This window comes from Gopherus evgoodei, chromosome 10, assembly GCF_007399415.2.
Source record: "Gopherus evgoodei ecotype Sinaloan lineage chromosome 10, rGopEvg1_v1.p, whole genome shotgun sequence".
NCBI classification, from domain to species: domain Eukaryota; kingdom Metazoa; phylum Chordata; order Testudines; family Testudinidae; genus Gopherus; species Gopherus evgoodei.
In genome coordinates this window covers 46,680,702-46,752,790 of record NC_044331.1, presented here as the reverse complement: position 1 = coordinate 46,752,790, position 72,089 = coordinate 46,680,702, and the positions used below count along the sequence as shown (strand labels likewise).

At 49.0% G+C, this 72,089-nt stretch overlaps 1 long non-coding RNA gene across 1 annotated transcript; it reads left to right on the top strand.

The window, feature by feature from the left end:
* Positions 1-28,263: 28,263 nt before the first annotated feature.
* Positions 28,264-45,506, top strand: LOC115659114. The gene is made up of 3 exons (XR_004002449.1): positions 28,264-28,419; positions 41,702-41,707; positions 45,496-45,506. It is a non-coding gene; the product is annotated as an uncharacterized LOC115659114 (long non-coding RNA).
* The last annotated feature ends 26,583 nt before the right edge of the window (positions 45,507-72,089 follow it).

Genomic DNA, 72,089 nt, shown 5'->3' with positions numbered 1-72,089 from the left:
TGAGGGGAAAGCAGTCAATGTGTTATATCTTGTCTTTAGCAAAGCTTTTGATATAGTCTCCCACAGTATTCTTGCGGGCAAGTTAAAGAAGTATGGGCTGGATGAATGGACTATAAGGTGGATAGAAAATTGGCTATACCATCGGCTCAACAAGTAGTGATCAATGGCTCTATGTCTAGTTGGCAGCCAGTTTCAAGTGGAGTGCCCCAAGCGTCAGTCTTCGGGCCAGTTTTGTTCAATATCTTCATTAATGATCTGGAGGATGGCGTGGACTGCACTCTCAGCAAGTTTGCAGATGATACTAAACTGGGAGGAGTGGTAGATACGCTGGAGGGTAGGGATAGGATACAGAGGAACCTAGACAAATTAGAGGATTGGGCCAAAAGAAACCTGATGAGGTTCAACAAGGACAAGTGGAAAGCTTTTCACTTAGAGGGAGGGATAGCTCAGTGGCTTGAGCACTAGCCTGCTAAACCCATGGTTATGAGTTCAATCCTTGAGGGGGCCATTTGGAGATTAGTCCTGCTTTAAGCAGAAGATTGGATTAGATGATCTCTTGAGACCCCTTCCAAACCTGATATTCTATGATCCTACTTAGGATAGAAGAATCCCATGCAATGTAACACACTAGGGACTGAATGGTTAGGTAGCAGTTCTGCAGAAAAGTCCCTAGAGAAGAGGGATGCATCATGCCCTTCAGGGGGTGGGGGGTCCAGGGGAGGGCAACAAAAATGATTATGGGGCTGGACCATGTGACTTATGAGGAGAGGCTGAGGGAACTGGGATTGTTTAGTCTGCAGAAGAGAAGAATGAGGGGGGATTTGATAGCTGCTTTTGACTACCTGAAAAAGGGTTCTAAAGAGGATGGATCTAGACTATTCTCAGTGGTACCAGATGGCAGAACTAGGAGTAATGATCTCAAGATGCAGTGGGGGAAGTGTAAGTTGGATATTAGGAAAAAAATTCTCTCTAGGAGGGTGGTGAAGCACTGGAATGGGTTACCTAGGGAGGTGGTGGAATCTCCTTCCTTAGAGGTTTTTAAAGTCAGGCTTGACAAAGCCCTGTCTGGGATGATTTAGTTGGGAATTGGTCCTGCTTTGAGCAGGGGGTTGGACTAGATGACCTCCTGAGGTCCCCCTTCCAACCTTGATGTAAGGAATGGTGTCCGTAGACTTTGTTTGTCAGAAGGTGGAGATGGATGGCAGGAGAGAGATCACTTGATCATTACCTGTTAGGTTCACTCCCTCTGGGGCAGCTGGTATTTGCCACCGTCGGTAGACAGGATACTGGGCTGGATGGATCTTTGGTCTGACCATGACTGTTCTTATGTTCTGAGCTCAATAAGGTACCTTTCCTTGCTGATCACGCCTATCTTCCACTCCTTGTAGGCTTTCTGCCTTTTCTTAATCACCCACAGATGCTTGCTCATCCAGCTTGGTCTACAACTCCTGCCTATGATTTTTTCCCTCTTTCTTGGGATGCAGGCGTCTGATAGTTTCTGCAACTTTGACCTGAAGTAATTCCAGGCCTCCTCTGCCTTTCAATACACAAGTTCTTCAGTCCAATCAACTTCCCTAACTAATTTCCTTAATTTTTTAACGTTAGACCTTTTGAAATAAAAAACCCAATCACAGATCTATTTTTATTTACCCTTCTATTTAGCTTGAACTTAATTAATTCATGATCAGTCAAACCATGGCTGTTCCCTACAACTATTTCTTTTATGAGCTCCTCATTACTCACCAAAACCAAATCTAAAATGGTATCCCCTGTTGTTCATTCAGCAACTACTTGGTGAAGGAATCCCATGATCACACAGTTCCCATTAGTATTTACTTCATTAAAAACAAGTGTCCACCTTCAGTTTGTTCCAGTCTGGGTAATTACATTCTCCCGACCAAATTGTTTGGTGGTCTTTTCATTAGGTACCACATTTTTCTTGCTCTAACCTTTTAGCGTAGTGTTGCTTTGTGCTATTAAACAGCTGCTGCTTTGTTCTGCCCCAGAGCTGGAGGCAGTTCAATTGGAAGTGCAGTGATCCTTGTGTGTGTGTGGACATATATATTAATATCCTGGCCCTGAGCCTCAGATTGCATAAATTGTCATGGCTCCATTGATGTTGACAGAGCTATGCCGATCACACTAGCTGAAGCTCTTGCATCTTGTTACTATTATAGAAAAATGGTTGAATCGCTGCTCTAAGTGCAAAACTCAGCTCAATGTTAAGTGCGCGATGGGCACATGAGTAATTAGCTAGCGTGACAATCCAAAAAAAGTCTCTGTGAAACAATAATTAATGCTAAAAATCTAATCCAAGTGCTTTATTAGTTCTTTTTAGGGGCCAGGTAATTTTCCATTGCCATTTGTTTCCCAAGGCTCCTGTCAGCCATTAATGATTGCCTTCCGGGGCCACAGCAACAATAGAGACACTGCAACCTGTTCATAAGAATAGATCCTGGCTAGGTATAAAACAGGCCTTGTTCTCTTCCTCTGAATCTCCGAGTTCATACCTGGCGACTCTTCAACTCATGACCAGGTGACAAGTGGAAAGCACTTGGTTCAAGTCTTCGGGGGGTGGGGTGGGGGAGGATTGAATAGCACCTATTCTCCTCTCTGTGTCACCTAGACAATAGTGATGTGAGAGGGGAAGTGAAGAATATTTTATTTGATTGAAATGCCTGGGGAAACATCAAGATAGGAGGAGTAAAGTAGAGTAATTACCTGGGCTGGGATCTGCCCAGAAGACAGCACAATAGAAAGCCCTAACTCTGCTGTTCAGCTTTATTATGGCTGAACCTTACCCATGGCATTTAACAGGTGGCTGATTTCTTCTAAGGCAATTAAAGACCAATTTAAGCAGCAGGGCGGTAAGGAAGTATTTCAGTTCTCATGTTTCAGGGGGTAAGCTTATGGCCTGCCTAGGCAGGTCAGGAAGGAAATCTCCCCCTTCAGGCATTTCCCACCCAGTCCCTGGCATGGTTAGATAAGCACAATATGGTCTGTTCTTTGCCTTTCCCTGATACATGAGGTACTGCTGGCCATTGCTGGAAGTGAGTTATTGAACTGACATGTAGTTTATACATGAACTCCAACAGGACAGAGAGAAGGTTACAGACAGGACTTGGCTGCATTTCTCCCATTTAAGTCTGGGAGAGTTTTACCTGGGCAGAGAGATGTCATTGTACTCCAAGCAGCACTTCCATCCCAATGTCTTCATGTTAATGCCTGTGCTTCAGCTGGGAAGATAAGGCTGGACCCCCATTGGCTCCCTACCATCCATGCTGAGACACAGCCAGACAAGTGGTCACCTCCCCCCTAGAGATATCTGACCTGGAGTGTGACTCATGGAGAAACTGAGTTTCAAATTCCCCAACCTCTTCTGGCTCCTGCTTTGTGTCCTTCCATAATTGTGACATTGCTGGGATTGTGGACTCCCTGAGAGGGAGTTCGCTGAATATGCCCATCAGCCTTCCGCCCACATAAATTCTGTTCAAAGCACTTGATCAGAGAAAATCCACAGCTATAACTCTCTGGCCCATGGGACCTGGACACTACTGTTTCCGAGGCCCCTGGGACTTATGGAAACCTCCTGAAGGGGGCATTCTAATTTAATAAGAACAATATAATCTTCTCCACAGGGGACACTGTAACTTAGTCTCTCCAGGAACACTGACAGCTCTACTTCCAAAGGGATTCCTCTATTCTGGTTACATTGAGAGCACCCCAAGCTCTCCTGCCAGCCTATTAATAATTATTAATGATGTACTATTAAGAATTATTTCTCTTATTTCCTTCCATTTTGATGTCCACATGTAGAATCATAGAATCATAGAATATTAGGGTTGAAAGAGACCTCAGGAGGTCATCTAGTCCAATCCCCTGCTCAAAACAGGACCAATACCGACTAAATCCTCCCAGCCAGGGCTTTGTCAAGCTGGGCCTTAAAAACCTCTAAGGATGGAGATTCTATGACCTCCTTAAGTAACCCATTCCAGTGCTTCACTACCCTCCTAGTGAAATAGTGTTTCCTAATATCCAACCTAGACCTCCCTCACTGCAACTTGAGACCATTGTTTCTTGTTCTGTCATCTGTCACTACTGAGAATAGCTGAGCTCCATCCTTTTTTGAACCCCCCTTCAGGTAATTGAAGGCTGCTATCAAATCCCCCCTCACTCTTATCTTCTGCAGACTAAATAATCCCAGTTCCCTCAGCCTTGCCTCAAAAGTCATGTGCCCCAACCTTCTATTAATTTTTGTTGCCCTCTGCTGGACGCTCTCCAATTTGTCAACTTCCCTTCTGTAATGGGGGGCACAAAACTGTACACAATACTCCAGGTGTGGCCTCATCAGTGCTGAATAGAGGAGAATAATCACGTGCCTCGATCTGCTGGAAATGCTCCTACTAATACAGCCCAATATGCCATTAGCCTTCTTGGCAACAAGGACACACTGCTGACTCATATCCAACTTTTCATCCACTGTAATCCCCAGGTCCTTTTCTGCAGAACGGCTGCTTAGCCAGCCTGTAGCAGTGAATGGGATTTTTCCTTCCTAAGTGCAGGACTCTGCACTTGTCCTTGTTGAACCTCATTAGATTTCTTTTTGTAGAAGTTGCACCCCCATTTCCAGACTCTGTTTGCTTCCCTACAGTGCTGAACCCATTTCTGCCTCATATTCTGGACCCCTCCAATTCTTTAGTAACATGAGGCCGGGCAATAGAGAGCCCATCTCCTGCTCTAGGGTGCAAGATGGTCCAGTGAAATCAAGATGTCCATCAAAATAAGGGTCACCATTTCACTATTTGCCCTACCTTATTCATGTTAGTATTGACCTGAACTGTCATGTGTATGCGTGTGCACATGTACCTCAGCCATTCAGTGGGTATTATCAGAACAGCTCAGCAACATATCCAAGTCTTAATTCGACTAGCAGCTGCTAGAGCTTCTCCTCTAGTTCAAGTGAGCCTGTGCTGTTTGGAGAAGAAGGACTGAAGTTCTTTTGCTGTGAAGTTTTCAGTTGCCATAGTGCAATTCCTGGGAGCAGCCAAGAATTGCAATTACAGTATTAATCCCAGTGTTCAAGACCAATTTTCCAGCCTGTACTTTGTCTGGAGCAGGCCGCTACAGATGGAACCTGACGTTCCACTTGTGTCTCGGGGGTTTTGCCACCTGTCACTGACTCACAGATCGTGCCCACTCTTGGCCTGTGTGGTCGATGCCCCTTTCAGTGAGACAGCCCTTTTCCCCAGGGTCCACTTTCTCTCAGGGTTGGCCCCTCCACCTCCTGAAGCCGCACCTCTCTGAGCATTAACACGCCTGTTTCTTGCCATGGGTCCCCTCAGGGAGTCATAGAATATCAGGGTTGGAAGGGACCTCAGGAGGTCATCTAGTCCAATCCCCTGCTCAAAGCAGGACCAACACCGACTAAATCCTCCCAGCCAGGGCTTTGTCAAGCTGGGCCTTAAAAACCTCTAAGGAAGAAGATTCGACCACCTCCCTAGGTAACCCATTCCAGTGCTTCACCACCCTCCTAGTGAAAAAGATTTTCCTAATATCCTACATAAACTTCCCCCATTGCAGCTTGAGACCATTACTCCTTGTTCTGTCATCTGCTACCACTGAGAACAGTCTAGATCCATCCTCTTTGGAACCCCCTTTAAGGTAGTTGAAAGCAGCTATCAAATCTCCCCTCATTCTTCTCTTCTGCAGACTAAACAATCCCAGTTCCCTCAGCCTCTCCTCATAAGTCATGTGCTCCAGCCCCCTAATCATTTTTGTTGCCCTCTTTCCACTCGCTCTGGACACCTGCGGCCTCCATCCCCCCGAAGGGGATGATGCAACCCTGTTCTCTAGACCGGAGTGACTCTCAGTCAGTGTAAAACAGGAGGGTTTATTGAGCATTGAACACAGCACAGGAAACTCTCTGACCCTCAGGCCTGGCTTCTCTCAGCACAGCCCATTCCCCGCCTTCCCTGCATCCAGGTCTGCCCTGCCTGTCTCCTCTCTTCAGCCCCAAGCCCGGTTGCTTCCCTGCTGGGCATCTGATATCAACGGCCCCAGGCCCCGCCTCTGTCCATTGTCTTCTTTCCAGGTAAACAGGGTCGTCTGGGCCTCTTCTCATCTCTGCCCTCCTCTGGCTGGAACTGGCTGGTTAGGTCATGGGGTCCTCTCTTCGCAGCCCATTGTCCTGCAGCTCCTGAGCTGGGTCTCTGGGTCATCAGGTCACCAGTAGCTGGGGTGTCCCTCCTCCAGGCCATCGGCTGGGGTCTCAAGTTCCCTCTCCAGTCCTCTGTAACAACAAAATCCCTCTCCTCTCACCTCGTTAAACCAGTAACATCCAGGGACACTGAGTCCCACTCCCTCTGCATGCAAACCATTGGAAAACCACAAAAAAATAAGAAAATTCCCCACTTCATCACACCACCCAACTCAGGTGACAGTTTAGGATCATTTGATTGCTAGAAGGAATTTGCTTTATAACCATTTTGGTTACATGAGTCACCAGGAAGGTGTTCCCTAAGTTATCCAATAGGGCCCAGTATGCAGAACCTCTGGTCTAAGGCTCTGGAGGGCAGGTTCTAGTTTGGCTCTCCCGCTAGCTGGTTGGGTGAATGGCAGCTGGACATTTTACTTACCTCTTCCTTTGTTCCCCATCTCCCCTTTTCCATTATCTGTCTTGCATGTTTAGCCTGTAAGATCATTGGGGCAGGGACTGACTCTCACTATGTGCTTTTGCAGCACCTAGCACAACGGGCCCTGATCTCAGCTGAGGCCTCAGGCTGGTCTACACTACGGGGAAAAATCGATCTTAGATATGCAAATTCAGCTAAGTGAATAACGTAGCTGAAGTCGAAGTATCTAAGACCGAATTACTCACCGTCCTACTGGCGCGGGATCGATGTCCGCGGCTCCTCCTGTCAATTCCGCAACTCCGTTCGGGTTGGTGGAGTTACGGAATCGATATAAGCGCATTCGGGGATGATATATCACGTCTAGATGAGACGCGATATATCGATCCCCGAGCAATCGATTGCTACCCGCCGATATGGCAAGTAGTGAAGACGTACCCCTCTAGAATACAAATAATATCATCTCACCTTCCTTTTTCTCCGTTGCATCTCTGTTTCTACTCAGCATCTGCAATTAATATTAACCTCAGTCTGCAGGAGCTCAAGGACTCACATGATGATTTACTAGCATAGCTAGTGCTTGGGGGGGTTACCAAAGATATTCTTGTGGGGCTAAAGCACAAACATGGGAGCCCAAAGACTTTTGATTCTGTTCCAGGCCTTGCCACAGTCTCAGTTTTTGACCTTGGGCAAGTCTACTAACTGCTCTGTGCCCTGATTTCCCCATCTATAAAACAGGATTATAGTTGCATCACTGTGGGGATGGAAGAATAAATCCCTGATGTTGGTAAAGTTCTTTGAGCTCTTTGGGTGAAAGATGCAAAATAGTATTATGATAAAATAACCGGCTTGCTTGTTGTTTAGCATGAGTCACTACAGACAGGTGTTCAACTGACCCTGCATGAGCCAGGGGAATTACCTACCATCTCTAATTATTCTCCTGTGATGTTATTTTCCATGCTTGTCACTCTCTGTTCTGACCTGATGTGGCTGGTCTGTAGACCCTGTCTGCATCTCTCCTTCTTGAATAATGCAACATCTTCCTTTTCTTTATTTTTTCCTTCATTTCTTCCCCTCCCCCTCACCCCCAGTTTCTCTCTCCATTTTCTGCCAAGTGATTTGCACAAAATGGAACGAGGGGCAATGAACCAGCTGCTGATTTTTTTTGTTCTGAACGTGCCTGCCTCTTGTAAAAAAGAATGAAAAAATAAAGTAATAAAATGCGGAATATTAAAGAAACAGCAGGAGGCCTCTGGAATACAACAATACAGAGAAGATACAGGGATTTTCAAGAGGCAGAATCACCTGCCAATGAAAATCCTGGTTGATTTTTAGGGGGTATAGTCTGCTGGAGAAGCAAAAGGGATTTGGAATAGAACAGAACTTTGTTGTTGCACCTTTTATACTCACGGTATCCCAGAGTGCTGGAGAAAGAAATGAATTAAAGATGGAGAGTGCAACAACTGTGTTGGCAAATGCAGCACAGCAGTTGCTCATACCCCAAATTAGGCAAGGCAACCAGGCTGTTTGTTAACTTTGTTTCAAGAAATCAATGTGTAAGGGTAGTTATCTTCAAACAAACAAACAATCTCTCCCTGCTTGAAGCAGAAAGAATGCTATGTGCACAGAAAAAAGGTAATTGACGTTAGATGAGAGACAAAGCCCTTGTGTACTCAATCATCTCCCCTTATTGCTCATTTGTGGGTGACCATTTGACCTCTCCTGCCACAATCCCTTTATGGCTTGAAAGTTTTCCCAGAAGGCTCCGTGGAATCCTACATATTATGCTGTAGTTTGGAGCAGTGCTGAGAACTATGGGAGGTATGCCCAGAAGTCATTGTAGCTAATATGGAGTGTGGGTGTGCGGCATATCCTATGTGTGACTGTGGATTCTCTGCCTCATACTGGCATGCATCGAGCTAAGTAACTCAGGTTAAGGCCAATCAATGTGACTCTGACGTCTAGACAGAACTGAGATGGCTATATGAAGGCTGAAAGCAGGGCATATCACACCAGTAAAGTCCATCTAAACTGGGCTGTTGTACCGGTGTAGCCACATGGGTGCCAAAATCTCTAATGCAGAAGAGTAGAAAGCAAGGGAAAGAAAGATGGAGAAAGGTTAGAAAAGAAGAGAGTGAATGATGTATATATAGGGAGAGAGGTAAGATTATGCCTTGGTAGGAGATATTTATGGATTGTGGTCTAAGAATGATAATTCATTCAGGTTGTAGTTCCTCGTTTCCTGTGCAGCTGATGTTCCCCATGTTAATCTGAGAGGAAGGTTCTCTGCTTAAGACATTGAATGTATTAACCCCCAGCTGGGGAACTGAGAGGATGTCCATCTTGCAGCATAAACCCATTCTTGAGCCCTGACTCAAGCCTATCCCCTCCCCACCTTGTGTCTACACTGAAATTGCACTAACCCACGGCTTGGAAGCAAGGCCCTAGGACCCTGCAGGGATGGAGGGCCCGAGCTCGCTGCTCGAGCAGGCTTCAAGACCATTTGCTTTGCAGTGTAGCTGCAGCCCCACTTGGCTTAGATTCTGGGGAGTCAGCCCGAAGTATCCCGCAATTCTATGGGACAACCATAGTCCTCTCTTTCCCAACAATCACAGAGCCTCCCGAGTTTGCAATGGAGAGCAAACCCATCAAGCATTTTGCAAAGCAAGCTGCTTCCTGGTACCGTGTAGGGTGAGTGATAAAGTTTTCTCACAGTGTACCATGGTCCTAGGGCTACAGCGGCCACATTTTTGGGTGGGAGAGGCGGGGGCCTAGGGAGTCTGGGATATGGTTCCTTGGACTCAGGTCTGCACACTCCAGTATAGACACGTAGATTCGAGCACAGGTTGAAAAAGTCTTAAGCTAGGGTTAAAATGCAATGTAGACACTCAAGCCCAGCATTCCCTAACATGGGTCAGCTGACTCAAATCCCACCAACTGTGGGCTTACATTGCAGTGTAGACATACCCTGAGGCACAGAGAGATGGTGATGGGCTCAAGGTCACACAGAGAGTCTGTGGCAGAGTGGAATTTGAACTAATGTAGCCTAAATCCTCATGGTCTTCGGTGCCACTGCTGTGATACCACACCACAGCAGCAGTAGCCACCTTCTCTCTTTATTGCCTAGCTGTTGCACATGCTAATTCAGTCCAAATGTTGCACATAAATGAGATGCAAGTGGCTATTTAAAAATAATTTAGGGGTGAACTGCTTTGCTCTGGGTGGCAGTGCTCTGATCTGGCAGTGCTCCAATCTGTCTCTCACTTGCTTTGTCAGGAAATGGTTTGTACTGTACATTTTCGGTTACAGATTTTTCAACTGGTTGTTGAAGATCGTTCCCCCTCTACCACACACGCATTCTGTATGACTGCAAACATGAGGGATGATACATGATACATAGTTTACTGAAAGGATCTGCATTATCTGATCCTCTCAGCTCCCTTACCAAGAGGTCTATTGGTTCATAAGGACATAAAGTTAAGCAATGGCTAACATGGCTGGATCAGGGTCTATAGGAGATGGGCTTTGCAATAGTAGGCTGCTCTTTACTCTAGCATAATGAGATCCAATGGTTGGAAGCTAGACTAAGTCAGACTAGAAATGAAACACTGAGGACAGGGTATCTCAGGGTACATCTGCACTGCCTGCTGGATCGGCAGGTAGTGATCAATCTATCAGGGATCGATTTATTGTGTCTAGTGTAGATGCGACAGAATTGATTCCCGATCGCTCTGCTGTCGAGTCCAGAACTCCATTGCGGCAAGAGGCGGAAGCGGAGTCAACGGGGGAGTGGCAGCAGTCGACTCACTGCCGTCCTCATGGCCAGGTAAATCAACCTAAGCTACGCTGACTTCAGCTACACTATTCGCATAGCTGAAGTTGCGTATTTTAGGTTGACCACCCCCCCAGTGTAGACCTAGTCTTAGAGGATAGAGCATTGGCCTGGGACCCCACAGGTTCCATTCCTGATTCTGCCATGGTCATGCAAGGTGACCTGGGGCAAATCGTGTCATCCTTCTGTGCCTCAGTTTCCCCACCTGTAAAATGGGAGTAATGATGGAATGCTTTGAGGATCTACTACTGAAAAGTGCTCTAAGAGGTAGGTATTATTATTTAGGGATGTGGTGGATTCTCCATCACTTGTGGTCTTTAAGTCAAGAGCGGGTCTTGTTCAATAGCTCAAACAGAAGTTCTGGGCTGGATGCAGGACTCATTGGATTAGGTTTTCAGGTTTTCTTACTTAAGATTCACATTGATTTGAATGGGAGGTGGATCAACACACACGTCAACTGTAAAATTACTCATATGTTCACCCTTTAGCCTTCACGAGCCAGAGCCATGGCCCCAAGCAGTGAGAAACAATTAATTTGCCATGGTGACAGGCACTCACGCTGCCTGCTTTTTCCATCTCAAATCCCTTCTTATAAGAAGCTTTGTCCACGTAAAATGAAACAAAATTGTGACTGCTCACTCGTGTCTGTTGGTTTTGACTGAGCGACATGCATTAGGGACCAGAGCCTGAAGATTTTATTTAGGAACTGAAGCCAGCTGGAGGGTTGCCTGAATGGATTTCAAGATTGGCTCTGTGTGGTGCATGCTATAATGAAGACTGCAGGAATGAGATTGCATGTTACAACCCTTGGCAAATGCAGACTGGTGTCTGAGGAGGTTATTCCAGACAGCAACATACTCATACAGGAGACCTGACATTTTTCACATGTTCTTTTGTCAGTCCATCAACTGAGGGTGAAATCTTATTGTTTCTTTCCAGGCAACAGAGCTTTCTTGGAGAGAAAGGCGGAGGGGGAGAGAGAGATTCTGTTTTTCAAAAAAATACTGTAAATCTTTTCCTGATTTTCATGGAAGTTTTGGAAGGAAATGGCTGCTCATTGGAAAACAATACATACTATCTCTTTGTTGTACCCACCTGTGTTCCATAATCCTGTATCTAGATTACAAACTCTGTAAGGCGTTATTATTTGTGGCCAGGGCCTAGCACACTGGTGTTTGCAGGTGCTCTTCCTTGCAGTACAAATGATAAGTAAGAATAAACGTACTTGAGGAGAAAATTAAGAATTCAAAGAAAATGTGGAATCAGAGTTGGATTTAGTGGAAGCTGGTTAGAGAAATACGTGCATGATTTTTTCTGTCTCACAATGCAAATTTTCCCCTGGACCTTAATAAGGCAAATTCATGGCATTTATTCAAATGAAAATCCACAAGTGTCTTGTAGTTTTTGCAGTGTAACAACCACAGATTATCTTTGATAATAACTGTGAGCCTTTTTCTTTGTTTTCTGTGAACATGCACACAAGTGAATTTCTGGTTTGTGAGAACCTCGTGAACACTTGTGCCAACATGCATTCTTGTAAGCTTTGAGCTGGAAATGTGCATGCTCCCAATCACTGGAATTGCTTTGATTTCCTTCCTCATAAAAGTTTCGGCTATCCAATTGGAAAGCAGAAGCCATGCCGTATGACTTAGATGATTAATCACACCCCAGGAGTAACAAAGAGTCAAAAATATAATCACAATGATTAGGTTTATGACCAGACCACTAGCTGGAACATGTTTAAATCAAGTTATTGCTTTTATTACAATACGTACAGAGGACCCACCTGAGATCAGGGCCTCACTGTGCTAGGTGCTGTATACACACACCATAAGAGATGGCCCTGCCCCAAAGAATTTACTATTGAATAGAAGGGACCATCATGATCATCGGGTCTGACCTCCTGCACACTACAGGCCACAGAACCTCACTCACCCACTCCTGTAACAAACCTCTAACCTATGTCTGAGTTACTGAAATCCTCAAATCATGATTTAAAGACTTCAAGTTACAGAGAATCCGCCATTTACACTAGTATAAACCTGTAAGTAACCCAGGTCCCATGCTGCAGAGGAAGGATAAAATCCTCCAGAATCGCAGTTAGACCCTGAGCATGTGTGCAAGACCTACCAGCCAGACAAAGAAAGTTTAATCATGTGAGTACCAGTAGTCCTCCAATGCCTTCCCACAATGTCCCGTGAAGGACAGACAAATTCTCCCATAGTTGGCACTGCTGTCTAGGAAAAAATGCAAGAGAATCTTAGCACAAAGAACCAGAGTGTAAAGGCGCACGGGCGGGGCTTGACCCTCCCTGAGGAGAAGGGGAGCCACACCGGCCTCGACACACGTCGTCTGCGTCAGCCCCTTTCTTCAGGGCTGAGCGACGTGGCACAATCGCTCGGGGCCCCGGCCTTCTGCTATAGGGCGGGGCAACAAACACACAGTTACAAAAGGCTCAAACCCTCGTGACTCAGGGTCGAGCAGTCAATAGTTCATGCAGCTCGGGCCCTTTGGGGCAGGACCGAGCAGTGGCAGAGATAAGGGGGCCCAGCCCTTGGTTCAGCGGGGCACCAAACACACAGTTACAAAAGACTGAAACTCTCGTGGCTCAGGGTCGAGCAGTCAATAGTTCAGGCTTGATGGCCTCCTTAGGCCGTGGAGAGGGGGATTCTGCCACCTGGGTACGGCTGGCAGCGGGAACGCAGGCCCACCCACTCCACTGCGTTCCAGCCCAGGGCCCTAGTAGCGGCTATCACCACTAACGGTCAGTGGGGTTCCTGACTGCAACACACTGACATGGGTTCAGGTATACTTGCAGCCTGACTGGAGTTGGCTGCCCCCAGGCTACTTCCAATCTCCCCCTCTGGGTCTACCTGATCTGTGGCGTCAGCCCCTGGGAAGTCTAGTAGCCTGGGCCCCTCCCGACCAGGGCTGGGCGGTAGGTCCGGCAGTACCTCTGGGAAGTCCGGCCAGGCCTGCTCCGGGGGTTCCTCAGGGTAACAGAAGGGATGGGGCAGCTCCGGTAGCTCCTCGTCATAGCGGGCGTGGGGAAGCTCCGGCAGCTCCTCGTCGTTGCGGGTGCAGGGAAGCTCCGGTCAGTCAGGGCAACAGCCCTGGGCCTCAGCAGCTTCCCAGTCACGAGCACCCTCTGGCAGGTCTGCTCCCGTTGGCGGCTGGGCTCCAACTGAGCACTGACGGCCGGCTTTTATACTTCCGGGTCACCTTCTAACCTCTGAGGGGCGGACTCACTGCTCTGTGGCCCTGCCCCCTTAGGTGTCTGATGGGGCTTGACCCTCCCTGAGGAGGAGGGGAGCCACACCACCTCGCTACACGCGCCCCCCCTCAAGTCTGGCACCCGCCTGTCGGGGCCAGGCTTTTCCATCTCCTCGAGGCGGGATAGGAAGTCTGCGTTGGCATGGTCCTTGCCAGCCTGATGCTGGATGGTAAATGCATAGGGGCTGCAAGGCCAAGTACCAGTGCATGATGCGGGTGTTGTTATCCTTCATGCGCATTAGCCACTAGAGGGGGGCATGGTCCGTAACAAGTGTGAACGGGGTGCCCAGGAGGAAGAACCAGAGGGCTTCGCAGGCCTATTTCACGCGAGGGCTTCCTTTTCGACCACGGCATAATTCTGCTCCCGGGGGAATAGTTTTTGGCTCAGCTACAGCACCGGGTGATCTCCTCCTTCCCCTTCCTGAGATAGGACTGCCTCTAGGCCGACCTCTGATGCATCCGTTTGGAGGATGAACCGTTTGTCGAAATCTGGACTATACAGAACTGGTTCCTGAAACAGGCAGCCCTGGAGTGTCCTGAAGGCAACCTTGCACTCCGGGGTCCACCGTATCTGTCGGGGGCTATTCTTTGTTAGCAGCCCGGTTAGGGGTGCTGCAATGGACGCAAACTGCAGGATGAATCGCCTGTAATAGCCCACGAGGCTCAGGAATTGTCGCACCTGGCACTTTGTCGTTGGCGTCGGGCATTCCGCGATGGCTTGCACCTTCCCTACAAGGGATTTTACACGTCCTCGCCCCACGGTATAGCCGAGGTAGGTGGTCTCTTGCCAGACTATATGGCATTTCTTGGGGTTAGCCGTCAACCCCGCTTGCCGCAGGGTTCTTAGGACCGCCGCGACCTGGTTTAGATGGTCTTCCCAGCAGCGTCTATAAATCACCACGTCGTCCAGGTATGCAGCGGCATACTCCTGATGCAGCTGTAAGAGATGATCCATGAGCCGCTGGAAGGTCGCAGGGGCCCAATGGAGACCAAAGGGCATCCGGGTAAACTGATAGAGTCCCGAGGGGGTGGCAAAGGCGATCTTCTCTTTGGAGGCCTCCTCGAGCGGGATTTGCCAATAGCCTTGCTAAGGTCTAGAGTAGTAATAAACTGGGCCTCCCTGAGGCGGCCCAGCAGCTCGTCTACTCGGGGCATCGGGTAGGCGCTGAAGCACGATATAGCATTGACCTTCCGGAAATCTATGCAGAACCGGCGGGTGCCGTCTTGTTTGGGCACCAGGACCACCGGACTGCGCCACTCGCTCTGGGACGGCTCGACAACCCCCAGGGCCAACATGGCCTAGACCTCCTCCTCGACCTCCTGGCACATTCAGTACGGCAACGGCCGGGCAGTTTCTCGTATGATCTTCCCTGGTTCGGTCCGGATCATGTGACAGGCCAGGGTCGTGTAACCTGGTATTGCCGTAAAGGTTCGCTGGAACACCTGCAGAAGACACTTGGCCTGCTTGCGCTGTTCCTCCATGAGTGAGCTGCCCAGTGGGGGTTCGGTTGAATCCCCCGTCTGGGTCACCTCGGGGCCCAGCTCCAGTTCGGGCGGGCAGGGATCGATTAGCAGACCCTCCCGGTCGTGCCAAGGCTTCAGAAGATTGACATGATATAACTGCGTCTTCTTCCATTGATCTGGTTGGCGAACCTTGTAGGTAACGGGCCCCACTTTCCGAGTTATTTCGTAGTGCCCCTGCCAGCGGGCCAATAACTTTGATTCACTTGAGGGCCCCCGGGAGCACACTCTCGCACCTGAGCTTCTCAATTATAGCTTCGCCCCTGTCTCTCCTGGGCTACCCTCAAGTTTTCCCACGCCAGGGTTCCCACCTGAGTAAGATATTCTCGTAGCTGGAGGATGCACTGGAGGAGGCCCTAGGTTGGGGAAGCCGATTGTTCCCACGTCTCCCGCATTAAGTCTAGGAGGCCCTGCGGCCTATGCCCGTACAATAGTTTGAAGGGGGAGAATTTGGTTGACTCCTGGGGGACCTCACAGATGGCCAGCAGCAGCGGAGGTAGGAACTGGTCCCAGTGGCGCAGCTCCTCCAGGGGGGATTTCTTCAGCATGTCCTTGAGGGTGCGATTAAACCGCTCCACCAACCCGTCGGTCTGTGGGTGGTATACAGAAGTGTGGAGCTGTTTCACTCCCAGGAGCTTGCAGACTTGTTTGAGCAGCCGGGATGTAAAATTAGTACCTTGGTCAGTTAGAATTTCTCTGGGTAACCCCACGCGGGCAAAAATCTTCACCAGTTCACCCGCCATGGTCCGGGCCGTGATGCTCTGCAGGGGGATAGCCTCTGGGAACTGGGAGGCGTAGTCTACGAGGACCAAGATGTACTGGAACCCGGCCGCACTTCTGGGGAGCGGGCCCACCAGGTCCATGGCGACCCGTTCGAATGGGGTTTCAACCAGGGGCGTAGGGACCAAGGGCGCTTTGGGTACCCAGGGTGGGACGGCCAACTGACACTCCGGGCAGGAATTGCAGTACTGCTTCACATCTTTGTAGCACCCCGGCCAGTAAAACCGGGTCCCGATTCAGGCAAGGGTCTTCTCGTGCCCTAGGTGTCCGGCGGCCGGCACGTCATGAGCCAATCTCATCATGGCCCATCGGTGGCAGCAGGGCACGAGCAGTTGCGTCCGCAGTTCCTGCGTGTGGGGGTCCCGATCGACCCGATAGAGCCTGTCTCGGCGGAGTTCAAAGTGGGGCCGCTGCGTGGCCTGATGAGGATTGATAACCGACCCGTCGACCGCTGCGAGTTACTCATAGGCCCAGCTGAGAGTGAGGTCCGCCCGCTGGTCCCGGCAGAATCCATATCAAAGCAGGGTTCGGAGGGGGGCTCCTCCTGTGAACCATTGGCTTCTGGGTCTTCTGCCTCGCCCTCCTTGGCGTCCTCTTTGGCCTCTGACAGGGGTTCCTGGGGTTCGGCCTCCAAGGCTGGCGTGGACCGGAGGATCTCCTCAAAGGTGGGCCAGTCTCGCCCCAGAATCACGGGGTAGGCTAGTCGGGGAGCCAAGCCGATTATCAACTGTCGAGTGATACCATTCACAGTTAGCTGGGCCCGAGCGCTCGGATAGGGTCGGACGTCTCCGTGGATACACTGTAGCTGAATCGGGTGGTCGGCCGGGGGTCCCAGGGCCTGGCGAACCAACGTTTGGCCACAGCCCGAGTCAATTAGAGCCCGAATGGCTTGGTCCCCAACGACCACTGGGACCGTGAGTTTAGGGGGCTGTGGTCGTCGGGCCCGGCCTTCGCCTGCACAGACCTGCCCAAAGCTACACTCCATTTTGGGGCAGTCCCGCTGTAGGTGCCCCGCTTTCCCACATCTGAAGCAGGGTCTGACCTCTGGGCATCCGCTCCGGGGAACGGTGGCTCGGGGACTTCGGGGGGGGGGCTCCGGCGGGCCCTCGGGAGCCCCGGGGTGGAGGCCAGCGGTACAAGCTGCAGGGCGGAGTCTGGGCGCGGGGTCCGGGGTGCCGGCCAGGTGTCCGGTTCGCGGTTCGGGTGTCGTGGCCCGGACATGGTAGTTGCCTTCTTCTCACCACAGGGGTGCTCGTGCCCCGGGGTGGGTGGCTGAAAGGTAGGCCCTGTTGAAGCTTCCGTGGCCAGGAAGCCCTCCATTAGTGAGATGGCTGCCGCCAGTGTCGCTGGCTGGTGGCGGAGTACCCAGGCCCTCCCCTGGGAGGGCAGAATATGGACAAATTGTTCCAGGACCACCTGCTCAGTTACCTCCTCCGCCGTTCTGGCTTCCGTCTGTAGCCAGCGGCGGCATGCCTACTTCAAGCTCTGGGCTACCAGCTGAGGACGGGTGCCTGCCGGGTAGGTCTGGCTCCAAAAACGCTGCCTGAAGATTTCGGGGCTGACGTCCAAGGCGTCCAGGATCGCAGCCTTCACCCGATCATAGTCCCTGGCCTCTTCCACCGCCAGCCCGCGACAGGCGATCTGGGCCGGTCCGGTCAGATACGGGGCCAAGAGAGGGGCCCATTGGTCTCGGGCCCATCCTGCGACGAGGGCCACACGTTCGAAAGTGACCAAGAAGGCCTCAGGGTCATCACCCGGGCCCGTCTTGATCAGGCGGAGGGGGGCAGGCAGACACGAACCCCTAGTGTCTTCTCCCGGAGTCCAGTCAATGAGGTGGGGCACAGGCCCGATAAGTTGCTGCAGCTGGCTCCCCAGTTGCTGCATCAGCCGCTGCTGGTGCTCCAGCTGAGATGCGTGCTGCTGTTGCTGTTGGAGATGAGCGGCGTCTCGCTGCTGCTGCTGCTGCTCGAGTTGGGCCGCCTGCTGTTGTTCCTGGCTCTCCGCCAGCAGCTGGAATAGCCGCTCTATATCCATGTCCCCTGGCTGGGAGGGGGCATAACCTACCACCCTCCAACTGGCCCCTTCTCACAGGGGTGAGGGTTCAGGTTCCTGGTCAGGTGCCACTTGTAAAGGCACACGGCCGGGGCTCAATCCTCCCTGAGGAGAAGGGAAGCCACACCGGCCTTGACACACATCGTCTACGTCAGCCCCTTTCTTCAGGGCTGAGTGATGTGGCACAATCGCTCGGGGCCCCAGCCTTCTGCTATAGGGCAGGGCAACAAACACACAGTTACAAAAGGCTCAAACCCTCGTGGCTCAAGGTCGAGCAGTCAATAGTTCATGCAGCTCAGGCCCTTTGGGGCAGGACTGAGCAGTGGCAGAGTTAAAGGGGGCCCAGCCCTTGGTTCAGCGGGGCACCAAACACACAATTACAAAAGGCTCAAACCCTCGTGGCTCAGGGTCGAGCAGTCTTGATGGCCTCCTTAGGCCGTGGAGAGGGGGATTCTGCCACCTGGGTACGGGTTCCAGCTCGGGGCCCTAGTAGCAGCTATCAGTGCTAACGGTCAGTGGGGTTCCTGACTGCAACACACTGACATGGGTTCAGGTATACTTGCAGCCTGACTGGAGTTGGCTGCCCCCGGGCTACTTCCAATCTCCCTCTCTGGGTCTACCTGATCTGTGTCGTCAGCCCCTGGGAAGTCTAGTAGAATGGGCCCCTCCTGGCCAGGGCTGGGGGGTAGGTCCGGCAGTACCTCTGGGAAGTCTGGCCAGGCCTGCTCTGGGGTTCCTCAGGGTAACAGCAGGGATGGGGCGGCTCCGGCAGCTCCTCGTCGTAGCGGGCGCGAGGAAGCTCCAGCCAGTCAGGGCAATGGCCCTGGGCCTCAGCAGCTTCCCAGTCACGAGCACCCTCTGGCAGGTCTGCTCCCGATGGCGGCTGGGCGCCAACTGAGCACTGACAGCCGGCTTTTATACTTCCGGGTCACCTTCTAACCCTCTGAGGAGCGGGCTTACTGCTCTGTGGCCACGCCTCCTTAGGTGTCTGACAGGGCTCGACCCTCCCTGAGGAGGAGGGGAGCCACACTGCCTCGCTACACAGGGACTATGCCCCCAGACACACTTAATGCAGAAATGGTGCAGACGTAGTAACATGAGTAGGGCTTTGCAGTCGGGATGCTGGCAGCCAGGCTAGGCTAACCCAGGTGCTGAGCCCCAGGTTTTGATCACCCCGGCTAACTGTGCAGTGAAGACATAGCCCCTGTGTTTGTACAGCACCTAGTACAATGCAGGCCCAGTCTTGGATGGGACCACTAAGTGCTACTGGCCTACAAACAATAAAACTTCTAGTGACACCCTGTCCCACTATCCTGAATAAAGTGAGTGCAGCACTTATGGCTTGGCAAGGATAAGGGTTCTGTGCCTTCCCTTTGCTTCTCATGGAGCAAAGCACCAGCTTCTCAGAAGAGCCAGAGAAACCAAATTATAACACAGTGTGGTGGGCTGCTGGAGAGTCTGCAAAGCCTCCTGCACAGAGAGGGCCTTTCTCTGGCTGTAACACTTAGTGGGGCTCTGCAGGCACCCCCTACCTTCAGCGGGTGCTTTTTCAGGTCATTTCTCATGATGGATGGAAGGTCTCCCACCCATCCAGGGAAGGGGACTGAGGCAGGCAGACAATCCTAGAGCTGCTGTTTGACTCTGGCCCCCATTCTGGAGCTGATTATGCTGCTCCTGCTGCAGACATATTTCTAAATGATTAGAAGCTGCAGACACTTTTCATAGCATCTCCTACTAAATGCACTTTAGTAACATTCCTTCTGACAGAGGCTGGGGCTCCTGGAATACAAATGCCAGATTGTTTGCTCTGCCCAGTTCTTATGCAACAAAAGCAAAGAGGGGACTGGTACTGGGAAAGGTATAGAACTGTATTGTACCTGAGTCCTGACTACAGTAAACTCCCATATACAAAATTCCCCTTATTACACACTTGGCTTGTGCTTCAGACTACACAGCTAGGGCCAGGTGAGCGGGGGAAGCACACCCCAGTACAGCAATTTTCTCTGTCTTAAGCTACAGTGACATTTGGAGCTGGAGATGTGATTCCCAGCTTGTGTGGACATGCATTAGCATGCTAAAAACACCACACAGCCACGATGTAGCCACCCTGAGTACCAGCCCGTGGGAGACTCTGTAGTCAGAGTGGCCAGCCTGTGTTACTGCAGCTATACTTCTAGTTTTAGCACCATAGCTCAACTACACCTGCTTGAGCTGCGAGTCACACTCACAGGTCCAAGCATAGACATACTCTATAGTTAAGGCTGCAAGTGGATCATGAAGGTCACAGAAGTCATGGATTCCTTGACTTTCCAGGACCTCTGTGACTTCTGCAGTGGCCGATGTGGCTGGCCTGGGGGCCACCTGAGTAGCTTGGGCAGCCCCCCTCACCAGCTGCATTAGCCGCTGCTGTGGCAATCTTGAGCCATTGTGCCCCGCCTCCTAGCAACAGTGGGGGACCCAGGCCACCCCATCCCCAGAGCACTTGCTGAACTCCCCGGCTGCCCACTGCCCCAGAGCACCCAAGAGTTAATCAAGAGTATATAGTACAAGTCATGGACAGGTCATCGACCATGAATTTTTGTTTACTCCCCATGACTTTTTTACTAAAAATACCCATGACTAAAACGTAGCCTTACCTATAGTACTTAGCTACCACCATCATGGGAACTGGCTAAGAACTTCACAGGAGCCAAGTGCTGTTATCACCACTGCACAGAGAAACTAAATAACTCACCCCAGGTCCCACAATAACTCGGTGGCAGAGTAGGACATTAAACTAGGGTCTCCAAATTCCCAGGCTGCTGCATTAATCGCTGGATCAGCCTGCATCTGCGTGGAGATGAAGTGAGAATTCTCCCATCCCACAGCCTGGGACAGATTTCCACAGGGCTCCTCTTTAGGCAACTAAGGTCAAGTTTTTGAGAGGTGACTAATTATCAGTGCCTTGAAGAGCCTGGTTTACAGACAGCACCGAGCACTCACTCTTTGAAATTCAGACCCCTTTAAAGTGTCTCAAGTTGGGCACCATAAAAGGGAGACACTCCAAATGAAAATCTTGGCCTAAAATAGGTAGCCAGATTTTCAGAGGCATGTTGGATGCTGAAACCTTTGGACAATCTGGCCTCTCTTTCAGTTCCAAAGTGAGCACTGAGATCTTTGGAACATCTGGTCATGACTGCAGGTGGTGAGCTCTTGAAAATCTGCTCAGTACCTCTGAGGATCTGGGCCTTAGTGTCTGCAGCTCTCAGTCATCTCTGTGCCATTGTTTGCAAACAGTCAGTCCCATTCTGAGCTGCTATTTGATTCCACTATGGCTGTGCCCCCTGCTTATGCAGTATTCACAAGAACAGATTTTGTTTGTGCAGATGTTTGAGGAATTGCAGTTGTCCACATAGATACATGTGGATGTAGGGTGACTCGCAAGCAAGAGACTTGCTGCTGCTTGTCACTCACTATTCTTCAGTACAGTAGGTGAAGCATCTTGCTGTGAGAGTATTCAATCAATGCTTCACAACTTTCCAGGGGAAGATTAAGGCATTGCTTTTGACCTTTAAAGCTCAAAATAGCTTAAAACCGCTGCTCTCAGCTAGGGTAGTATGATGTGGAGTGGAGATATGTTCTCTGATGCTGAATAACATCCAGTCCTTATTCAGCATTTCTCGTCAATACCTCTCAAAGCACTTTACAATGAAGTCAGTATCATTACCCCCTTTTTATAGATGGGGAAACTGAGGCACAGGGAGCAGGGAGTGATTTGCCCAGGTTAACCCAGCAGGCTAGTAGCAGAGCTGGGACTAGAAGCTAGGCTTTCTAAGTTCAGTGCTCTCTCCACTAGGTAAAACTGCTGCTTCTGAAGCCAGAGCCCTAATGATATAAACAAGAGGTGGATACAGGTCAGATGTTCTCCACAAGATCCTCAGAGCTTTGGAATTCCTTTCTCCTCCCTTTGTCTGAAATAGTCCTATTCTGATTGCCTCTTCAGGGTGTAATGCGAAGCTCATCTCTTCACTCATGCATGTGAATATAAGGGATTGTGGGACAGGAATTCGTGGCAGGGAGGAAGAGTTTGGAATGCCCGTTTCATTGCAGGTGGTGTACAGTGAATTCTGCTGCTGCACTTTCATTATCTTAGGGCATTAGCTTATTTGTATTTTTAAGCAATGTCAAGGGCGTCTACAGCATATGGAAACAATAGCACCAGCTCTCACTATTTTGTTACAAGTCTCATGACAGCTGGTGTTTGTGTTAAAGTCCCAGCTCCTGGAGTCATGTGAATATATCTGAATCTGAATTTTCATTTAAAAAATCTGAAGTTTCTAGTTGTTCATAGTTGTAGAAAAAAACTTGAAAACTGATTCCTAAGGACTTAAAATCAGAAGACAGAAAGAACCCAAGAATTTTTTTTAAAAAATCCTCATGATTTCAAAGCCAATCTCATGATTTTTTGTGGTGGGGGGGATTTTTGAATGCTTGGAGCTGGCAATACACTGGAGACATGTTCCTTTTTTTAGCCTTTCTATATTTCTAAATAATTCAAACATCTATTTCCCAATTAGAAAGCAGAAACAATGCCTTATGATCAGTCATCACCACCATCAGCCAATTGTCAAAGGGCACAGTTTACAAAGATCCACGCTGTTGAAATTTACTCCCACCAACTGGTCACTGGGTAATGATGAGTACTGAAGCAATTTGTGAGAACAACCTCAGTTATATGAACAAGTCATGGACAGAACAAGAAGCTAAATTTGCAGTGCTGGTTATTCATGGTGATGAATCTGACTGTTCTTTGGCTGTACAGCACCTAGCACCAGGGGGTTCTAGGCCATGACAGAAGCTCAGCTGCAAATAATAATGTAAAATATATAGAATCAGAGAACTATTGGAAACTTCAAGGCACAAGTTCAGAACACACAGGAAGCATGTGACTTCCAACTCACCACTCCCCCAGATCATGACAACATACGACACAACAACAGAACACTAAGATAAAGACACAGTATCATCTATTAGTGGACGTGTTTTCTTCACTGATCATTGCAGTATTGATAACACTAGAGGCTGGGGAAGGGTGGAGAGATATCTTCTGATGATGCAGGAAGAGTTGGAGAAGCATGAAGGCAGGATGGAAGGAAGTGTCAAGTTGTTGTAGCATAGGTTGCCTTGTTGTGGCAGTCTCCATGGCATGAGGAGCAGGGGATAGACTGGGCTCATTCAGAGCCAGTGGAGCTATGCTGAATCACAGCAGTGGAGGAGCTGCCCCTATATCTTTAGCCATTATAGTGGTGAAGAAAAATGTGCATACTTGAAGCGAATGTAACTGATGCATGGATGCCTGCCCACATCTGAGAAATGTGAATTGCTCCATTAATTTCATCTGCATGTTAACTCTGAAAACCTAAGGACAGCTATTTAAATATCACCATTGTTGATTGTTTCAATGCTGACCAAAATACACAAGAAAGAAGGGCCTGAGTTTTATGAAGATCTGCCCAATTTACTGTAAGTAGCTCCCTTTTTTTGGTGCCACACATGCCTACCCCTTGGGATTGAAAGCAGAGTCAAATGGAGAAACTTCGTATTATTTTTCTCAGCCAAATGCTCAATCAGGAGAGTTGCTAAGTTGAGCATTTTGAAGGGAGAGTCCCTGCTTCCAGACAAGGCTGTAACATTTGTACAACCTGCATTGCATGCAGCTCTGTATTGTGTGCTTGGCAACTACAGAGCTGCTGAAGCTATCTTCAGAATGCTGGCAGATCTGCCTGTGTTCTGACCTGAATTCTAATTGCAACACAACAGTGAAACACCTGGCTAATAATCCCCTGGATGGTGCTTATGCTGTGTAACCAGAACCTCAGTAATGGAGGTCGGTTTGAAAAGGAGTTGTGACTGGTGGGTCACTTGGCCATGCCCTCTTCACCTACTCCACAGCAGATGAAACAATGCCAGATGGTCCCATCCAGCGCTGGGAACTTCCAGTGACAAAAATGCTCATTAAAATGCAGTGGGAGAGCAACTTCACAGCCTATGATCTGGGGAAGGAAGTGGCATCTGCTCACAGGCTGTTGTTCTGGCAGTTCAAGAACTTCAATAGCTGTAAAGGGAACTGTGATTACCAAGTCACCAAGTGCCACGGAGGAAGATGATTTTCAGAGACATTGTTGCAGTTGCTCTCCTAAGAAGTGTAGGAAGGGGACAGGTGTCTTTCTCACTCCCACTGTGGGACAATTTCCCCAAGGCCGAGCAGAGGTTGTCCATGGGGGTGGGCTTCCACCCAGAGAAGAAGTCCCTTGGGAGGGTTGCCACACAGCTGATGAAAGGTTTGTGTGTGCAGCTTCTCATGTGACTGAGGTGATGCTCACCCCTGCAGGTTCCTCACTAGTGCCCAGCTTGTTCCTCTTCATGTGAGGAAAGAGAAATAATTCAGCTCTTTCCCAAGACTCGCTGAATCCTGCAAGTTGTCAAAAGGGCCATCCTGAACTAGAGATGGGCCTAGACCCACACATCTCCAGTTCTCCCTGGAGATCCCCCAGGGCCGCCCAGATGATTCAGGGGGCCTGAGGCAAAGCAATTTCGGGGGCCCCTTCCATAAAAAAAAGTTGCAATACTATAGAATACTATATTCTCGTGGGGGCCCCCGTGGGGCCCAGGACAAATTGCCCCACTTGCCCCCTCCCCGCCCTCTTCCCTGGGTGGCCCTGGGAAAAATAAACATTTAAAAACCTTCCACATCTCAGCACAAACCCAGTTTTGAGAAAACTTCTTTTCAAGTCACCTTTACAAGTTATTACTGGTTCTCAGCATCAGCTAATGCTAAAGGGCACTAAAGCTCATTAAAAGGGTTAGACAAATATTTTCCATCAAAACATTTTTTGGATCGAAAATTAGGGAGTTTTAAAAAGCAGAAAAAAATCACAGATAATGTCTGCTTTCCTTCAAAATTTGTTGTGGTTTTTTTAATGGAAAAGCTGAAATTCGTCTGCCAAAACCTGAACATGCTTTGGGGTTTCAGAAACGTGTCCAAATATTTGCTGCTTGCTGCGTTTGATTGTTTAATGAAACAATAAAAAAAATTCTGCTTAAAAAGAAATCCAAAACTTTTGCACCACCTCAGCTTGTGATCAAACACCTGAGCCCATCCAGTCAGAGATTTTTCCAGGTTTCTGATACTCTGCTGGCTTCCTTGACTCTCATCTGTCTCCATAACTTTGGGTTCAATAAGGTTAGAACATAAGAATGGCCATGCTGGGTCAGACAAAAGATCTAGCCAGCCCAGTATCCTGTCTACCGAAAGTGGCCAGTGCCAAGTGCCCCAGAGGGAGTGAACCTAACAGGTAATGATCAAGTGATCTCTCTCCTGCCATCTATCTCCACCCTCTGACAAACAGAGGCTAGGGACACCATTCGTTACCCATCCTGGCTAATAGCCATTAATGGACTTAACCTCCATGCATTTATCTGTGTCCTAGACACTGGCTCCATGGGGTCCCTCACAAACTGGAGACGGTTACTGTGGGTTTGTCTTTAGTATAGCTTATGTACATACTCCACGAACTGAGCATTTGAGCTTGTTCCAGAATCTGGGATAAACCTATGTTGTGAAAACTGAAATGCTCAAAATAGAACATGCATGTGAATGGACACAGGGTGCTAAAATTAAATTAATCCAGGAATTCTCAAACTGGGGGTTGGGACTCCTCATGGGGTCATGAGGTTATCACTGGGAGTTGCGAACTGTCAGCCTCCACCTCAAAGCCCGCTTTGCCTCCAGCATTTATAATAGTGTTAAATATATAAAAAACTGTTTTCAGTTTATAAGGGAGGAGGGTTGCACTCAGAGATTTGCTATGTGAAAGGGGTCACCAGTACAAAAGTTTGAGAACCACTGAATTAACCCCTCTGGAGCCTCGGGGAATGCAGGGGAGGGGTCTCCATTGGTAGAGTTGGGAAGTAGGTAGGTGGTGTAGGATATTGCTCTTCTCAGGTGATCCCTCCCCATGGCTCTCTTCACTCTATCACTGTTAATCTAAAGAGGCTAATTTTAAATGAAGCTACCTTCCCCTGACATGAATCTCCCTATGGCACTGAAATTAAATGTAGACTATAATTTGGCATTTGAAAAGTGAAAGGGATGGTAGCCCTAAGGGAAAAGATAACAGCTTGGCTCTTTGTGTTAAATAGCTGTCTGCAAACCTCAAACTGCTGAATGAGCTTTAGGGTAGGGAAGGCTGTGCCTCCCCAAACAGCCTGGCCCTGCCCCCTATCTGACCCTCACCCACTTCTTGCCCCCCGACTGCCGCCTCAGAATCCCCCACTCATTCTGCTCCTTGTCCCCTCATCGCACCCCCGAGATGCCCTCCAACCACCAACCCAGGACCCCACCCCCCACATACTCTCACTGCTCCCTGTCCCCTGACTGCCCCGACCCCTTTCCGCCCCTCCGCCGAGTCCTGACAGACCCCCGGAATGCCCATGATCCAACCCCCTATTCCCCATCCCCTGACTGCCCCCCCGAACCTCTGCCCCCTCCCTGTCCCCTGACTGACCCTGGGGCTCCCTGTCCCTTATCTAACGGCCCCGAGCCCCTTACCATGTTACTTATCCCCGCCTTGCTCCTCTCCCGGAGCCTCAGTGAGCCGCATCCAGGAGTGGCCCTGGACAGAGCTAAAGCAGCGTGGCTCCACAGGACCTGAGCTCCCGCTGCTCGGCCTGGAGCTTGGAGCCCCTCCCCCTTACCATGCAGCTCTGAGTGGGAGGAGCTCAGGCCCCGCCTGAGCCATGCCATGTTAGCTCTGTCCAGGGCTGCTCCTGGATGCTGCACGCTGAGGTGCCAGGGGATGGGGGAAGGCAGGGGCAGGGCCGGGGCCGGGGGGGAGCCTCAGACATTCTCGTGGGGGCCTGGGGCAAATTGCCCCACTTGCACCACCCCCTCCCCGGGTGGCCCTGGGATCCCCCCTCCTCCAATGCTGCAGTCAAACATTTGGAGACAAGGGAAGTTCAGAGCTAGGTGAAACCATGGTGCCGTGACCCACCCCAAACTCACCGTCTCCTACCCCCTTGTACTCATGGTGGCTGCACTGCCTATAACTATGGAATCCCCTATAATGGTTACAGTCAGCCTCATTCCTGTGAATAGACTGCATCTCACCCTGCTTCCATGGGGATCTCCTATGCTCAGGGCTTGTGCAATTGCTGGATCCATTACAGAGCTTGTCCTCATATAACTCTAGGTTTCTGCCTTCTCTTTCCTCATCAGGAATCTTCCAGCCCTGCCATCAATGCATCAACCCTTTAAACCCAATCACAAAGCAACAGAAAATAGATAGAACCCTGTGAGTAAAAGCAAGTGGGAAGGAACTGTTTCCCAATAAGGTTTGTCCTCTCACTATCTCACTGTGGTTTTCTCATAACCTAATTACTTGGTGAATATACTGGCCAGCATCCTGCAGTCCGTCAAAAGGGAAAAAGGAATGGGAAAAGAAGGATCCCTGTTTTTTATGAGAAATTCATGCTAATAGCCTGCATCTGGAAAGTACTTTTAATGAGGTTTGTTTGCCTCTCTGACCAGCCTCCCAGGGGAATTGTGTAAAGAAGTGGCTGACTCAGATGACCATTGAAACAACAACTTCTAATTTGTTAAATCAGGTTATAGTTACAGGCCTGGTCTACACTACGACTTTAGGTTGAATTTAGCAGCATTACCTCTATTTAACCCTGGACCCGTTCACACAACGAAGCCCCTTTTTTTCAACTTAAAGGGCTCTTTAAATTGATTTCTTTACTCCACCTCCGACGAGGGGATTAGCGCTGAAATCGGCCTTGCTGTGTCGAATTTGGGGTAGTGTGGACACAATTAGACAGTATTGACCTCCAGGAGCTATCCCAGAATGCTCCATTGTGACCGCTCTGGATAGCGCTCTCAACTCAGATGCACTGGCCAGGTAGACAGGAAAACTTTTGAATTTCATTTCCTGTTTGGCCAGCATGGCGAGCTGATCAGCACAGGTGACCATGCAGACCTCATGCAGTGCTCATCAGCATGATATGCACATTGCCGGGGCACATTGCCTGGCCCATACTTTGTGAGAAGTCTATGACCATGTCTACGTCCTCATCACTCTCATCACCGCGCTGCCATTGCCTCCTCACCTGGTTTGGCACGAAACAATTGTCTGCCGTTGCTCTGACGGAGGGAGGGGCAACTGACGATATGGCTTACAGGGAATTAAAATCAACAAAAGGGGTGGTTTTGTATCAAGGAGAAACCCAAACAACTGTCACACAGAATGGCCCCCTCAAGGATTGAACTCAAAACCCTGGGTTTAGCAAGCTGTTGATTTCACAAAACAAATGGGATCAATTTCTTGTTTTGATCCACTCTATCTATCTTTTACATCTTAGGCTGGCAGCAGATGGTGCAGTATGACTGCTAGCTATCATCATCTCCTGGGTGCTCTGCAGAAGATGGGAATGACCTGACTGAGTCACTCCCATGTCTGCCCAGGTGCCCCAACCGATCTCACCAAAGTTGGCTAAAAGAGCATCCAGAAATATGACAACAATAGCTGCCAATCATAATGCACCATCTGTTGCCAAAAGGCAATGCAGTCCCACATCTACCAGCACCCAAGAGACATATGGTGACAGTGAGCTGAGCGGGCTCCATGCTTGCCGTGGTATGGCGTCTGCTCAGGTAACCCAGGAAAAAAGGCGCAAAACAATTGTCTGCTGTTGCTTTCACAGAGGCAGGGAGAGGGGGGCCTGATGAGATGTACCCAGAACCACCCGTGACACTGTTTTTGCACCATCAGGCATTGGGATCTCAACCCAGAATTCCAATGGGCAGTGGAGACTGCGGGAACTGTGGGATAGCTATCCACAGTGCAATGCTCCGGAAGTCAACACTAGCCTCAGTACTGTGGACGCAGTCCTCCAACTTAATGCACTTAGAGCATTTTGTGTGGGGACACACACAATAGACTGTATAAAAACAATTTCTAAAAAACTGACTTCTATAAATTCGACCTAATTTCGTAGTGTAGACATACCCTTAGAAGCACATTTGTACTTTTATTTGCTTGTAACCCTTTCTATTTTATTCCTTCCACTTGGGATCACTGAATCCTAGGTTTTATTTTTATTATAAACCAATTCAGTGTACTTGTACTAATGGAAGGGAAGGATGTGTTAGACCCACTTACGCTAACAGACTGCAGTGTATTGACTCTTTAGAGGTGCTATAAACTGAATAACTTCTGGCAGTGTTCCAGGAGAGGGCTGGACTCTGCATGGAGATGTCTCTGGGGAACTCAGGAGTTGGGGTTCACTGCAAGGCAAGGTTTGGACTGGCAGAATCCTGAAAAGTTTGCTGGTAAGGCAAACAGGTTGGGGTATCAGGGAGCTGGCACACAGCTTAGCAGTAGCAGAACTCACTTGCTGAGGCTGAGAGGGGCAACACTGGAACCCAAACAGATTTGCATGGGGCCATTCATCAAAAATAGAAAGTTTTGCAAAAACATTTTCATTTTTTTTAACATTTTACAGCAAAAATGTTTGTCATTTTTCATCAGGTTTAATTTTTGTTTATTGTTCTCTAACATCACCGCTCTGCCAAGAGGTAACAAATGTCTATCTATAACTGGGACATGTCCGGAGATGAAGGATGTAGGGTGAGAAGGGCAAGACCGACCCATCTTCATTACCACACTCCTGGCAAGGAAGGAGAGAGAGAATTAAGGATTCAGTGGGATTGATGTCCTGTTCTTTATGCTGATTGATAGCTATATGTAACACATATATCTCTACTATGGCTCATTGAACATTTTTCATCAACTTTCTTGATGGGAAATTGATTTCTTGACTAAACATTTTGTTGAAAGCATCTGCTTTCCTGAGAAAATTTCAGTTTTTTTGTCGAAAAACTGACCACCCCAAAACCCAAACATTTCTACTCAGAAATGCTCTATGGTGCCGCCTGGGAGCTGCCACTCAGGTCTCTAATGCTTCTCCTGTTCTCCAGCCAGGGAACCCAGCCCATACAGGAGAACAGGAATATGAGAGACCGGAATGGCAGATCCCATGAGGCACTGTGGCCAGGGACTGTCATGGTGCACTGCTTTCCTTCACCAAGATAGAAGATGGGGCTGAACCATGGGACATGTACTCTGACCACGGAGCCTAGTCAAATACAGAAGAAAGCAAGGATGAGTTACATGAACTACAACTCCCATGAGGCACTGTGGCAACATTTCAGCCTCAAATGACTTCAGTTTTGCTCTGAAATCTTTCCGTTTTGGAATTTTTGACGAAAAATTGAAATATTCAGTGGGGAAAATAATCCATTTTCCAACCATCTCTCATCTTCACTGATCTAGCCATGCACATGTGTATAGATATTACACATCTGTGCACATAGGCAGTGGGTTATATTCTTTTGTGGTGCCCGAGCTCCAGCAATATTCAGGGTCGGGGGCCCTGCTCCAGCAATATTTGGAGCTGGGTCTCTCCCCAGGCCATCCCTGGAGTGGACCTCGGCCACCGCGGGTCTCCCCCGCACCCCGCTGTGTCCCTGCCTGGAGTGGGTTCCGGCCTCCGCCTGCCCCCCTCCAGTGTGTCCCCCCTCCCGAATCCCTGCCTGAAAGAAAGCGCCGCGCGCCTCTCCCATGCCTGCTTGTGCTGCTGGAGTAGCACATTCCCAGGCAGAGCCCTGCTCCCAGCAGCAACTGCTGTCTGCTGCCCCAGGGTCCTAGCGCCCCCATCCTTCAATGGCAAGGCAGGCTGCCCTTACCCTGCCCCTCTGCTCTAGCCCTGAGCCTCTCCAATGCGCCAAACCCTCATCCCCAGCCAGAGCCCTCATCCTCCCACACCATGATCCTCTGCCTCAGCCCTGAGCCACCTTCTGCATCATGAATCCCTCATCCTCAGCCCCACAGCCCTCACCCCTGCACCCCCTCCTATCCCCAAACTCCCTCCCAGAGCATGCACCCCTCCTCCTTCCAACAACCCCCCTCCTGCTCTCAAACTCCCTCCTGAAGCCTGCACCCCCTCCATTTCCACCGCCTCTCACCCTCAAACTCCATCCCAGGGCCTGCACCCCTCACCCCCTCCTGCACACCCACCCCCTGCCACAACCTGGAGCCTGCACCCAGCACCTAAACTCCATCCCAGAACCTGCACCCTGCACCCCTCCTGCACCCTAATCCCCAGCTCAGGACCTGCACCCCAGACCTCCTCCTCCAACACAAACCCCCTCCCAGAGCCTTAGGCAGGTGGAGGGGCAGAGTTGGGGAGGGAGGAGTTGGGGGGGGTTGTGAGTATCACCAAAATTTCTACAAACCTGCCACCCATGTCTGTGCATGCAGCTATACCCACCCATACATAATAAGCACACTAAATATCTGGATTGTGGCATTCACTCACAGCCCACAGTGAGGTCTGAGAAGGATGGTTGTATATCAGGAGCCATAGTCCTCCCCACACCGCTGGCCCCCCAATCTCCAGGGAGGGCGGATGGTGTGTGCATACCCCCATGGGATGCTGCAGTGTACTCCACTCTCTGCAGCACTGGGCCAATCCACAGGCTGTTGTGGAAGGGGGCAGGGCCATGGCTTTGCCTGCTGTCCACCCCCTTTCAGGGCATGCCCAGGGAACAGTTATGGTGATCATGGTTCTTGCATAAACTGTGCAAGGTGAGAGGAGATGGATTTTTGCACCTTCCACAATACTTGGCCAAGGGACCACATGGTGCTGTGTGTGTGTGGCCATACTGCAGCATAAATGCTAAACACTGATAATGCCAAGGATGAGGAGCATCAGTGATTACAATTTTATTTCTAGTTCTCCCCCCAAAAAAGGTCATTGCCTTGTACAACATAGAAACTCTAAATGAATACAAAAGCCTTGTTTGTCTCCACGATTTATCCCTCTATTTTCTCTGTGATGCATTCCATCCATCATGTTTATAGCTCCCTTGGAGAATGGATGGGGACAGATGCTCAGCTGGATTGGGACTGACATCTCTTTCAATGCTCCAAGGCTTTTCGATCTCTCCAGTGTTGGTTTTGTGCTGGCTCTGTTTCTGGGGACAGGAGGAGTTAAGGTAGGTGAAGATGGGGATGCTGCCTCTGGGGCGGTGATGGCACAGAGGACAATGTTTCAAATGAGGCAAGCCTGCTTCCAAACTGAGAGAGCTGACAGAACTCCAACCCAGAGTGAAAGGGCATCTGGTAAGACCTACAGAAAAACAATGTTGTCTGCTAATGGAGCTGTCCTGTTGTCACCACACCCCGGGCAATGCCCACCAGGGACAAGCTCATCTCACATTGGTAGGGCTGGCAGATGATTTCATCTTAGCTCAGCTGGTGTAGCAGTGGCTGCCCAATCTCTACAAGGGTCTCAGTTAAAGTCTCTACTGCAGTAATGTGAGCTTCCAGGATTCAGATAAGGTGTATCCAGGGTGGTTCTGGCTCAGTGGATGGAAGACAGAACATCATTGATTTAGCTCATGCTTCTAAGTTCCAGATGTCGTTGTGAGGGCCCATCTCTATAAAATGGATTGGAACCAGGGCCGGCCTAGGCGAAACCTCCACCTTGCGCCTTCCCCTCCCACGCCCCCGTCCTGAGGCGCCCCCCCCACAGCAGCTCCCCCCCCCATCCTGAGGCACCCCCCTTGTGGCAGCTCCCAACCCCCCACCCTCTGCCCTGAGGCACCCCCCACCCCAGCTCACCCCTGCTCCGCGCACAAGCACTCCGAGCATGCCGTCGCTGCTTTACTTCTCCCACCTCCCAGGCTTGCAGTGCCTAAGCTGATTGGAGCCACAAGCCTGGGAGGCGGGAGAAGTGAAGCAGCTCACCCCTGCCCTGTCTCCTCCCCGAGTACGCTGTGCCTGCTTCACTTCTCCCTCCTCCCAGGCTTGAAGTGCCAATCAGCTTAGGCACCGCAAGCCTGGGAAGTGGGAGAAGTGAAGCGGCCATGGCGTGCTTGGGCAGGAGGCGGGGCAGGGGTGAGCTGGGGCGGGGAGTTCCCCTGTGTGCCGCACCTCCCCACCTTACTTGTTGCAGGTGGCCCTCTCCGCGCTCCCCTGCCCAGCTCCCTCTGCCTAAATGCTGGCAGCGACCGGGGCAGCCAAAGATCCAGCCGCCGTGGTCGCTGCTGAAGAAAATGGCCCCCCTCAAATGCCAGTGCCCTAGGCAACCACCTAGGTCACCTAAATGGTTGCACCGGCCTTGATTGGAACCAGAACTGAACTTGATTGAACTCAGAGGCAGTTGAAATTGATAGCCAGAGCTGAAGTGTGACTAGAAGGGTCCTTACACATGTGTATGTGTTTATGCCAGAGGTCGACAACCTTTCAGAAGTGATGTACCGAGTCTTTATTTATTCTCTCTAATGTAAGGTTTCACATGCCAGTAATACATTTTAATGTTTTTAGAAGATCTCTTTCTATAGTCTATAATATATAACTAAACTATTGTTGTATGTAAAGTAAATAAGTTTTTAAAAAGTTTAAGAAGCTTCATTTAAAATTAAATTAAAATGCAGAGCCCCCTAGACTGGTGGCCAGGAGGTGGGCAGTGTGAGTGCCACTGAAAATCAGCTCGTGTGCTGCCTTTGGCACACGTGCTATACGTTGCCTACCCCTGATTTAGGCTCTAAAGTGGCAATATCTCCCCATTTCACATTCAAAATTAGTGTCTTATGCTTTTAATAATTTTAGTGTAAGACAAGCCTGTTGGAATAAAAGCAACATTTAATAAGTGGCTGTGTTAGAGTGCAGAGACATGGATCACTTTCAGAAGCAGACTGTAAGTTTGATGCCCCGCTTTCAGAGGGAAGATTAATGATCTTTAATGGCAAAATAAGTGTGAGTAGCTGTGAGCACAGCTTACATTAATTTGCATCCTGTGAGCGCTGTGTAGGCAGCTGACTCTAGTGCACATTGGAATGAAACAAGGGGAAAACAGCCAGTTGTGCACACGGCTTGGGTAGCTGGTATTAATGGGCCTGCTCCTCCAGGCCAGTCTGGGTGATCCTTTACACCCGTGGGCAAAATGGGTGCAAAAAACCATTGCTTGTGCAAGTGAGGGAAGATTCTAGGAACATTTTAAACTCATTCTGCACAGCTCTAAATGGGTGCATGAGATACAGGTACAACATACTTGTGAAGTGTGTGTTGAGTCTGCCCCTCATAGTTATCCAGATAGATAGGAAGTGAGAACAGTGTACGTATGGTGATGATACGGTGGGAGGTGTGTGTAAGGTGATGACAGATTGATTGTACTATATCTATCATACAAGTATAGCATTGTGACGGGGTGCGACTCACCATTGCAGCATCCCCTGCTGGATGTCATGGGGATCAGATCTGATAGCCAATGTGTCCTCTTCTGGTGGCATCTCACCACTGTCACTTCTGCTTCCAGGACCCATGTCTCTCCCAGGACCCTGGCATCCTTTTCGTGACACAGCCCTCCGGCTGTGCTGCACTCTGTGCTCCCCCTTCCAGGGGACAATATCGCAGTCCGCTGTCCAGCCACTTCCCTCAGTGGCTTCTGCAGCCGATTGTCAGGCCACTTACTCAATGGCAAGGCAGGGGGGCGGGGAACCTGGGCCTGCTTCCTGCTCCAGGTCCTGGCCCAGAGACCCTGTAGATGGCAGCCATGCGCTGCATCCCCTCCAACCTGGGCCACTTCCCTGTGTCACCCAGAACCCTCTTTGCCCTAGTCTGCAGATCCCTGCAGCTCACCAGGAGCTGCCGTTAGCTCTCCAGGTCTCTGCCTGCAGCACTGCTCTGTCTGGGGTGCTTGCTGCCTGCAGCCTGCAAGGCAGACAGTCTTCCTCCTTCCTCAAGCTCCAGGAATGACTGAAGCTGCTCTGCAGCCCATTTTATATGGGCCTGCCAGGCCCTGATTGACTGGTCCTCACAGCCACTCTCTGATTTGCTGCCTCCTGTGCAACCTCTCAAGGGCTCTATTGACCCCTTAGAGCCCAGTGTGGAGCAGGTGCCCCATCACATGCATGTTTGGAAAGGAAATGTTGCACCCTGCTCTAGTGGCTGCGCCACACAAAGGATAACAGCCTTACTACTACTGCTAGCTAACAGAGTTATTCCATTAGATTAAGTAGTAAATGCCTGTGCTTTGGTACTAAAGGTCCCATGTTCAAGCAATGGCCCATGCTGAGGGTTGTTTCACCAAGTTGTGGAGAATCAGTTGCTTTTCTGAGATATCCCCTCTGTCATAGCCTGACCTATAGGCACAAAAGCTCTGTGCTGCGATGCAGGGCCCATTCAGGTTCTGAGTTCCCAGTCAAGCAGTAAATCAACTCCTGCTGGTCACTACTTTGAAAACACACCTTATGTATTGCAATGTTTGAAGGTGAACTGTGATGCTCCCTTAATGGCATCCCACAGGCTCTTGAGAAGGAAAGGGCATTTGGATGTGGCTGACAGATGCAACTGATGCTTTACTTGGATGTGTGAGCCTAAAATGCCTTTGAGATCATGGCTGCTCTCGACTGCAGGTGACCTGATTTCAGTAACAGTGCCCAGAGGAAAGGTTTGAGAAGTATTACATTGAGACAATAAAGAGCCAGCTGTTCCAGGAAGCACGGAATTTAGGCAATAGCAATTGTTCACTACTCTATATTTGTTCATCATTGTACTATACTGCACAGTACCTGATTTCCCTAGGTCAGCAAAGCACCTCTGTGCCACAGAAGTCAAGTCTAGAGATGGATTTAAGCATATACCTAGTGTTAAGCAGGAGCACAATTAAACATAGCAGTTTTCATCAGTAGATCTCAAAGTGCTTCATAAAGGAGGCAAGTCTCATTATCCTCACTTTACAGACAAGGAAATTGAGGCACAAAGCAGTGATGTGACTTGCCCAAGACCAGCCAATAGGCTTGGGGCAGACCTGGGACTAGAACTCAGATTTCCTGGGTTACAGTCCCATGTTCCATCTACTAAACCACACTGCCTCACATCAACAGAAGCTAACCAAACTATTCCCATGATACAAGGAAATACTTTTTCATACAAAATGTAATCAGACTGTGGAACTCACTGCCACTGGAAGTTGTTGAGACCAAGAGCTTAATAAGATTCAAACTGGGGTTGAGTAATAGCCATGTTAGTCTGGATCTGTAAAAGCAGCAAAGAGTCCTGTGGCACCTTATAGACTAACAGACGTATTGGAGCATGAGCTTTCATGGGTGAATACCCACTTTGTTGGATGCATGGGGTTGGGTATTTATCTGGCTATTCTTGATAGCCATTGTTACCATAATTAATGACAACATAAATTTTGGTAGGGGTATTAAACCTCATGCTTCACGGTTTAAGCCAATCTCTTACAATTAGAGAGCAGGATAAGACCTGCTGAGCGGGACAGATTATACCACATGTGCTACTGCAAGGTTCCTACACCTTTCTCTGAAGAATCTGGCACTGGTCCCTATGAGAGACTGGATCCTGGACTAGACTGACTTTGTATCTAATCCAGTTGGGCAATCCCTTTGTTCCTATGCCCAAGGTCACAGTGTGATAACAGAACCCAGCAGCCCATCTCCCTGCTTTAGCTACTAGACCACAGTGACTGAAGGAAAATACTGTTTGCAAGTGAGGAAAGAAATGTTATATTCATGCTTCATGTTGTATAAGCCACAATGATAAATGAAATCTGGTTTGAACATTTTTTACCCGCTGGTGAACTAGTCTAAATATATGCCTCTCACATTGAGGCTTGGATTTTCAGCAGAGATCTAACACATGCCACAAAACTCTAATTGAGACAGCCAGTGGGACAGAAATGAACTACAAGCATCCGGGAATTCCTGACCTCAGTCAGCTGCTGATGTGCCACTCACAGGTGCCTTCAGGCAGTTCAGAAAGGAAGGAAGGGATGGGATAGGAGAGTCTGAGAATTCAGAACAAACTTGGGGAGCTGTGTCCTTCTCAGTAGCTCTAGCTAGTATCACACTGAGCTGATAAATTGCATATTGGATGTGAGGAGAGCAGGCAGAAGCTAAGAAAGCTGGGATTTTTATCTCCTGAGAAGAGTAGGTGAAGATTAAGCATGTGACTTCTGTTGGTGTATTTCTATGTGTAACATTCAGTGGGGGTGTTTTGGTTGGCTAGCTCCCAGTACTAAAAGAATGGAGAGAGGCCAATGCTCCAGGTCAGCCTGAATGACAGTGTGGGCAGGCTAATCAAGGAGTAAGGAGGCCAGGGTGGGTCCCATCCTCCCTGTGAGCTGGAATTGCCTGGGTCAGACAGAGTGGGGCTAAACTAAGGAGAGAGCAGGGGTGCAAGCTGAGCTAGGGAACAGAACTGTGCTAGCCAGAAGGACCAGAAAAACAGCCCAGGAAGTAGGTCAGAGCTGGGTGCAGAATCATGGAAGCAGCTCACGGAGCAGATCCTGTGCTGGGAGCAGGGCTGCAGGCACAGAGCCAGAGAAGCAGCCTAGGAGGCTGGAGGGAGAGCAGCAGCAGCATCAGTGTTGAGGCAGAGTGGAGCTGGAGCTAGAACAATGGAGGCGGGGCTGGAGCTGGAGCAGTCTGAAGCCAGATGCGGTGAGCAATTGGGGCCAGCCAAGGGGGGACCCTGGGCAAAGGGCCCAGTGCAGAAGGACACCCCCAGCCAAGGGTCCTTGCAGGACAGACTGGGAGGGGGATCTTAACCCGATGGGGGGCTGGCCCTGGGAAGAAGGGTCCCACCATCCAAAGCCCGGTGGTGTGTGGCCACCACCAGAGCAAGTGTCTAACCCACAGCATCCCTGTAGCACAGCCAGGGCCTGAGAAGGAGGCCTGAGGCCTCAGACCCACAAGGAACAGACTGTAAACTGGCCTGTAATTCCAGAGACACTGTTTGTAATGTTCCCTGCCACAGAGCGGGGTGATGTGTTTTCCTTTAACCTTTTCTATTTTTCCTTATTCTTTTTTAAATTAATTGTTGATTAAATAACTTGTATTTGCTTTAAATTGTATGTAATGATCAGTGGGTCAGGGAAGTGTCCAGTGTGGAGAGAATACTCTGGAGTGGGGACACCCTAGCCCTTGTCCTAGGTGACCACAGCAGGGTTGGGGGTCAAGCCCCCCAGGAATCCTGGGCCCAGCCCTGTCGGGGTTACGAGATCTCTGCCAGACAGGAGAGTGGAAGGGGAGTCCTCAAGGGCAGGGAGGCCTCTGAGTAAAGGAAGTGGGAGCGAGGACTCAGATCATTTCACTGGAGTATTGCAGAAGCCAGGAAAGTTCCCCACAATAGCGGGACCATTCCCCCACTTACATAATGGACTGGATGGGCAGCAGAATGCATGCAATGAGTGTGTGCCTGGGAGATCCTCTGCGTGTGTGCACACATAGTCTGCACACAGCCGGCAATGCATGCGTGCCCAATAAGTGTGCCTGGGAGAACCTCTATGTGTATGTGCACATGTAACCTGCACACAGCTGGCAGTGTGCACATGCGTGTGTGTTTGCGCATACCCAGTGAGTGTGCCTGGGAGAACATCTGTGTGTGCACACACACCCTGCGCACAGCTGGCAGTGTGTTCATGTGTGCGTGCATGCCCAATGAGTGTGTACCTTGGAGAACCTCTGTGTGTGTTGACACATAGCTGGTGTGCTACCAGCAGTCTCTGTGTGTGTGTACGATGAGTGTGTGCCTGGGAGAGCCTGTGTGTGTGTAGCCTGTGTGCAGCTGGCAGTGTGTGCATTTCTGTGCGTGCGTGCTCAAGGAGTGTGTACCTGCCTGGGAGATCCTCTGTATGTGTGCACATGTACCCTGTGTGCAGCCGTCAGTGTGTGTGTGTGCAATGAGTGTGCGCCTGGGAGAGTCTTTCTGTGTGTGTCTAGCCTGCATGCAGCTGGCAGTGGTGTGTGTGTGTGTGTGTGTGTGATGAGTGTGCACCTGGGAGAACCTCTGTGTGTGAGCTCTGGTGTGAGTGGCATATGCGCTATTAGAAGTCAGGACGTTTGTACGATGCACTGCCTCTGCCTGTGGTAGCCAGCATGTGCTGAGCCAGGCTGGGTGCTGGCACAGCTGAAAGCGCTAATAGGGTGACACAATAACAGATAACACGATAACAGATCTGCGTTGATACTAGTCAGTATGGGAGGCGAGGGGAGAGTATAGCTCATGCAGCAAAGTGAGCCAGACTAAACTATACTGACTCATCCCTCCTGGCAGGGCTCTGCAGCCTCTACTGCTGTACCAGGCCTTCCAGGACACCAGATGAAGCAGTAGGGCTGGGGCCTCCCTGCTTCACACCCAGGCTATTTGGGGCTGCTCTATCCGTCCCTCGCTCAGGTTGGGAACCCAGGCCAGGATGTTTGCTGGACAGTGTGCACAGGACCATTCCAGGGGCTCCCCCGATGTGACTGGAGGATTTGCCATGTGCTAACTCTCGCCCCGTGGCAATGATTGTGTGCCTGAGAGAGCCTCTATGTGTGTGCACATGTAGCCTGCACACAGCCAGCAATGCGTGCGCCCCCAATGAGTGTGTGCCTGGGAGAATGTCTGTGTGTGTGCACATGTAGCCTGTTCACAGCTGGCAGTGTGTGTGTGTGCACATGTTCAATAAGTGTATGCCTGGGAGAACCTCTGAGCTCTGCCTCACACATGGCTACAGAGCAAGGTCTTCAGCAAATGGAATGCAACACACCACTCACCCACTTAGACAACCTGGCAACAGCGAGCTGCAGGAAAAAAGATCTGTGCCCAAGAATCAAAGATGCTCTATCATGTAATCTCTGTAAGGGACTCAGACCCACTAGGGATCATTCGCTGCACGCCTAACTTAGGGTATGTCTACACTATGGGATAATTCCGATTTTACATAAACCAGTTTTATAAAATAGATTGTATAAAGTCGAGTGCACACGGCCGCAGTAAGCACATTAATTCGGCAGTGTGCATCCATGGTCCGAGGCTAGCGTTGATTTCCAGAGCGTTGCACTGTGGGTAGCTATTCTGTAGCTATCCCATAGTTCCCGCAGTCTCCGCCGCCCCTTAGAATTCTGGGTTGAGAGCCCAGTGGCTGATGGGGCAAAAATCATTGTTGCGGGTGGTTCTGGGTAAATGTCGTCAGTCATTCCTTCCTCCAGGAAAGCAACGGCAGACAATCATTTCACGCCGTTTTTCCCTGGATTGCCCTGGCAGACGCCATAGCACAGCAACCATGGAGCCCGTTCAGCTTTTTTTTTTTTTTTTTACAGTCACTGTATGTGTACTGCATGCTGCGGACAGAGGCGATACTCCAGCGCTACACAGCAGCATTCATTTGCTTTTGCATGATAGCAGAGAAGGTTATCAGTTGTTCTGCACTATCTGCTGCTAGTGTACTTTGGCACTGAGGTGACAGTTATCCATCCTTCTGTGCTGTCTACTACTATCATAGGTGCCCCTGGCTGTAATCCATTGGGGGTGCAAAAGCAAAACTGGGAATGACTCTCCAAGTCAATTTCTTCTTTATGATTTCTTAAAAATAGTTAGTCCTGCTTAGAAAATGGGGCAAATGTACTAGAGAAGCAGTGTATCAGAGAATATAGCTGTTCCATGTCAGATTCTGCAGAAATGATGAGGTATATGCCATTCATGGGGGGTGCCCATGCTACAACCCCACCTGTTGCTTCCCTCCTCCCCCAACCTTCCTGGGCTACTGTGGTAGTGTCCCCCCCCATTTTTGTCATGAAGTTATAAAGAATGCAGGAATTAGAAACAGTGACTTGTTAGTGAGATAAAATGAGGGGGAGGCAGCCTCCCCGTGCTATGACAGTCCAGGCAGGACATTAAGTGGTGCAAGGGAGAGGATGATAGTCCAGGCAGGACAGAATCTTTTCTTTACACAGGAAAGGGAAGGGACTGATGGAATTCAGCCCCCAGTGGCTATGATGAAGACGGTTACCAGCTGTTCTGTCCCATCTACTGGGAATGACCAGGAATCATTTCCTATTTTTACCCAGGCACCCTTGAGACCAGCCAGGGGTATTCAGCAGTTATCAAGCATGTACCATCTGGCATCAGGGAAGAGGAGTAGATACTGCTCTTTACTGCCGCAGCATCGCGTCTACCAGCAGCATTCAGTAGACATAGGGTGACATTAAAAAAAAGTCAAGAAACGATTTTTTTCCCTTTTCTTTCATGTGCTGGCGGGGAGGGGGTACATTGAGCAGCTATTCCCTGAACCACGCCCAACAATGTGTTTGAACCTAAGGCATTGGGAGCTCAGCCAAGAATGCAAATACTTTTTGGAGACTGCTGGGGACTGTGGGATAGCTGGTCCTCAGTACCCCCTCCCTCTCTCCATGAGCATCCATTTGAGTCTCTGGCTTCCCGTTATGCTTGTCACACAGCACTGTGTAGCCTGTAGATTTTTTTTTTTCAAACGCTTTGGCATTTCGTCTTCTGTAACGGAGCTGTGATAGAACAGATTTGTTTCCCCATACGCCGATCAGATCCAGTATCTCCCGTACGGTCCATGCTGGAGCTCTTTTTGGATTTGGGACTGCATTGCCACCCGTGCTGATCAGAGCTCCACGCTGGGCAAACAGGAAATGAAAATCAAAATTTCGCTGTGCTTTTCTTGTTTACCTGGCCACTGCATCCGAGCTGAGATTGCTGTCCAGAGTGGTCACAGTGGTGCACTGTGGGATACCGCCCGGAGGCCAATACCGTCGATTTGCGGCCACACTAACCCTAATCCGATATGGTAATACTGATTTTAGCGCTACTCATCTTTTCGGGGAGGAGTACAGAAACCGATTTAAAGAGCCCTTTATAGCGATATAAAGGGCCTCGTAGTGTGGACGGGTACAGCATTAAATCGGTTTAATGCTGCTAAAATCGGTTTAAACGCGTAGTGTAGACCAGGCCTTAGAGAGAAATAGTATGGCAGGGCAGGTGCTCACTGAGCACCCCCTTGTGGCCAGGGGTCACTTTGCAGGCACTCTGCCCTAGTAGGCCCCTTAAGAACTCCACACACTCTCCTTGTGGCTAACGGTACCCCTAGCCAGGGATGCTTTACAAATGGAAAAGGTTCAAACAATCCACAGAGTCCCTAACCTGGGTCTTCTACGACACATGGAGCTCTCTCCTTCCTTCCTTTCTCCCAGGCTCCTCCACCCAGAGCTGCCTGTCCCAGTCCCCTCTGGCTGGAGCTGTTCTACCCTGGCTTTTGTCAATCACAGCCTCTAGCTTCCTGCTGCTTTTTATAAGGAATCCTCTGATGCAACCCAAGTGTGCCTCTTTAATAATCAGCCCTCCAGTGCCTCAGGGACAAGACAACCTGTTACAGATAGATAGGATCTAGCTTCCAAGCTTGGAAAGGGTAAGCTATTATCCTTGCCTAGCAGCACTGAATATAAAATCTTGCTTCTTCTCCAAGAGTACATCATGTCAAATTGTATCCCTTGGCGAACACTAGCCAAGCATCCACTGGAATTATCTATCTGTGCCACCTGTGACTGACAGCCTGTAGGGTGAGCCTGCCTCATGTCCAGCAGAAGCCAGAGTATGGATTTCATGTTGGGGAACAATTTCAGAGATAATAATCTCATTTTAGATACACCATGGGGGGAGATGAAATCGCACCTTGAGGCACTACTCTGAGTGAAAGGTGGTACATACACTGCACCACCCCAGAAGCCTAGGGGGCAGCATATCTTGGTAAAACCCCTGGAGAGACAATCCCCTCCCCACTGCCTCCTTATCGGAAAGTGGCAGGATAGTAATTTGAGGTTGGCCTATCCCAGTTGCTAAGTACTACACTTCCCATGCCAGCTCAGCTGCACTGGCCAATGCACTGAAGGCAGAGCCTCCACTTGAGGGTAGGGACCCAAGATTGGGAAAGCTCATGCTGGGGTGTAAGGGAGTTTTCACTCCTCTGTTCCATTGTACAGTCCAAGTCACACCTACTCGAATGACTCCAGAGCAGAATTTGGGTGCTGGGGAAGTGAACAGATGGGACATGTGACGTGCTGGAAGAAGTTAAAGTTCAGGGTAAAGACATTTGTGTCTGCACACATGGGAACCATTCATAGGCCAGGCATGATCTTGATACCTTGTGAGCCAGATCCGAGTGAGATCACTGGGCGGGCATACAAAGGAAAGAGATTGCCTGATTCCTAAAATTTAAGGCCAGAAGGGACCATTTTAATAATCTAGTCTGACCTCCTGCATAACACAGGCCAGAGAATCTCCATCCAGCTCATACTTGATGGTAGATGCTCTAGCATACTTTTTAAAAAGCCATCCAATCTGATGTGAAGACTCCAAGTGACAGAAAATCCTCCCTGTCCCTCGATGAGCTAGTCCAATGGTCAGCTACTCTCACTGTTAAACCTTTGCACCTGAGCGAGCTGAGCTTACCTTGCTTCAACTCCCTGGTGAGCAAGGTACCTAGCAAAAGCAATAACCCAGGGGAAGGGTTATGTGAGAGCTACACTCTAAGGGTTCCCTCCCCACTCTGATCTTTGGGGTAGAGATGTGGGGATCCGCATGAAAGACCCCCTAAGCTTATTCTATCAGCTTAGGTAAAAACTTCCCCAAGGCACAAATCCTTTCCTTGTTCTTGAACAGTATTGCTACCACCACCAAGTGATTTAGACAAAGATTCAGGAAAAGGACCACTTGGAGTCCCTATTTCCCCAAAATATCCCCCCAAACCCCTTCAGCCCCTTTACTGCAGAGGCTTGAGAATAATATACCAACCAATTGCCTTTAATAAAAGTACAGACAAGACTCTTCATTTTTTAAATCAATCAGGTTCTTAAAAGAAGAACTTTATTATAAAGAAAAAGGTAAAGGAAGCACTTCTGTAAAATCAGGATGGAAGGTAATTTTATAGGGTGTAAAAGGATTTAAAACACAGAGGATTCTCCTCTAGGCTCAACTTTAAAGTTACAAAAACAAGAATAAACCTCCCTCTTAGTATGGGGAAAATTCACAAGCTAAAACAAAAGATAATCTAACACACTTCCTTGCCTTTACTTACGATTTCTGTAATTTTAGATGTATTATTTCAAGGTATCTTTTCAAGAGATGGGTTACCTGCTTGGTCTCTCTCTCTCTCTCTAGCCAGAGGGAACAAAAAGAGCACAAACAAAACCTTCCCCCTGAAATTTGAAAGTGTCTTCTTTTCCCATTGGTCCTTCTGGTCAGGTGCCAATTAGGTTAATTAAACTGATTAACCCCTTTCAGATAATATGATTCTCTACCTCTGGCCAGGAGGGATTTTATGTTACTGCGTACATAAAGGTTGTTACCTTTCCTTTATATTTATAACATACACCTACAGACCTGGTAACATTTCTAGCAAACCCTGGCTGCAAGGATCTTTTATGGGGTACACCCTGCTCCCCCTGCCTAGCCTGCCCATCCTCCAGGGATGGGGCCCCAGAACAGTAGGCACTGAATGCATTGGAGCATTCCATTATCATGCAAAGCACCTCTCAGTTGGTTTGCTGCCCCAAACTGGGAGTTTGGCTGCAGCATCAGGTGCAGGGCCTGGGTTTAATACGTCCCAGAGCCAGCTGGTACCAGGCTGGGAAATCTAGCCACACCAGTGTGACGGCTCATGCATCAGGGCTAGCCTGCCACATTAGCTTCATAGGGGCAGATTATCCCACATCTGCCTATTAGAGGGTTGTGCAGTGTCTGTTGAAGCATCTGCAGCTGGCCACTATCAGAGGCTGGAGACTGGACTCAAGAGACCATGAGTCTGATCCAGTCTGGCAATTCCTGTGTTCCTAGGAGACCAGGCTGAGCAATACCATACCAATACCAGTCCATCAGGAGTTGCAGCTGCTTCAAAGCATGCTCCCCACTGCCGTACGGGAGCAGCTAAGCTGAGCCTTTCCACAGAAACGTTACTTACATTGCTGGTAATATTTTCAAGAGCTGCCCAACTGACTCGGTCACCCGAGAGACTTCATTCTCTGTGAAAGTCAGCCAACCATTCCTGCTAATTAAAACAGAATCCGGCCCCAAAGTCCGCCGGGAACCCGAGTCAAAGAAGACAAAAGGCAGACAAGGGTATCCATATCAATAACACAGATTTTATCAAAATCAATGGCTGCTGCACAGTTGCTGCCTTTCCATAAATCTCCATGGGGTTAGTCTGGAGGATCCAAGCTGGTCTGGTGGGGAATAATCGATTTCTCACCCAGTCTGTGTGTCATATGTCTAATAAAAATATGCAAAGTTTAAAACAAATGAGGGCTTTGGGGTTTCTTTTCTATCCACTGGTGGCACAGCACAGCTGTGTCTTTTGCTTCCACACAGTCTTCGTGGTGCTAAAGTATCCTTGGGAACTGCTCTTGAGCCTGGACCTGTATCTGCGCTCATGCTGTAAAACATACCATAAGTCAGTAGTTCTCAAACTTTTGTACTGATGACCCCTTTCACATAGCAAACCTCTGAGTGTGACCCCCCGCCAATAAATTAAAAACACTTTTTTATATATTTAACACCATTATAAATGCTGAATGCAAAGTGGAGTTTGGGGTGGAGGCTGACAGCTTGTGACCCCCCCCCATGTAATAACCTCCTGGCTCCCTGAAGGATCCTGACCTCCAGTTTGAGAACTCCTGCCTTAAGTACTGCTAAACAATAAGCAGTTCTCCAAGCTATAACTACCTATACAGTCAGTTAAACATACTTAGTAAGAATATGGGGAATACTGTTATCCAGTGAGCCTCAACAATGGTACAATCAGGGCCTTGCTTTTATATACCAACCAAGGCACAGCCCTGCGCCACCTAATAGCACATAGAAGCATTAACTGAGTATTGACTCCAACAGAAGAGAACACCATCTCTTGAGCTACCAATGCGACTCCTTACAACATGGAGTTTCCTTTAAGGTCTCCCTCCCATCCAAGTACTAAACAAGCTTGACTATACTTAGCTCACAAATGTACAATGCTCACACCCAAGGAGGCATAGCTAAAAGCAGTGTAGCACTGCTCGTATAGATATGTAAAATCATTAAAAATAGCTGAAGCAAGCAATGCAGCTTATTTACACTAATCCCTTTGGGAGTTAACAAGAGAGTTGGGATTGACTCTCCTACATTTCCCAGACTGCTCCAGCTCCATGCAGGCTGTCCCAAGGCCTAAACTCACACACATCTCTGCTGGAGGCTTGGAGGAGGCAGCCATGAGTGACAGCTGGCCTAGCACAAGGAATGCAAAGGAGAGGAGGGACAAGACCAAGAGCAGGAAAGAACAGAAACATGCCACACTGCAAGTACACTAAGAACTTCTGTAAAGAGGGAGGGGAGGAGTCCTGGGCCTATTGGCAAGCCAGTCAGCCCACAGAAGACTGCTCATTCATTGAAACAGGCAGGTGCTTTTAGACCACAGTGAGAGCTCTGTTTGATGCACACTGTTTGAAAAATCCAGCCACTGTCCTGGCCTAAGTGAAAGGGAGCTGAAAGACGAGTCTTTCAGCAGAAAGGGGAACTGTCACCTCTTAAAGGTGTTAGGCCTGAATTAGAGTCCCTGACATCTTTGGCGACTCCGCCGGGACCCGTCTAACTCTCCGGCGGGGGATCGGACCCTGAGGCAACGCTGCGCACATCCTCCGGTTTAGAGGAGCCTTGCCTGGTGATCTGATCTCTGCGTCGGCAATAAGGTGTGTTCTGTAAACCAGCTAAAGCTCGTAGAAATCCAGCAACGTCCACCTACCCGTTGAGTAGGGTCCAGGTTGTTGGGGTTAGAGTCCCTGACAACTTAGGCCTGGGTTAGAGTCCCTGACAAAGGGATGAAGGCTATTGCAGTTGCTGCCCTGATGACATTTCTCTAAAGCAGGGTTCTCATCGTGGGGGCCATGACATCTGAGAGTTGAAAATAGGTTTCAAGTGAGAGAGGACTGCCCTCTCTTTCTTCCTGGCTAGAGGGGAGGAGATGGCTGGGTGGTGGCATAGGGAAAGCTGAATACCACTGCCCTAGAGACTGAGACTGTAAGCTGTTGGGGCAGGGACCAGCTCTCTGGCTTTATTTGGGCAATTTGTTATTGTTGGTTTTTGTGTGAACAGTAAATTTGCAGTTTGGGGGCAATTGAAACTATTAGTAAATTTGGCAAATAGTTTTAGCTGAATAAAAAATTAGGAAAACATTGAAAAAGTTGAACCAGCTAATTTAGAAATGTCATTGGGGGTTTGTTTGTTGGTTGGTTTCAGTGAGACAAACCAAGAACATTCACTTCCAGTTTGAAACAAATTGATTTTTTTCCCCAGTTTGGCTATGAGCCAAAAAATCAGTTATTCACTCAGCTCCTAGCACTGGGCACAATGGGCTCCAGGGCCATGCATAGGGTTTCTAGGAATTAGTTCAAAACAAATAATAATAATACTCTTGCTTCCAAAATTGTCTGAGACCTGTGTGTTCTCTCCTCTCCCTTTCCATGTGTGGAATGGGCTCTTCAGCCCTCCCCCATCTATCTCATAGGTAGTTCTGAAGCAGGCCCATTAATTTCTTCATTGTACTCCACTCTCTCCTATCAGATCCCTTGGATAAAAAGCAGGGGGTGTTTCATCCTTTTGGACCAACCCAGCCTCTTGTCCAACATTCCAAATGAAATTTCTTTTAGGGTTTGGAAGAGTTTCATATTTTGAAAAAAACTGTTAGTAACGTTGATTGTTTCCATGCATAGTTTTACCTAGTAGCTCCTCTTTATGGGACCAGTCTTTCTCTGCAACAACTGATGGCTGCAGCAGTATCATGCATAGCACTGCACCAGGTACTTTAGGGGGTCTCTGTTATTATGATTTCTATTGCAGTAGAGCCTGCAGGCTGCAACCAAGACAACAGCCCCATTGTGCTAGGTGCTGTGCAAAGAGAACAGAATTCAGTCTTCCTACAAAGAGCTTACAATCCAAACAGATGAGACAGACAAAGAAGGTATCATTATCTACATTTTACAGAAGGGGAAATCAGGCATAGAAAGATCCACGGATTTACCCAGGGAATCTCTAGTGCTGGCTGGAATTGAATGCAAATCTCCTGAGTCCCACTCCAGTGCCTTAACCATAAGACCATCATTCCTCCACTATTCAGTGCCTCAGCACAGTCATGTGACCTTTCCACAGTTTTATCGACAACAAAAACATTGGGACTCATTTTCCACTCCTCAAATCCCTATTTCAGGTCCTAGTTTGAGGAGTAGGAGGCTTGGTGGGATTGGCAGTGTATTGCAAGGCCTTTTAACAGTTTGGGCATGAATCTGAATGTAGCCTAGGATGGCAGCATTATCATCAGCTGGCTCTGCAGTAGTGTGTATGAAAAGAATTGCAGGTGCCAGTGCAGTGCTTGACAGGTAGGTGTCAGTGTCACCCAAACCACCACCAGGCATGGGGTCACACCTCAGGTTAACCTGGAAACCTGAGCTGATGTGCAGGGTGGCAGCCCATGTGGTCAGCGTGTGTTCTATCAGAAGCATGTAATGCTGGATCTCCATGAGTTGCCCAGTTGGTTTCCAGATAAAATTTAAGGTGCTGGGTTTTACCTACACAGTCCTAAATAACCTAAGACCTACCAGTGATGGATTCAGCCACAGAGACCCCCTTGAGGCTGTCACCTGACATACTGGAATTACCTCTGAGCCCATTTTCCACTGCCAGCTTAGGACTCCAGAACCCTGCCTTGTTGAGCTGCTGCAACACAGACCCAGGTCTGGTTCATGCCCCTATAGCTGCAGACTTTAACCAAAAACTGCTCAGCAAGTCACTTATCTCCAGCACCCAGACACCCAGTTCCCAAACAGGATCCAAACCCCAAATAAATCTGTTTTACTCTGTATAAAACTTATACAGGGTAAACTCATAAATTGTCCGCCCTCTATAACACTGATAGAGAGATAGGCACAGCTGGTTGCTCCCCCAGGTATTAATCACTTACTCTGGGTTTACTAATAAACAAAAGTGATTTCATTAAGTATAAAAAGTAGGATTTAAGTGGTTTCAAGTAATAACAGACAGAACAAAGTAAGTTACCAAGCAAAATAAAACAAAACATGCAAGTCTAGGCCTAATACATTAAGAAACTGAATACAGGTAAATCTCACCCTTGGAGATGTTCCAATAAGCTTCTTTCACAGACTACAGTCCTTCCTAGTCTGGGCCCAATCCTTTCCCCGGTACGGTTCTTGTTAGTTCTAGCTTAGGTGGTAACTAGGGGATTTCTCATGACTGGCAGCCTCCTTTGTTCTATTCCATCCCCTTTTATAGCTTTGGCACAAGGTGGGAATCCTTTGTTTCTCTCTGGGTTCCCACCCTTCCTTCTAAATGGAAAAGCACCAGGTTTAAGATGGATTTCAGTATCATGTGACATGTTCACATGTCCTGTGAGACTTCATTACCCACTGGCTGGCATACACATGTATACAGGAAGGCTTACAAGTAAACAGAACCATTTACAACCAATTGTCCTAGTTAATGGAAGCCATCAACATTCCAAGCCACCATTAATGTCCCACACTTTGCATAGTTACAATACGACTTCAGAGTACTACTTCATATTACTAGCTTCACATACAAGAACAATACATTCATACAAATAGGATGAACACAATCAGTAGGTTAAAGGCTTTTTAATGATACTTTACAAGAGACTTTTGTATAAAGCATATTCCAGTTACATTATATTTACACTCAAAAGCATATTTCCATAAACATATGGAGTGCATATTTGAGATCCTATTTGAGATCCATCTGTCTCCCCATGCGATGCTGTCACAGCTGTGACCAGCAAAGATGGTGGATTTAACAGAGCAGAGCCTGGTGGGAGAACATTCTCCATAAGTTGCCCTCAGTTGTGGAGAAACCATCTGCACTTGGGTTGATCTACCCTGGGCCTGTTGACCATCAGGACAAGCTGCAAGGCAGCAGAAGAGGGTGGAGCCTGGTGGTGGTGGTTTTGAGGGCTAGGGAATTTGGATGGGGAATATTTTACTCCCCAAGTTGTTTAGAAGTGCTGTCGTGCTGGGTTTGGCACGTGGTTCCAGTTTGATTGTTTTGTTTTCCAAACAACAGTGAAGGTACCTAGAGTAGGAGCCGCAGCAGGACCTTTCCAGTGCTGTTAGCCATCAAAAATATATAAATAACCAGCACTACAGTTGAATGTCTCAGCAGGGTGGCCAGTGGCCAATGGGGCCATGGAGGCTGAGTTGTCCTCTCACCAAGTAGGTGACCTCTTCAAGAGGTTGCTGTATTTTAAAGAATCATTATTGAGGTTGCAGGAACAAACCATCCCGATGTATAGAAAGAATAGTAGATATGGCAGATGACTAGCTTGGCTTAACAGTAAAATCCTTGATGATCTTAAACGCAAAAAAGAAGCTTACAAGAAGTGGAAGCTTGGACAAATGACCAGGGAGGAGTTTAAAGATATTGCTCAGGCATGCAGGAGTGAAATCAGGAAGGCCAAATCACACTTGGAGTTGCAGCTAGCAAAGATGTTAAGAGTAACAAGAAGGGTTTCTACAGGTATGTTAGCAACAAGAAGAAAGTCAAGGAAAGTGTGGGCCCCTTACTGAATGAGGGAGGCAACCTAGTAACAGAGGGTGTGGGAAAAGCTAATGTACTCAATCCTTTTTTTGCCTCTGTCTTCACGAACAAGGTCAGCTCTCAGACTGCTGCACTGGGCAGCACAGCATGGGGAGGAGGTGACCAGCCCTCTGTGGATAAAGAAGTGGTTCAGGACTATTTAGAAAAGCTGGACAAGCACAAGTATATGGGGCCAGATGCACTGCATTCAAGGGTGCTAAAGGAGTTGGTGGAGGTGATTGCAGAGCCGTCAGCCATTATCTGTGAAAACTCATGACAATCGGGGGAGGTCCTGGCTGACTGGAAAAAGGCTACTGTAGTGCCCATTTTTAAAAAAGGGAAGGAGGAGGATCCGGGGAACCACAGGCCAGTCAGCCTCACCTCAGTCCCTGGAAAAATCATGGAGCAGTCCTCTAGGAATCAATTCTGAACCATTTAGGGGCAAGGAAAGTGATCAGAAACAGTCAGCATGGATTCACCAAGGGCAAGTCATGCCTGACTAACCTAATTGCTTCCTATGACAAGATAACTGGCTTTGTGGATGAGCAGAAAGCAGCGGATGTGATATTCCTTGACTTTAGCGTACAGTCTCCCACAGTATTCTTGCGGGCAACTTAAAGAAGTATGGGCTGGATGAATGGACTACAATGTGGATAGAAAGCTGGCTAGATCATCGGGCTCAATGGGTAGTGATCAATGATTCCATGTCTAGTTGTCAGCCGATATCAAGCGGAGTGCCCCAAAGGTTGGTCCTGGGGCCGGTTTAGTTCAATATCTTCATCAATAATCTGGAGGATGGCTTGGGCTGCACCCTCAGCAAGTTTGCAGATGACACTAAACTAGGAGGAGTGGTAGATATGCTGGGGGTAGGGATAGGATACAGAGGGACCTAGACAAATTAGAGGATTGGGGCAAAACAAATCTGATGAGGTTCAACAAGGACAAGTGCAGAGTCCTGCACTTAGGAAGGAAGAATCCCATGCACTACTACAGACAAGGGACCGAGTGGCTAGGCAGCAGTTCTGCAGAAAAGGACCTAGGAGTTACAGTGGATGAGAAGCTGGATATGAGTAAACAGTGTGCCCTTGTTGCCAAGAAGGCTAACGGTATTTTGAGCTATATAAGTAGGGGCAGGAGCGCCGGCAGCCTTTTTGCTGCTCTAGGCAGTGGAAGGTCCCGCCCCCGAAATGGCACCTCCGATGGAGGAGGCGGAAGGTCCCGCCCTCGAAATAGCACCGATGACCGCGGCGTCTGAACATCTGTCTGCCGCAGTTGCTGGCCCCCAAATGTTAGTGCCCTAGGCGACCGCCTAGATCGCCTAATGGGTTGCGCTGGCCCTGAGTAGGGTCATTGCCAGCAGATCGAGGGACGTGATCATTCCCCTCTATTCGACATTGGTGAGGCCTCATCTGGAGTATTGTGACCAGTTTTGGGCCCCACACTACAAGAAGGTTGTGGAAAAATTGGAAAGAGTCCAGAGGAGGGCAACAAAAATGATTAGGTGGGTGGAGCACATGACTTATGAGGAGAAGCTGAGGGAACTGGGATTGTTTAGTCTGCAGAAGAGAAGAATGAGGTGGGATTTGATAGCTGCTTTTAACTACCTGAAAGGGGGTTCCAAAGAAGATGGATCTAGACTGTTCTCAGTGGTACCAGGTGACAGAACAAGGAGTAATGGTCTCAAGCTGCAATGGGAGAAATTTATGTAGGATATTAGGAAAATCTTTTTCACTAGGAGGGTGGTGAAGCACTGGAAGGGTTACCTAGGGAAGTGGTAGAATCGCCTTCCTTAGAGGCTTTTACGGTCAGGCTTGACAAAGCCCTGGCTAGTATGATTTAGTTGGGGATTGGTCCTGCTTTGAGCAGGTGGTTGAACTAGATGACCTCCTGAGATCCGTTCCTACCCTGATATTTTAGTGGGGCAGTGTACGGAGGGAGCATATTATGATCCATCTCTGGTCAGTGGATGTGCTCCCCAGGACTGTCCATCCAACAACTTTCATCATCTCTCAAAATGAAAACCAGGTGGAAGTAGAATCTCCCTTTGAGCTGTAACATTTTTTACTGGTTTAAGCAGCAATGAGTCAAACTCAGGGCATTTTGTCAGTGCCTGGGAGAGCCAATGGCTTGACACATAACTGAGGGGCATTAATTTTAGCGTGCAAGTTCCAGTACCCCCATTTTTACTGCTCTTCTAATCCATTTTCTTGACAACTATAAGAACACAAGGTTTTATCTTCCTTCTGCTGCTGCAGCAAATCATGGCAGGGCTGGTGTGATATGGGTTGGTTGCAGAAGCCAATCAAAATAAATTCTAATGAACTGGCAGAACCGATGAAGCAATCTGATTGGCTAACTGAAGTTCCAACACATATACCATTATGACTCAAAGCTATTTAGGCTTTCACTTGAAGTGACAGGGAAGCCATGTTCTAAGTGGGGCATAGGGGTCTTGTGTGGCCTCATATGGATTCTTATCCACCCCATCATAAACCCTAACCATACTCTCTTCGAAGCCTGCCATGAATTATTCCCTGTGCACTCAAGATAGCATTCTCTGGGAATTAGAAGAACAAGTCATTCATTGCCATGACCCAGATCTTTAGGAGTTTAAGACTAACATGAAGAATCCATTAAGATAAAGTAGAAATTCATCCAGCTTAGACAGTGGCCTATCTGGAACTGACTAAATCTCACCACACATCTTCCAGCACTATGACCTGTGTCTGATGCAAAACCTGGGTTGGATTCTTTGAGTAAAAACAGCCTATACTTGCATTGTTCCCAGAGGCCCAAAATACAAAGGATATAATATATTGGTGCTATGTTGTTTGTTGGTTGGGGTTTTTTTTTTTTGCTTGTTTGTGCAATTATAGGCCTGAAGGCAATGTCTACACCTAAAAAAAACAAATCAGAGAGACAGAGAAAGAGAGGAAGTTTAAAGCAGAGTTAATCTACTCAAATTGCCTGGTACTGGCAATAAGCATTTCTACAAGATCTAATTCCCATGCAGTCAGATAAATAGAACTCAATTTTCATCTGCAATCACACCACCTGGTGATTGTTCACAATGTTACAGCAGCAATCTTTCTAAGATACTAGCACTCAACAACCACTTCTCCAGGTCTCAAAGTGATGGACATGCAAGGGAGGCAGTGGGGAGGGAAGAGAGAGGGATTCTGTGAGGCAAAATTGGAACAAAATTTATCTTCTTCCCTTCAGTTGCTTTAAAAAAAAAAGATTAGAGATAACTCCATCATCATCCATCTTGTTGACAGAATCCATCTCCATCAAACAGGGCTGCCAAGCTGATCATCTGACACGGGATTAATTTCTGCTGAGGAGCAATCACAGCTGGGCTGGGAGTTGGGCTGGCAGCGGGCCATGGCATTCACCTCTCCAGACAGAAGCTTTCCAGGCAACATCTCTACAGAGCAGCATTACCATAGACAGCAGTGGGCAGAAGGCAGGATTGTACCACAGTATGGCACACTCTCCCTCTCTCTCTCTCTGTATTTGAAACATGCCCATTGCCATGGTGTCACTATGCAGGATGGTATCGACAGAGCAGTTCACTTTCTTTCAGTATCTCCTTAACACCCTGCAGCACTGTTTTCAGGGCTGGGGGAGCAGATTCGGCCAGGGATCTGTGCCCAGGAGGCTGAGCTGGAATCCCCAACATGGGGCTGTGATGCTTATACAGTGGTGTCAGACAGTCCAGGGGCATCAAAGGGTATGTCTAGACTGCAGTGTGATTGCAGCTCATGCAGACATACCTGAGCTAGCTTCAATCTAGCTAGCTTGGGTCCCAGAGCAGTGACACCACAGCAGCTTGCCTGTACAAGCCCTCCCCAATCCCAATTACCCATAGGACTAGCCAGGAGTACTCTGGGACCCAAACTAGTGAGATTAAAACTACCCTGTGATGGCAGTGTAGGCTTACCCTTTGTGAGCATGTGGGGGTCTAACATACAACACCTCCGAGCCTGGCCCAGAAAGTGCCAGGCAAAAAGAGAATGAGCCCAAAGGCTGGTACAAAGGACCTCGACACAAGGATGGATCTGGACCATGGTGCTTGGGGCTCAGTAATTCTCTGTGTCTCCACAGGGAAAATCCCATGAAGGCATTTCCACTATGCACACCAGCCAATGGAGGGCTCCTGCTATAGCTGTTTGGCTGGGAAAGGCTGCGAATAAGCTGACATTTCAGTGGGTTTCTTTGTGTTGATTTGGTCCCTTTCTGAAAACCCTTCTCCCCCCTTTCAGCTCTATCCCATCCTCTCTGCTGTCAAGGCCATGTCCCTACCGCCTTCAGCAGGGGCAAGGAGAGGGTGCAGGGAAACTGGGCTCTGATGCCCAGTTCTGCAGCTCAGACATGCTTCACTGGTAAGTGTCAGCCTTGCCTGCCACACAGAGATGTTCAAGTGGGAGTGGGGTTGGGGGAGGCTCCTGGGAGGTGCTGAGTACCTCTAATGGTACATCTCTTCCTTCCTCCATCAGTCCCACATAGAGTTGCCAACACTCCTGGATTGACCAGGAGAGTCTTGAAATTGGGCTCGATCTATTGGAGGCTACTGAAGCCAATCTGGGAGATTTTAGGCCACTAAAAGTCCAGCGACTCAGCAGGGCTAAGGCAGACTCTCTACCTGCCCTGGCTCTGTGCACCTCCCTGAAGTGGCTGGCATGTCTGGCTCCTAGGCACAGGGTGTCACAGAGTCACAGGGCGATGCTCTGGAACTGCTCCCCACCAAGCCAAGCAGGACTCTGGGGAGCCTCCTCTCCCTTGGAGCAGACTTGTTCAGGGCAAGAAGCTCACATGTCTTCACCTCCTGGGTCTCTCCTTGGAGCATTCAGCATCCTCTGCCCCTCCGTGCACTTCTCACAGTGAGCCCACCCCAGCGGGGTCCTGGGGAAGCCACAGGGTCCTGCACCCCCACTTCGCAGTCAGACATGACTCTTAGCCAGCCAGTAAAACAGAGGTTTATTCGATGACAGGAACAGGGTCTAAAACAGAGCTTGTAGGTACAGAGAACCGGACCCCTCACCCGGGTCCATTCTGGGGGGCAGTGAGCCAGACCCCCACGTCTGCCCTCAGCCAGCTCCAGACTAACAACCCCTCCCAGCCCCTCCTCTCTGCTCAGCTCCTTTCCCGGGCCAGGAGGTCACCTGATCCCTTTGTCTCCAACACCTTCAGCTGGCACCTTTGCAGAGGGGCCCAGGCCATCATTTGCTAGGAGACAGAGTGCCAGGCATTTAAGTGCACTGGCCCTTTGCTCTTCAGCAATCACATGCCCTTATCCCACCACCTAGATACTTAAGAACTGCATAGGGGACACTGAGGCACCAACACAGTATTCAGAGGAAACATCAAGAACATTCCCAGTTCGTCACACAGGGGCATCCAGGGGTCTCCGTGCTCTGCCCCTTTGGAGTCAATGGGAGCTGAGGGGGTGGTGCCTGCAAGCAGGGGTAGTGCGTGGAGCCGCTTGGCTGCCCCTGAGCCTAGGACCTGGACATGCTGGCTTCTTCTTGTTAGCTGCCCGAGGTAAGCGCCACCTGGCCAGAGACTGCACCCCATCCTGCACACATCCCAACCCCTTGCCCCAGCCCGGAGTCCCCTTCTGAACCCCAATTCCTTGTCCCAGCCCTGAGCCCCTCCCATATGCAAATGAACTCCCAGAACCCGCATCCCACACCGCAACTCCCTGCCCCAGGCTCAGCCTGGAGCCCCCTCCCACACTCCGATCCCCTCGGCTCCACCCCCAGCCCAGAGCCCACACTTCAAATCCCTGCCCCAGCCTGGTGAAAGTGAGGGATGGTGGGAGAAAGAGAGCAACAGAGGGAGGGGGGATGGAGTGAGTGGAGGCGGGGTCTCAGAGAAGGCAAGGGTATTTGGGTTTGTTTGATTAGACAGTTAGCAACCCTAGTCCCAAATGTACCACCTTCCACAGCTATTGGCCAAACTTCAGTTGTGGAATAGTCTTTATCTGATACTCAGAACTGAAGTAAGGCCTTTGTTTAATACACAGACAAAGGCCCCTTCTGGTGAGGTACTGAGCTTCTCCAGTGAAGACCCTCAGCTCGCTTCACATAAAGTAGCTCCATCTCTCTCAGCATGACATAATGGCCTGACCCCTCCTCTCACTGAAATCAATGGGTGTCCAAGAGGATGGGATCTCCAGGGACACGCCTCATGGACAGGAGAGAAAAGGGCCATTGATGTCCCTGAAATTCTTCCTGCTGAACCTCTGGTTTGGTTAGTGGTCTGTGACAACCAAAGGAGAGCTAGTCCCGAAGGACCCATCCTGGATTTTGCAGCAGGCTCAGTGCATGCTGGGACAGGAGGGTATGGTTAGATCTATGTAGATACCCAACAATGCTGCATGCATTTGATAATAAGGCTTGGCTGGAGACAGTATACATGCCTTGTTTCTTAATATGTATTTTATATTTGGGATTTTAAAAAAATAATAATGTTCCCTAGCTTTTGTCTTGTGCTTTCCTTCAGTCAGTCCCAAGTCCATCATAAAGGAAGGCAGGATCCGAATCCCCATTTCAGGGCTGGGGACTCCTTGGAATGAATATGGCTTAGTGCTGGTGAAGGGCTAACAGCGCTAGAGACAGAGACCCGCTATCACTGTGTGTACAAAAGTACCCCTCCCAGGTTCCATCCAGCATGGAGGCCAGTCAGACATAGCCTGTGCCCTGAAGAGTTTACCATCTAAATAGACAGTAGTGGAAAAAGAATCTGAGGTGGTGGGGCCAGAAGGAGAACCCCCATCTTCTTCATCCTACCCCACTAGCCCATGCTTCCTCCTGGGTAGCCATCAAGCAGGTACAGCCAGGGCAGCAGTGTGGACACATCCACATGGGCCCACCAAAGGACCTCAGAACTAGGACAGCTGAGCGAGAGGCCATGGCAGGAGCAAGAGCAGTTTGTCAGAAGTACCAAGCAGCTGGGAGTATCCTCTACATGGTAGCAACGCTGAGCAGACTGGAGAGAGTACCTGCCTTGGCGTCTCCTGGTTAGACCCTTGCTTGTGGCTTGGCTGGACCCTCAGGACTCGCAGGGAATTATCTCAGATGACTTCTCAGGCTCAGCCTCTAAGGGTGAGAGAGGAGTTCAGCCTCCATGGATCATTGCATCCCCGACCTCCCTGCCTGGACAGACAGCTGAGGATGCAGGCCATGCTGATTGTCATGGACGGGGCTTAGACCACTGCTGTCTTCAGTAGCATCCCCATCAGATTTGTGACCAGCATCTCAAAACAGTGAAAGAGGAAGCCATTCTCCCTCCACAGCACAGATTCCTGTCATGGATTTATTCCAAGCCCAGTGCATGCAGGGGCAGGACTTTGTGAAGTTACGACTGTGCTGTGTGGATGCCCATGCAGCACAGACATGGAGATACAGCTCCAAGCTATGGGCCACTCTATCACGCCTTGATTTAGGGAACTCCCAGTCACATAGCAATCCAACAACGCTTTTCATACAGGTGTAACCCTTCTGCCCCTCAGAGTTGGCAGCAACAAGGGCTGGGTTCAGTATCCAGGGGTTCCATTTCAATAACACAGTGCAAAACCGGCTCGAGCCCCCACCCAGTGACCTGGGACAATTACTTACCACCCCTCCCTGGGCACCTCTAGGAGGCAATACTTCCCCACTCGCAAGCACAGAGCCCGAGTGTAGCAAAATCCTTTTAATAAAGGAGGGAAACAATGCGGCATCACGTTGGAGCAACACCACAAACAGGATTATAACACAAACCATAAGCAAAAAAACCCTCCTTCAAGTACGTTTGGCAATGTCCTTTCCCCCTTAGGGTCTTAAGTCCAATCACCCCGAAGTCCAATAACCCAAAAGTCTCTGTCTCTGGTCAGTGCCACCCCAGAGTTCAAAATCTGCAGAGGTTTACCACTCCAATCTGGGTGGAAATGGGGGGGGGCACACACAGGGTGTTAAGGGATACCTTACATGGGCCAGGGGCCAACTGCTCTGCCTCTCTGTGGAATTCTGCTGCAGCCTTCACCACGACCGGCTCCACTCCACCAGCTGTGCTGCTCCTCCAGCCGACCCATGAGCCGCTCCACTCCACTCTGCTTACTGCTCCGTGGGCTGCTCCAATGTGCTGCAAACTAGTCCACTCTGCCCGCTGCTTAGCAATAGATCTTCAGGCTCCCCCACTAGTTAACACAGAACTCAGTGATCTCAACTCAGTAAGCTTAGCTCTCTTAGACCTGGTCTACACTATGCTGTTAAACCGATTTTAACAGTGTTAAATCGATTTAATGCTGCATCCGTCCACGCTACACTGCTCTTTATATCGATTAAAGGGGCTCTTTAAATCGATTTCTGTACTCCTACAAAACGAGAGGAGTAACGCTAAAATCGATATTACTAGATCGGATTAGGGTTAGTGTGGACGCAAATTGACGTTATTGGCCTCATTATTTTACGGTAGCTACCCACAGTGCACTGCTCCAGAAATCAACGGTAGCCTTGGACCATGGACGCACACCACCAAATTAATGTGCCTAGTGTGGACATGCACAGTCAACTTTATAACATCTGTTTTATAAAATCAGTTTAAGCTAATTCAAATTTATCCTGTAGTGTAGACATAGCCTTAGTGATTTCAGCTCATAGTAGGGGAGCCCCAGTGCTGGCGCACCATTAGCTCAACATGAATTCAGCTCAGCAGCCTCTAGATGGACTCTTAATGGAATCAAAATTAGTTCTGCTCTTCAGTGGAGAGAGGAGGACATGCAATTAGTGTTCCAGGCCCTCAAAGGGGGCCCATACCATCAGGTGTACACACACCAGTCCCCAACCTTTACCAGGCCCTGCCATGCATGTCCCCCGTCCAGCAAGTGCCACTTAATTGATGTTGAGACAACTCTATCATAAAGCAGTCGCATAGTTCCTCATTCACATAATCAGAGTGACAACACTTTATTCCTCCTGCCCATATAACAAAGAAATTGGGGATCCCAGAGCTGTCAAAATAACCATCCCAGGCTGCCATGGGCTATGCTAGGTGGGGTGGGTGTGCCAATGCAAATATCTGAAATTCCTTTCCACACTCCCCATAATTCACCACCAGATGTCAGGGTAGAGCTCATCCTGACTCTGCTTACATCCGCAGCCAAGGAGTCATCAGATGCTAACAATTTTCAATCACTTCTGTATTCTGCCCTGTGATGTTGAAGTAAAAGCACCTGTCATGGTATAATCCCCACTCTGAACCTTAGCCTCCAAAAGATGGGGTACCAGCATGAATTCCTCTAAGCTCAATCCCAGCTTAGAACCTGTAGCGCTGCCACCAACCAGGAATTTCAGTGCCTGGTACACTCTGATCCCCCCAAAACCTTGCCCGGGGACCTCCAAGACCCAGACCCTCTGGATCGTAACACAAGGAAAGTAAACCTTTTCCCTCACCGTTGCCTCTCCCAGACTTCCCCTCCCTGGGTTACCCTGGAAGATCACTGTAATTCAAACTCCTTGAATCACAAAACAGAGAGGACAATTCACCTTCCTCCCTCCTTCTCTTTCCCCCTCCCAGACTCTTCCTGAGAGAAAGTAATCCTGGCACGAGAGAAATCAGCCTCTCTCTCCCTCTTCCCTCCTTTCTCCCCACCAATTCCCTGGTGAATCCAGACCCAGTCCCCTGGGGTCTCACCAGAATAAAAAAACAATTAGGTTCTTAAACAAGAAAAGCTTTTAATTAAAGAAAGAAAAAAACAGTAAAAATTATCTTTGTAAATTTTAAAAAAATGGAATAGGTACAGGGTCTTTCAGCTATAGACACTGAGAACACCCTCCCAGCCTAAGTATACAAGTACAAATTAAAATCTTTTCAGCAAAATACACATTTGAACTCCTTCCAACCAAATATACATTTGCAAATAAAGAAAACAAACATAAGCCTAACTCACTTTATCTACCTAATACTTACTATTTTGAATCTATAAGAACCTGTATCAGGGAGATTGGAGAGAAACTTGGTTGCATGTCTGGTCCCTCTGAGCCCCCAGAGTGAACAACAACCAAAACTAACAGCACAGCACAAAAACTTCCCTCCCTCAAGATTTGAAAGTATCCTGTCCTCTGATTGGTCCTCTGGTCAGGTGACAGCCAGGCTTACTGAACCTGTTAACCCTTTACAGTCAAAGAGATATAAAGTACTTCTGTGCTATTAACTTTTCTTATCTGTTTATGACAGCACCGTATCCTGAGGCATCCATGCCCCCACCAGGAAGGAGTGTATGCTGCTGAAAATATAATCACCTGGGATTCAGAACTGTCTTTGCACGTGCTTAGTCTGGAAGAGCTTTAGTCAGCTGAGAAGCCTTCCATTTATTTAGGGCTTCTAACAAAATGGTGCCCCGACCCCTAGATTTGCACATCAAACACAGCAACCTAACCCCTGGAATCATATAGCAGCTGAAGCCAGCAGGCAGCATAATAACATATTTTGCAACTTTAGGAGTACAACTTATAAATTTTGGAAGAGCTGCTGCTGCCGCCAGTGAAATAGATCAATGGCTTTAAGTAGCTTTGTCAGACCGCAGACAAAATCAAGTTTGTCAGCAATTTGCAAACTTTAGTCTGATGCTGCTGCACTTCCACCAGCCTCCAACTTAAGTCCACATGATTTCCCAACTCAGCTCCACAACCCTGGTTGTTGGAGAGGGAGGTTAATAAATCAACTCTTTCAATATCTTTGACTGTGTGGTGTAGAAGTCTACATATTTGCACACACTATGCTGCATCCACAACCAAGAGGATGATGGCCCCATCAATGATGATGACACCAGCTTGGACTTCCTTCCATTGCTAGCTGTTCTCTTGCCAAGTTTGTCGAATCTGCCTGTCAAATTGGCAACAGCAGGGAAGATGTTTAACAAGACGATGTTCAAGCTTCTCAGTAACAATTAGTACTTATGATTAAACCTTGTGGGATCAAAGAGCCAGATCATGGCTCATCCAACCTGCTGTCACATGGGAAAAAGGAGAGGTATGATAGAGTGCTGGGAACCAACAGCTGAGCCAGCACTCTGAGCACTTAAACACCAGTTAATTCCCCCACCCTGGGTGGTCCTGACTGTGCCTAATAAGCAGATTAGAATGGGCTGGGGAGGACTAAAGATCTAATAAGCCCACCACTGCAGAGGGTAGAAGAAGGCACCAGAAGGAAGTGCTGGCGGCAGAAATAAGCTTGTAGAGCCAGAACCAAGAAGGATTTCTGGGTGGAGGGATCTCTTCCCTCTCTTTGGCAGAGGGCTGAGGAGAAACCTGATGCTGTAAACCCCTGGTCCCCAAACTGTGGGGCTCCCCTTTAGGAGGGTACAGAGAAATGTTTGAGGGGGGCCCAGTGGGGCCTGGGCAAGTCTCTCTGGGGGGAGAGAAAGGAGTGCCACCCAGCCAGCTCTGGCCCCAGTCACAGCTCCACTCCATCCCCAGCCCAGCTTTGGCTGTAGCTCCACTCCACCCCCTGCTCTGCCCCAGCCCAGCTCTGCACTCATTCCCTCTGTGCCCCCAGCCCAGTTCATCCTCAGTCCCCCATTCTGCCCCCAGCTTTGCCATCAGCCCAAGTTCCTCTGCTGAGCCAAGTGCAGTAATGGAGAGAGGCACAGAGAGATTCTATTACCGATAAGGGGGGGCATGACACCACTGCTTTGTGGTGTATGGAACAGGAAGGTGGTGGGAAGAGCAATGTAAATAAACTACATGATGGCATTTAACACCTGCAGGTCTCCAAATAGTCTGTAGACAGAGCAGAGGACAGGAGTGGCACCTCACCCTGTCACAATAGGCAAGTTGCCCCTTTGTTCCTGGGCGCTGGCTACTCCTGCCAACTTCAGCATGAGAGGAGAAGCAGGTCTGGCAAGGTAAGAAGGCTGGAAATGAATCAAACCTCGGCTGCACCCCCTCTAGGCATCACTCAGTGGAACTGCACAAGCCCATTGGGTGACACACACTATGCAGGGCAGTTTGCTCCCTCTCCAGAGCAGCAGGGTGCCTGGGAAAGAAACAATGATTCTTGGTTTTCCCAGCAAAGCCAGGCCTGAGCCCAAAGAAGTTAAAGGGAGAGAGAACCTATGAGATCAGCTAGTCAATCCACCAGCCAGCACATGACTGCTCTCTACTGCCCACTACTGCTGCGTTCAGTCTAGTTTTAAATAGAGAAAATAACTACAATTATCTGTCTATATTGGAGCTGGGCAGAGGATGGACACTCCATTTTGTGAAGGAGTTTGAGATTTTGAAATATGGCTTCATTCCAGATAGGAACAAAAGTCAGTCATTTCAAAAACTGTCCATGAATGAAAACTCCAGCAACAATTTCCTTTTGGGTGGTTCGAAACATTTCATTTTGATTTTGACTTTTTTAAAATGTTGCATTATATTATTATATCATAAAAGACAAATATAATGTAAAATTAATACATTTGAAATGGAAAATGGAAAACCAAAACGTTGCATTCTGACAATGGGATGTTGCGACCTTGTTAGAACTTGGGTTTTTCCCCGGTTTTCTTCCAAAATGAAAGCAGCAAAGAATCCTGTGGCATCTTATAGACTAACAGACGTTTTGGAGCATGAGCTTTCGTGGGTGAATACCCACTTCGTCAGATGCATGTAGTGGAAATTTCCAGGGGCAGGTATATATATGCAAGCACATAGATGGTATATATATATATGGTATATATGGTATATATATATATGGTATATGCCCCTGGAAATTTCCACTACATGCATCTGACGAAGTGGGTATTCACCCACGAAAGCTCATGCTCCAAAACGTCTGTTAGTCTATAAGGTGCCACAGGATTCTTTGCTGCTTTTACAGATCCGGACTAACACGGCTACCCCTCTGATACTTTCCAAAATGAAGTTTTGGCAAAACTGATCCAATTTCATGAAGTGTTTCAGTTTTGATGGAATTGCATGTTCTGATGCAATATGGTTCCATCCAAATGTCTCTGACCAGCTCCAATCTATATATATCCCATCATCCAAAGATCTCCAAAGATTTTGCAAACACTCATTCAGTCTCCCAATGCCTTGTGAGGTTAGGTACCTGTAATCAGAACCATTTCAGAGCAGGAGAAACAGAGGCCCACAGGAGTTAAAGGAGTTGCCCAAGGTCACACAGTCCATCAATGGCTGAGCTGGGCATAGACCCCAGGAATCTTGATGCCAGACCCCAGTGTGACTTTGCACCCCATAATGCTTTATATAAAATATGCTTATGAGTGTAAATATGACATAACTGGAATATGTTTTATGCTAGATATGTCATGTGACATATCTTTGCAAAGATTATGATCTACTGAATCTATTAATCCTATTTGTATGCATGTATCATTTTTATATCTGAAGTTATGAGCATTGGCTCTATGCTTGTATTTAAAGTGTTTGCTGTAGGAAGCACATAAGGCAGATTTGGTCAACATAGTGTGAAGAGGTTGTTCAAGTAATTGGGAGTACTTAACTAACAATGGACTTTGAGAGATGCCAATCCACATCGGAGCTTTCCTGGGAATGTTCAAACTAACATGTAAACAATGGCATCGGCCTGTAAAAAGCTGAATCTTTCATAGACATGTGACTTGCCCAGGTAGCTAGAGACCCCATCTTGTGGCTGGGATGTTACACAGAGAAAGATTATATGAGGCCCTGGAAACCCCTACATTTTGTCTTCAGCTGGCTCAGAAGATAGCCTCTCCACTCCAAAGAGATACCTGAAAGAAACTGGAACAAAGGACAGTAAGTACAGGGGTGTGACTGCTTGCTGGACTCAGACTAGGAAGGAGTCTAGTCTGTCAAAGAACCTTATTGGAACATCTCTGAGTTTGAGATTTACCTACGTATCATTTCCTACTGTATTAGGCTTAGACTTGCGTGTTTATGTTTTATTTTGCTTGGTAATTCAATTTATTCTATCTGTTATTACTTGGAACCACTTAAATCCTACTTTTTATATTTAATAAAATCACATTTTGCTTATTAATTGACCCCCAGAGTACATAATTAATACCTGGGGGAGCAAACAGCTGTGCATATCTCCCTATCAGTGTTATAGAAGGCGAACAATTTATGAGTTTACCCTGTCTAGGCTTTATACAGTGTAAAATGGATATATTTGAGGTTTGGATCCCATTGGGAACTGGGTATCTGGGTGCTGGTGATGGGAGCACTCCTTAAGCTGTTTTCAGTCAAGCCTGCAGTTTTTGGGGGATGTGGTTCAGACCTGGGTCTGTGTTTGCAGCAGGCTAGCATGTCTGGCTCAACAAGGCAGGGTACTGAAATCCCAAGCTGCCAGGGAAAACAGGCTCAGAGATAGTCCCAGCACATCAGGTGGCAGTCCCAAGGGGGTCTCTGTGACATAGCCTGTCACACCCTACTCTAACTAAATGCTTCAAGCAAGTGGATTTTCACCCCTTCCCTTCAGTGAGTAATGGATCTCACTGTTAGGGAATTTTCCTTTGTTTGATTTCACCCCATTATTCCTATTTATACTTCAGTGTATCATTGTGGTTCAACACAGTCCATTGCTCTCCTGTCATAAGGTCACTACACCATTGCTAATACTTCTAGGATAATATCCACCATCTGTGCACCCAGTGTGGCTGTAGGCACTCGCCGTATCCTTTCCATAATGGGGCCCAAATAGCACAGCCTGTACTTATCCTGCACACAGCCATGCTCATTGCACCAGGGAGCCAGAGCTACAGAATGCTGGACGCCTTCTTCTTACTATTTTTTAGTACTTGTATTACCATAGCACCTTGGAGCCCTGGTCATAGCCAGGATCCCATTGTGCTAGGCGTGGGCACCAGGTTTGTATAATTTTTGGTGCTGACCGGAACAGGTCCAATCAGATCCGTCCCGTCCATAAGATGGACCAGGGCAACTGACCTAGGCCCTGTGCTTTGGGGGGCCCCATGCTTCAGGGGGACGCAGGGTCCAGGGTGGCCTGGGGAGTTAGTGGGGGCACTGGTGCTGGCACCAGTGAGTGATCTGGCCCCAGCCCACTCCACTCTGTTCCGCCGGCTCCTGATATTGCTCGGAGGAGGGGGCGGAAGCTGGAAAGAGATGGGGTAGGGTATTGGGGAAAGGGGTAGAATGGGGTGGAGCAGGGGTGAAAAGAGGCAGGGTGGGGACAGAGCAGTGGTGGGAAGAGGCAAGGCTTGGGAGAAGGGGTGGGATGGGGCGGGGCAGAGCAGGGGTGGGAAGAGGTGGGGCAGAGGCTTGGAGGAAGGGGTGGAGTAGGGACATGGGTGGAGCAGGGGCAGAAAGAGGTGGAGTGGGGTGGGCTGTGCCACATTTCTCACTGCTGCCAGTGCCAGGCCCCCTGCTAACCCTGGACTGCCCTGGACCCCATGTCCCCACGAAGCATGAAGCTCACAAAAGCAGTACTGTTTTTCTCTTACTTTTAGCTTTTAGACACCCTGCCACCCACAGACACCCCCCCACTACCCAGCACCCCAAACACAGCCTCACCACCACTTCCCAGTGCCCCACACAGACCCCGCACTGCCCAGCACCCCTATGGATGGGATGGCTCTGATTCAATATAAGCCCAAACACTGGTGGAGCCAGGCCCACATTCCTGAATATTGGTGGAACATGGGCACCATGGGCCCATTTAACTTGCCACCTGTGGTGCTAGGGGCTGTACAAACACAGAACACAGAGATGGTCTAAGACCTCCCCTGGGGCAGAGAACTGCAATCTGGTGGGGGTGGAGCCCAGGGCTGATTGGAATTGGGGGGTGGGGGGATTCCCTTTCCCTCTGTGCTTGTCAGCAGCTCCCAATCCCTACTTCCTGCAATCAGCCTTGGATGCTCCTCCTCTGGCCGGACAGGCCAGTGGTTCCCTGCTCCTCTGCAGCTCCATCCTGAGGGTGAGCATTCCACAGGCTCCTAGCCCAGCCAGCATCTCTTCTGTGGCTCTGAGTGGCTCCCAGAGGTGAGATGAGGGCTGCTCATGGCTGGAGCCCGCAGTGCAGTCAGAGTAGGGATGACACCAGCTTGGCAGGGCTGTTGCAAGGAAGGCTGGCCCCACTCACTTGGGTGAAGAGCTGAGAGAGAAGGGAACAAGGAGCAGAATGGAGCATCTGCTGATCCAATGAGAGTGGGCCTGTCCCTTTGCAGCCCAATGAGTTCCCTGAGCTCGGGTACATCTTACCCCTTCTCGGAGTCCTGCAGCCAAGTGTCAGTCCTCAGGGCATGACTGGCCACTGTTGGACCACTTGACACCAACATTTTATGGGGGGGATGGGTGACAGAAACCTTCCCTGCGCTTGAGAGCATCTACAGCCCTGCAAGAATTCAGGGTGCCTCTGCCAGGTTTGCCTCTCTGCACTGTCCTAGGGAAGTTGTGTCCCCACTCCTTGCCACAGTTTCCCTAGCTGTAAAAATGGGGGACAGCAGTACAGCCCAACCTTGCAGAGGGGTCACAGGGCTCATGGTGTAAAAAGCGCTCTGAGATCCACAAGGCACACATCTCTGCATGATACAAGGCTCTGCAGAGCCTTGGTGGGAGGGAGAAATGAGAGGAAGGAAGTTTACAGCTCCAGTGGCCATAATGAAAAACAAACCTAAAACCGCACACGCCACTCCCCACCTGCAGCCCACCTCATTAATCTGCAGATCTGGCTTCTAAGCATGAGCTCCTGGCTGGCTGTGCTGCTGGGAGGGAGGGGGGAAGGCGGAAGTAGTTGTCTATGATGGCCTGATTTCCATCCTCTTAGCTTTGTTAGTGCTGTTTAAGCCCCTTGTGCTTAAAAAAAAAAAATGCTTTCCAGCCACGGAATACAAAGGCTCTTCCCTCCTCCCCCTGTTACCCTCGGCCTAATTAAATTCAAGATGATTTCTTCCTAGAAATAAAGAGGGAGAGGACGGGAGAGTGTTTGTGTTTTCCATTAATGCTGCCATGGAGCTGTTTGTTTTATGAATCCCTCTGCATCTGGCAGTCCCCGATAGCCACATTTGCATTGCACAGTGCTCATCCTGCTTAGGAGCACCATCGCACCATTGTGTTCTGGGCTGATAGGGCGACGTGAGGGGGGGCGGCATCCTTTCACAAAAGGAACATGTGCGCCCAGCTTTCAAGTCAGCAATTAGGAGGCAGGAACCAGCTAGGCTGTCATGACATTTAGCGGAGCCCATAGTCGTTCCGGCGATGGACGCAGGGACAATTTCATGGGCTTCAAAGGATAGACTCAACTACCAGAGAAATCACATGGGTTTGGGTGTTGGGACTAGAACTCTGCTCCCCCAACAACATCTTTACTACACCAAATGAGCTAAAGGAGAATCTATTAGGAATAGTAGGTCAACGATCCTGCATGGGCCAGACACTAGAGGGCATGACACACAGGCATAGATACATATATAGTTGTGGTGGGGCTGTGTGGGGGTGTTAGGCAGTGGGGGGGTCTGTGTGGGGCTCTGGGAAGTTGTGGTGAGGCTATGTCGGGGGTTCTGGGTAGTGGGGGGGGGACTGTGGGTGGCAGGGTATCAAAAGTTAGGAGTAGGAGAAAAACAGCAGGTGTGTCCTTTGCAGATGTTCTGAGCAGTGCGGGGAGCTGGGCTGTTTGCTCTGGCGTATGAGGAGAATGCAGGATCATTACATTCAGAGGCAGCTCTGCCCTGTGGTCATATGAGCCCCGTCTCCTTTCCTCCATCAATTATTCAGCCAGGTCTGAACAGTTCCTTCCAGCTGGAGAACCCTGACTGGTACTCACAAGTCAGTGTATATGGAGTAGGGGCAGGTAAATACTCTGGACAGACCCATGCTCTGGTGGGGTCCAGTGTTTCAGATTCTCTTTCCCTACGAATCCAGGGCTCAGATGAAGAATAAAGAATAGAGTTTGGTTTTCTATAGCCACCTCCAATGCTGCATGTGTCTCTAAGCACCTGACAAAGCAGTGAGTCAGATACCGGGGTGTGACCACATTGACAAATACAGCAGAAAACCAGGTGCTCAGTGAATGCCCACAAGCAGCCCTGAGCATGTCAAACCTGTTTCTGTTGGAACTGGAAATATGTTGTTAGTACGCAGGACTCTCCTTCTGCCTCCGAGACAATGCTGGATTGACCCAAAGCCCCAGAATGATGCTAGGGGTGCTGGGCTGCTGGAGGAGAACTCACTGGGACAGAACATAAAATACAGGACCTGAATAATAGAAATATGGGGATGAAAGGGACCTCAAGAGGTCACCCAGTCCAGACCCCTGTGCTGAGGCAGGTCCAAGTAAACCTAGACCACCCCGACAGGTGTTTGTCCAACCTGTTCTCAAACTTCCAATGACAGGGATTTCACACCCTCCCTTGGGAGCCTGTGTCATAAACAGATAGCTAAGGGTTAATGTCTCTTACACCTGGAAAGGAGTAACCTGAAACAGCTGACCAGAGGACCAATCAGGAAACAAGACTTTTTCAAATCTGGGTGGAGGGAAGTTTGTGTCTGAGTTCTTTGTTTTTGTCTTCTGCCTGTACTTTCTCTCGGCTATGAGAGGATTTCTGTCTCCTGCTTTCTAATCTTCTGTTTCCCAGTTGTAAGTACAGAAAGGACAGTGGTTTATATGGTTTTTTTTGTATTTACATGTGTGTAGTTGCTGGAGTGTTTTGAATTGTATTCTTTTTTAATAAGGCTGTTCATTCATATTTCTTTTAAGCAATTGACCCTGTATTTGTCACCTTAATACAGAGAGACCATTTTTATGTATTTTTCTTTCTGTTTACATAAAGATTTCTTTTTAAGACCTGTTGGAGTTTTTCTTTAGTGGGGAACTCCAGGGAACTGAGTCTGTGCTCACCAGGGAATTGGTGGGAGGAAGAAGTCAGGGGGAAATCTGTGTGTGTTAGATTTACTAGCCTGACTTTGCATTCCCTCTGGGTGAAGGACGGGGGTGGGGGAGAGATTGGCTCTCTCTCCTTGTGTTTCCAGGACTGGAAATAGAGAGGGTGGAGTCCCTCTGTTTAGATTCACGGAGCTTGCTTCTGTGTATCTCTCCAGGAACCCAGGGAGGGAACACCTGGAAGGGAGAAGGGAAGGGAAATGGTTTATTCCCCTTTGTTGTGAGACTCAAGGAATTTGGGTCTTGGGGTCCCCAGGGAAGGTTTTTGGGGGGACCAGAGTGCCCCAAAACACTCTAATTTTTTGGGTGGTGGCAGCTTTACCAGGTCCAAGCTGGTAACTAAGCTTGGAGGTTTTCATGCTAACCCCCATATTTTGGACGTTAAGGTCCAAATCTGGGAATAGGTTATGACAGCCTGTTCCAGAGCTTAACTCACCTTTGAGTTAGAAAGGTTTTCCTAATGTCTAACCTAACTCTCCGTTGCTGCAGATTAAGCCCATTACTTCTTGCCCCACCTGACATGGGGAACAATTGATTACTGTGCTCTTTATAACAACCCTAAACACATTTGAAGACAGTTATCAGGTCCCCCTCAGTCTTTTTATTTTCAAGACTAAACACACCCAGTTTTTTTAACCTTTCCACATAGGGCAAGTTTCCTAAACCTTTGTTCATTTTAGTTGCTCTGCTCTAGACTCTCTTACATTTGTCCACATATTTCCTTAAGGCGGTACTCAGAATTGGACACAATGCTCCAGCTGAGGCCTCTCCAGTACCAAGCAGAGCGAGACAATGACCTCCTGTATCTTCCTTACCCCACTCCTGTTCATACACCTATTAGGCACAGTAGACGTGCCTATGGATGCAGGCATTATAGGGGTGCCTAAAAATTCAAATTTTGCCGCTCCCTGGTCTTGGCAGGAAATGGAGCTGGCTGAGGGGCAGATGGCCCCACACAACTCTGCTGGAGTGCTCCATGCTCAGGCCAGCATATGGAGTCACCTCTCTGCAGGGCCAGTGAGTGCAGATGGGGGGCAGTGCTTGGGAGAGTGGGTCTCTGGGGCGGTTTGTGGGGAGGCTCTGGGCAGTGAGGGATGGGGGAGGTCTGTGTGTGTTGGGATACTGGGCATTGTGGGGTCTGTATGGGACACGGGGAAGTTGTGTTGGGGCTGTGCAGGGGGTGCTGGGCAGTGGGAGGTCTGTGTCGGGCACTAGGAACTTGTGGTGGAGCTGTTGGGGGGTGCTGGGTAGTGAGGGTTCTGTGGGTGGTGGGGTGCCTAAATGTTAAAAGTGGCGGGATAGGGTAGGGTTAAGAGCTCCTGGCCACCAGAGGTGGTGTGTGTGTGTGTGTGTGTCCTGAGCCTAGGGGCACCCAAGGTGTAAATCCAGCCCTATAAACACCCTGGAAGGATATTAGCCTTTTTTGCAACTGTTGAACAGATGGAGTCCCATTACAGGTCCCCTGGAGAGTTGGCATGCGGCTTGCAGACACCGCATGATATGGGGGGGATTCAGCTGGACAAACAGAGCATGTGACTTTTTCCTGTAAGGCCTCTGGTGATCCCATCTCTTCCCTGATGCTTTTTTCCTCACAGCCTTTTTCAGTTTTGTCTATTCAGATTGTGAGCTCTGGAGCAGTGACTGTATCTGACTGCATGTATGTACATCACCTAGTGCAGTGGCTCCCATCACATGTAGGACCTCTACGGGCTACTATAATCCTCCTCCTCCACTGCCAGTAGATGACCAGGACACCAGGTTTGGAAGCATTTTTGTCTTTGAGATCACAAAAGTACTTCATGAAGTGCACATACTGTTATGAGATGCATACAGTGCCGACTTTAGGCCGATTTGCCCAATTCCCTGGAATCAGACCCCATGCCTAAGAGGGCCCTGCACCAGCGCCTTTTTAATTTTTACTCACCCAGTGGTGCTCCGGAGTGTCTTCGGTGGCACTTTGACGGCAGGCCTGTCACTCACTCTGTGTCTTCAGCAGCAGGTCGTTGAGTACTGCTGAAGACCCGGAGCGAGTGAAGGACCCGCTGCTGAAGTGCTGCCGAAGACCTGGAGTGCCACCGGGTGAGTATGAATAGGGCCCCGCACTGGATGCATAAAGAGGGGTATGTCAAACACGCCACTAAAAAGGTCTTTTCCTTTCAGCATCACCAACACTACACTCTGATGTCGCAGTACTGAGCCCTGTGCTGCTCTCACATGCAAAGCGAGCTGAAAGCAGCTAGATGTCCCATCCAACCCTCTACAGACACATATTTTTATAAGCACATAAATGCAAGCACTCTTTGGAGCCCTTGAACAGCTGCAAAATCCCTGTTCTCCACATTAAGTGGTTTTCTAATTAAAGCAGCATTTGAAAAAATTAAGAGCACTAAGAAAACTCTGCTTTCAGTATCCCATGTCCTGAAAGCAGCTTGAGCCATTAGTCATCTTCAAAATAAGCCACAGCAAAATGAAGCTTAATTTGACAGATTTTACCCCTCTGGCTTCCATGGATGCCAGATTGGAACAGTCCAAATATTTGAATGCAACAGACGTTGTCAAAGCTGATTCCCCACTCTGGCACTTCGA